Source organism: Lemur catta, chromosome 8 (assembly GCF_020740605.2).
Source record: "Lemur catta isolate mLemCat1 chromosome 8, mLemCat1.pri, whole genome shotgun sequence".
NCBI lineage: Eukaryota > Metazoa > Chordata > Mammalia > Primates > Lemuridae > Lemur > Lemur catta.
Genome location: NC_059135.1, coordinates 74,948,104 through 75,020,192, shown reverse-complemented (window position 1 = coordinate 75,020,192; position 72,089 = coordinate 74,948,104).

Sequence of the window (72,089 nt, the reverse complement as noted above, 5' to 3'; positions counted from 1 at the left end):
ACAAGGAGTCATGACAAACTAAAGAACACATAGATCTGCCTAAAAACATTTGAAAAATTAAAATCTTAAAACAGTCTGCCTGCCAAACAAAACATAGTTTTGGGTCAAGTTTGAATTCTTGGATCAAGGATTTCCAATTTCTAATCTAGAGCTTTCAAATATTGATCTGCATCACCCTCCCAGCACCCCAGATGGTTGACAGAGCTGTCAGAGAATGGATCAATCATTCATAATTTTAAGTCAAACGGGCCGGGCATGGTGGCTCACGCCTGTAATCCTAGCACTCTGGGAGGCTGAGGTGGGCGGATTGTTTGAGCTCAGGAGTTCGAGACCAGCCTGAGCAAGAGCAAGACCCCATCTCTACTAAAAATAGAAAGAAATTATATGGACAGCTAAAATATATATAGAAAAATTAGCCAGGCATGGTGGCACATGCCTGTTGTCCCAGCTACTTGGGAGGCTGAGGCAGAAAGATCGCTTGAGTCCAGGAGTTTGAGGTTGCTGTGAGCTAGGCTGACACCATGGCACTCTAGCCCGGGCACCAGAGTAAGACTCTGTCTCAAAAAAAAAAAAAAAAAAAAAAAAAAAATTTTAAGTCAAACAAGTCAGTTACGGTCTGTGCAAGAATTTTTCATGGCAGTTGGCATCTCTGGAAAAATATACTTTTGGAGCTACCCAGATCATGTCAGAGGAAGAAAGGAGAGCTGGGAAGACCAAATCAGAAGAGGGGCAAGCAGAGTTTTTGTTTCTGGCTAGGCTGTGGTTTGGCTGTAAGAAGTGACCACACAGCATCCTACTGAGAATCATGTCTTTGTGGCAGACATGGGTTTTTTTCTTTTTTTTTTTCCTCCCTGCCATGAATGTGTCTGAGAAATTGCAGAATAAAAATGCAAAATAGCAAGTATATTTAGATACACTCCCACACAGACTCTAAAGCTTAATATTTCACTGAACACCACATGAAAGACTGAATTAATATCCATAACTCTTCCACATCACTCATGCTTCAAAGTTCTGTCGTTATAGATTTCTTTGGCCTATATAGTTGCAAAATTAGCTAACAACAGTAATCTTTCTTTAATATAACATTCAATTGTACTTCATAATAAAAAAAATTCATTAGATTTATTCCTCTTTTGACTCTGTATATTCACACAATTTTCATTGATGTTGCAATAAACGACAAATTTCTACCAGATAAAAATTAAACACAAGTGATTGTAGAACAATTATTTATAATCCAACTCTATGTATCAAGATAATCATAAGGTCAAAATCATTTATGATATAGTATATTCTCAGCTTGGCAACCAACCAGCTATGTCACATTGCATAAATCATTCAACTGCTCTAACTCTCAGCTACCTTCTATGTAAAACACAGTGTTGGTGAAAGTGACTTCTAAAGTCTATTTTTATTCTTACATTTTGTGATTCTTAGTGGAACATATCCCCGAAACTGGTCATTGAACAGTGCTCAAAAATTACTTGAGATTGTAATTGTACAGAATTGAGGAAGGCTAAGGCATCAACAAGTACCAGGAACTTGACCCTTTATTGCATCACACTTTCACATAATAAAATGTTATAGTATTTCTTCCTATATGAGACAAGAGTCAAAAAGTTATTAGGTTATTAAGTATGAAATGTCTGATTTCCTTAAATATTAGGTTTCACAGCTAATATCTGTCACATTTCACTTTGACACTTCTTGTTTTTATTTTTATTGTAAAGGTAAACCCTCATTCTTTCAAACACACATTTTGACTTGTGATTATCTTTCAAAAAAATTTTAGAACAATTTTTGTACAGCCAGAAAGGAGTCAAACATTTGTATTGTTTTCAAATACGAGTTCAGTCGTAAAACCAATACAACGCAGACAGCTCAAAATATCAACAAAGTGTTTGGAAAGAATGTGGCTAATGAACACACAGTACGTTGATGGTTTGAAAACTTCCAATCTGATAATTTTAAGAAGGAGCTGCATGGATGACCTGAGACCAAAGTAGACAATGATACACTAAAAACTGTAGTGGAAATGAATTCATCTTAGCCTACGCATAAATTAACAGCAAGATTTGACATTACTGTTTCAACAACATTAGACCATTTAAAACAAATCTGCAAGGTAGAGAAGCTGGATAGATGGGTACTACGTAAATTAAACAAACATCAAAAGAAAAATCATCTTGAAGCTTGCCTTTCTTTGCTACCATGACATAAAGGCAAACCATTTCTACTCTGGATTGTTATGTGATATAAAAATAGATTCTTTTTGACAATCACAATGACTGTCTTGAAACACAGTTCAAAATCCAATATTCATAAAGAAAAAGCTAATAGTGTTTGTTTGGTGGTCCAGCTCTGGTATTATCCACTATAGTTTCATAAAACCTAGCTAATCAGTTACAGCAGATGTCTACTACAAACAATTGGATGCAATCATGAGGATGCCTGTGATTAAACCAGCCAACATTTGTCAATAGAGACAGGCCAATCCTCTTGCAAGACGACATTCAACCACATGTTGCACAAACAATGCTGCTCAAACTGCAGAAGCTGGACTTAGAAGCTCTCTGTCATCCACCATGTTCACCATACCTTGCACCAACTGACTACCACTTCCAGATTTTGGACCACTACTTTCAAGAAAAAATATTCAGCTCTCAACAAGCTGTGAAAAATGCCTCTCGTGATTTCATCACCACTGACTCTCTAGGCTTTGTCACTGCCGGCATAAACAAGCTACTATTAAGATAACGAAACTATGTCAATAGTTCAGACACATACTTTGATTGATTGTACTGCTTCTTGTTTGAGATATGATAAACTAAACTTTTTATTCTAAATTGGACATTTCATATTTAATGACCTAAATTTAAAATATAGCTTAATTTGGAAAAATAAATTTCTATAAGAGTATACCCCTAATGTTATCAGAGATCATTAATGGGTGAATTTATAAAATAATTTTTATTTCCCCTGAGCTTTAAATATCCATTGAAAAATAATTCAGCCTTGACCGATAAAATGAGTCTTAAGTCTGAGGACTGGTTAAAGCGGTGTCATTAACAATATGTTTTCTATTATAATACAAATAGAATACAACCTAAATTCTTATAATTTAAGCCATGTTTCTTAAAATCATCTTGCTACTGTATATATTTTTTAAAACTAATGGGCAACAATGGCAGCAGCAAACTACTTTGCACGGGCTTTTTTCTACATTACCCTGAAATTGAATTTCTAATAAGGGATGAAAATACTAAAATTCTAGCAATACAAAGAAGTATTCCAGAATCACTAAACAACTCTTCATGGGAAATTTTATTTTTTTAATGAAGGCATTATTTTAAATATATATTAATTTTCAGTGTCAATGTTTTCTTTTTGCTTACATCATATTTTAGATATGCAAATAAAATTCTAGTGTCATTTCAAGGAATCACATTCACGTATTCATTGATTCATTTAATAAACCTTTTCTGAGCCCTGTTACCCTTCACAACATTGGGTATGATAATATCCATGAGCTCTCTTAAACAATTGCCCATGAGGAGACTTACAATATTTTACGGAGAGAGTGTCCTGACAATGCCCAAACAGCAGTTCATTCTTCCCAAAGAATGGTTTTTAAATGACCCTCCCTATGCCACAGCTAAGAGGAGAATTCTGACAAATGGCAAAAAGAATACAGTAGCAAGGATAACAGTGATATGTCCTGGGAGGAAAAGAGACAGAGAGCCAAAGCAGCTCTCCTCAATTTTCTTTCAGTAGTAATGGAGGAAGTCACAATTTTACAGATAATATTAAAAGAAAATAAACATAGCATAGAAATCAATCTATTTAAAACCTAGTAATGAAAGATCATTCTTTGAGCAAGTGAATAATAAGCAAAGGCTAAGACATATTCTGCTATTAGTAATGAGGTCCTTAAAAAAATAAGCAGGCAGTGCAGCCCAACGCCATAAAATGGCATAAAACAAGAGATAATTTAGATTGTACCTTGACATACTCTCTTTCTTAGGTGAATTATTATCAGATCTTTAGTGATGAGGAAGTGAAAATTTATAACGGAACAAAAACGAATGCATACATCTCATTGAAGAGATTAGGGTTCATTTTTCTCAATACCTCATTTGCCAACCTCAAAGTTTCATCTTGCAGATACTGTCATATACTTACAAACTCATCTTTATAGACTTGATTTTTATATCAAGATTCTGGTGCCATGACGGGGTGAATCAGATAAGTAAATACTGCTTACTTAATCCTATCAGTTGGGAAAGGACATGTGGTTAGGATGGCATTTTATGCTATTTGTATGGGTGATACAAGAAGGCTTAAATCTTGTTCTGCCAATCAATCCTCCTGAATGGAAGTTGCTGCCAGGGCTATACACTTAAAAAAATCATAGCAAAATGATAGGGATGTTTTCATTTTATCATTAGTCTGGTCAAGGCCTGATGAATATGACTTACCCACCATCTCTCAACCTTAACAAGAGTTCCTCACTTAATTTACTTAACAAGCTGCATGAAGGGAGTAAGAAAGAAAGAAGTGGGCAGGATGTAAGGGTGTAATCCTTTGAAACATATGAATATCATGTACTGGTTACTGTGATCTAATTAAAAATTTGCAATGTCACCAATCATATTGCCTTTCTCTTCTCTTGGGATTGGCATGGACAGAGGAATAGAATTCTCTTTCCCTCCCTTACCACTTGAAAGAGACATATTTCTTTACAGATATGCATCAACCTGCATTCTACTGGAAAACAAGATTATATAAAAGAATATATTATGATTTCCTCCTCATATTCTAGTCAATTTGAAAATCAACTGAAGCTGTCTTTAATCCATTTTATTATTATAAATTCCTTGTATACTCTACCATACGTAAAGCAGGTGGATCCATGTTCAGATGACCAGGAAAGTAATGTAAGTGTGTAAGAAAACAGGGAATGATAGTGTCTGGGACCACCTGGATATTTTCTGCCATATTCAAAGAGCATACACCTTACTAAGCTTCAGCCAATTGCTGTCCTGTAAGAATATGTGACAGATATTTCCATATCTTTTCATTTTCAGGAGAATCTGTAAATCTAAATATTTAATATTTTATGTAAAATTTACATAATTTATAAATATTAGGAACTTATTCAAAATTAAAAAATAAACATTGTACATGCCAAACAGACCAGAGCTATAATCCATATATCTAATTTTAGATATATATTGTAGATGGTACTCAGAATGTACGTAGTGAATAAATGACAGCATGTTCCATGGATTTCTACTAAAAGTATACTAAAGAGAAGAAGGATGTAAAATAACTGTATCATTGTTGGCTTAATTGGGGGCCTCATCAAAGAGTGATTACTAATATGAGATAATTCAACATAGAGGTATATGTCTGAATATTTTGCTATAGTTAAATAATAAGTTTTATTCTATATTTCTTATATGCACATTCGGGTAATCTCATAGAGATGCCTAATGTTTTACAAAACCTGTGAATTTAGTAAGTTAATATGTATGATGTAGGTATGTCTTATAAACTCAGTTCTGATCATATTTTCTTTAGTAGAGGATCCCAGATGTTGGTTCATAAATCAACGCTGGAATAGGTTTAAATGGATCACCTGGAAAATTTATGAAATATATAAATTCTCAAGCTCTGTGTTGACTAAATCTAATGTGTTATATCTAAAATTTTTGTTTTATCTTGTGTAAAGATCCCATGTGAGTCTGATGTGCTGCCAGAATTAAGACCTACAGCTGCAGGAGTTTCAGAAGAAATCTAAGACGTATTCCCTGACCTAATTGACATGGTGCTACTAAAGAAAATGCAAAGTGAACAGATATGAAAACATTAGGACAAATAGAAGCTATGCTATTACATTATATAATCACATTTGGTATAGTCAAGTGCTTAGGAACGCAGAGTGAGGTCAGGTATAATCATAAATGCCTGCTTGGACTAGATGGATGTGGGGTGAGTTTGCGTAGGGATGTTCAAATGTAGGTATGTGAGGTGGGAGTGGGAGAAGATTTGGGGTTGGAGAAGTAATATGGCTGAAAGCCTCTGAGGAGAAGTGGATAATAATTTGTTATAAGGTAGGAAGGAAATCAATCTGGTTGAAGAAAAAACCTCTTGTTTGATAGTTGAGTGATCTTGGAATTCAGACAGTGGTTTAGATTCTGCGGTAGGAGGTAGTATCTGAAGACAATGAAATTGGCCAGTTTATAAGGACAGATTCCAGTGTGTAAAGTTTAAGTAAGCATAGAGTCAGAATAAGGTCATAAACATGTAGATTAAAGATATAGAATTTATTGAGTGCATAAATAGCAGAAGGTCAGTTCAATTTTAAGATGAGAGAAATGTGATAAGAATAGGTGACTGGTTTTATTTAATATTTAATAAAATGGATGTTACAAGTTTAATTTAGTGGCATGTACATATGGATAATAATTTTCCTCCATGAGATTTTTTTATACCAATCCTTCTATTTTTGTGTTTGTTTGGAAATTTCTGCAATAACATTTTAAAATGAGTCAAGTTTGCAATCTAGTCAAGAGATAACATAAACATCAATGATGTGAAGGTACCAGAGGGAACACCACCTATATACACATCTGGGAACACTGCTGACATGCTTGAAGAGAACAATATCAAAGAGAAGCAAACTTATACCACTCACGACCCCCTCATATGTCCCTGCAAGACTTCTTTCCCAACACGTTTGCAACTCCCAGAACGGAAATGGCTTACACCACTTATCTCTCTCCCTTTGGTGGCTGTCAGAAGGGTGACATAGGGGAGCCAGAAGAGCAGTTGCTCCCCCAGCACATACTCCAGAAGTAGAAAAGGTATTTGTTCACTTCTCGGCAATCCCCAACTTTCAGGCTACATCTTCCTGGGGTTGGAATGTTATTGCTTCTTGGGGATGGGATAATTTATTGGAGGAAACAAACCAACCAACCAGTAACTGCCTCTACCAACTATCTTTCTTAGATTTGCATTCCCACTGGAAACCCAAACATTCTTGTGTTTCCTACTATTGTGGAGGTATCTTCTCCACTGCAGGGGAGTACTGAAGTTTTCTGGATTCAAAGATTGTCTCTGAATGAGTGAGTTCACACTTTTTTTTTTTTTCCTAGCAAATTAGTACATTTATTAAATATCTATTAATTAAGCACCTGGTATAGGCCAGTCACTAGTATCTATGTAGATATTGGAAAAAATATGAAAATGGATTACCAAGAATTCTTACACATTTCTACATTTAAATAGCATAATAAATATACAATTACAGTTAATATGGCTTTTAATCCAGTCATGTAGCCCTAATTTCATTTCAAGTATAAAATATTGTTTTATTAAAGTTCTCAATATGTTTTTAGGAATATATATTTTTATATGTAACATTTGCGTTTTTTTGATTCCAGCATGTTACAGAAGTACAAATGTTTAGGTTACGTATATTGCCTTTGCCCGGCCCAAGTCAGAGCTTTAAGCATGTCCATCCCCCAGATGGTGAGCACCTCACCCATTGGTGTGAATATACCCATCCCCTCCTTGCCCTCCCATCTGCCTGACACCCAATGAATGTTATTACTATATGTGCACATAACTGTTGATCAGTTCATACAAATTTGATGGTGAGTACATGTGGTGCTTGTTTTTCCATTCTTGGGATACTTCACTTAGTAGAATGGGTTCTAGCTCCATCCAGGATAGTACAAGAGGTGCTATGTCACCATTGATTTTTATGCATGAATAGAACTCCATGGTATACATATACCACATTTTATTAATTCACTCATGTATTGATGGGCACTTGGGTTGTTTCCACATCTTTGAAATTGTGAATTGTGCTGTTCTGTACATTTTCTCTATGGGAATCTCCAGAAAGGAAAATAAATGGTGTGTAAGATGAGCTTCAGATTCCTATTTGATCAACACACATAGGAGATCAGTCCAAAGAATTTTGATGTTTAGGATCCCTTTACTCTGCTCTTTTTTTTTTTTCACCCCAAGGTACTTATCACATCATATATCGTGATTTTTAAAAGTTTAAAAGCCATAAGGTTTTCTGGGGTTTTCTCCATGTTTTTATTTGATGATGAATTCTCAGCTGAAAATTTAGGGGATGGATTTATCCTTTTATCCCCCTGTCCTACCTTCTTGTTTGAAAACTTTAATTTAAGTATATGAGCATCTTACCACAAGCAATTAGTAAGTCTTCATTGAAGTTTTCTCAGTAAAGCTTTTCACTCAGCAAATATTTAGTAAGGTCCCCATGATGTGCCAGACACTGTTTCTAGGCATTTGGGACATACCTCTGAACAGAAAAGACAAAGATTTCTGCCCTTGGAACTTGTATTCTATCAAAGAGTGTAAGATAACATACACTGAATTAGCTGCAAGTTATAAAAGGTAGAATTTGTTTCTCAGGCTTTTTATTAAAAAGTGTTGAAACATAGAAAAGTTGAAATATTTTTACAGTGTGCCCTTACACCTAACATATATCTAACATATACGTTCTTTATTTAACAATTTGTGATATTTATTTTAGCATATATGTGTCTATCTAGTCATCTTCCTAGAGGTAGACTTTCGATTACCACATTTTGGTGCACCACTCAAATTTCTCCTGACCCAACCTTAGAAGATACTCTTTTTGATAGGAGGGAAAGAGGAGTACAGATAATTTAAATTGGCACTATAAATCTAGGATTACCATAGTCAATAGCACAAGAAGACTAATGGAGAAAACCTGGAGGGAATATCAGTTCATCTCCTATACTAAGAGTAACAACCATGTCTACAAATATGGTCAGGTCTGACTGAGCAGTCGTGAAGAGGACTTCAGTGAGGAGAGCAGGAGTGTTGTCGGGAAGTCAGCAATAATTCCTGGAGTCCCATCCCAAGGAAAGGAACATGATCACAGTAGAGGTAGATATGAGCAGAAAAGTCAGATAGATCTGGCCACTCACTGGGCAATTCTATACATTTTTTGAACTTCAATTTGCCAAAACATAAATTTAGAAGAACAATACTTACCAAAGGCCATGGCTTTGAAAATTATATGGGATAAAAATATTAGATGAAATTAGATGCTGAATAAGTAGTAAATGTATTGGTATTATTATTATAACTAAATTCCTATAGACAAATAATATAGCTAGGGAAAAACACTACTAAGCTTAGGGGTCTCTGAATAAAAAGTGTTCGTAGAAAACAGTTATTTTAAGGATAAAAGAAAAGTCATGGTCAAAGACTGAACTGCAGCTTCAATAGATTGGAATAGATATTGATCTCACTATTTCATGGTTATGGAGACTTCTGCAAATTATTTAATCTCCCTACCTTGGATTTCCCATCTATAAAATATTAGGTACCTCAGCACTCTTTTTATATGGGCTAACTGACATACGTTATATCAGAACTGTGTCACTGTGTCAATAAGAACTCACTAGATATTACTTATTATTTTAGAAACACTTGGTTATGAATTGATGCTGCATCACTTATTAGAGTATATGCTGAATGAGGAAAAGTTGAAAGCATTCCACCTAAGAACTGGAGCAAGACAAGGAGGCCCACTGTCACCACTTCTATTCAACATACTACTGGAAGTCTCAGCCAGAGCAATCAGGCAAGAGACAGAAATAAAGGGCATCCAAATCAGGAAAGTTTGCCTGATTTGGATGATTTTCCCAAATCATCCTGTTTGCAAATGATATGATATTTTATCTAGAAGACCCTCAAGACTCCTCTAAAAGATTCCTAGAATTGATAAATAAATTCAGTAAACTCTCAGATTACAAAATCAGTGTATAAAAATTAGTAGCATTTCTATACACTAATAACAGTCAAGCTCAGAATCAAATCGAGAACTTAATACCATTTACAATAGTTGCAAAAAAAAAAAAAAGAAGAAGAAGAAGAAGAAAAAGAAATACCTAGGAATATACTTAACCAAGAAGGGGAAAGATCTCTACAAGAACTACAAAACACTGGTGAAAGAAATCATAGAGGAAACAAACAAATGAAAAAACATTCCATGCTTATGGATTGGAAGAATCAACATTGTTAAAATATCGATACTGCTCAAACAGATTTACAGATTCAATCCAATTTTCATCAAAATATCAATGCCATTTTTCACAGATCTAGGGAAAACAACCCTAAATTCCATGGGGCATCAAAAAAGAGCCCAATAGCCAAAGCAATCTTAAGCAAAAAGAACAAATCTGGAGGCATCTTGTTACCTGACTTCAAAGTATATTACAAAGCTATAGTAACCAAAACAGCATGGTACTGGTGGAAAGGTAGACACATAGACCAATGGAACAGAATAGAGAACCCAGAAATAAAGCCATATAGTTACAATGAACTGATTTTTGACAAAGCAGACAAAAACATACACTGGGGAAAGGACACTGTATTCAACAAATGGTGCTGGAAAAATTGGAGAGCCACATGCAAAAAAATAAAACTTGGTCCCTATCTCTCACCGTATACAAAAATTAACCAAGATAGATTAAAGACTTAAATGTAAGACCTGAAACCATAAAACTTCTAGAGGAAAACATAGGAAAAAGTCTTCTGGACATTGTCAACACCAAAACGTAAAGACACACACACACACCATGGAGTACTAGTAAGCCATAAAAAAGAATGAAATAATGTCTTTCATGGCAATTTGGATGGAACTGGAAACCATTATCCTAACTGAAGTATCTCAAGATTGGAAAACAAATACCACATGTTCTCACTTATAAGTGGGAGCTAAAAGAGAGATATGTATCACCATAAAGTGGTGTAATGGACATTAAAAACTAGGAAGGGGGGAGGGCGGGGGAGTGAGAGATAAAAACATACCTATTGGTTTAATGTACACTATTATGGTGACATGTACACTAGATGCCCTAACTTCAGCATTATACAATTCACTATATAACAAAAAAACACTTGTACCCCCTAAATCTATTGAAATTAAAAAAAAAATCTTTAAAAAGGAAAAATCCAATTTAGCTGCTTAAAGGGCAGGAAATGAAATAACAACAAAAAGCGCATTGGGTCATCGATAGTGTTTTAATGTAGGTGGCTCTGATTTTTAAATTTCTTTCCTTGTCCCTCCTCCAAAAAATTAAATAAGTGTGTGTTGGAGCATCTAGATGGATTTGACTACATTTCTACATAAACAATCTTAGATTTATTTTGGAAAAGAATGTATACTATATATACATATATATGTGTGTATATATATGCGTATGTATATAAATATATATATATATCCTCAATTAAACCTGTAGACACAGTTCATTTGCTACCAAAACTTTTTTGAATGCTTTGATTAGCTTACTTTCTTAAGATTATAGAAATGCAAAGATCTAAATTGTAGGCTATATGATAGTGAACATGGTTTGTTAGTGGCAAACAATCATTATTAACATCTCTCTTTCTCACAGACACGTGCACGCGTGTGCACACACACACACACACACACACACACACACACATGGACGGTTATTTTCTTTAAGGACATCTACTCTTCTTACCCTGTCAGAAAAATTATCCAAACACTTTAAAATAGGCAACACACACACACACACACACACACACACACACACACTGTGCGCTTTCAGTGCCACGCTGATCTTGACTTTCTATTGATTGCCTATTTTACAAATTTTAGGGGTAGCACTTAACTTGTGGATTGTTGTCCAGTAGAAATGAAAATCATTTCTATCTAGTGGAAAAATCATTTCTATCTAGTGGAAAAGAAAACCCCAAAGGTATAATCCCATGGAAGATATTAGCCACTTTTACATATAACCTGCAAATTTATCATAGCATTGCTTTGTACTTTCTCAAATAGTTTTTGAACTTTCTCAAATAGTTTTTGAACTGGTTTCAACATGTTATTGGTAGCCTCATTAACTCATGAGTTGGATAAATCTTTGCCGTGTGATTGTTTTATATTTGCACAAGTCATGCTTTTTAACCTTTTGAACATCATTCTTTAACACCCGTGTATCCGTATTATAACGCCACCAAAGTCAAGATCTGTACTTCCCTGCTCCTTTTCAACATAACCCAAAATATCTATGTGAAGGTAACTCCTCATAAAGCTGATAGAATTAAAAATTTTGAGAAATCCAAATAGTCAAATAAATAAATACCTTACAAATATAGTGTAAGGCTGAAAAAATACTTTTGATGGCAAGACCACATCAACTTAAGTTTTGCTCAAATAATCTGATTCCATAGAGATATAGATTCCGTTAACCAGATCTCTGCCTCCATTATCATTTTCTCTATTTTGTGCTACAGACCCAAATGTTTAGAAATCTAGAATTCATCTTTCTTAGTTCCCCACTGGTATCTCAATATTACCTTCCATTTGAAATGCCACTTTTTCTCAGATTTCTAGATTGATTAAGAACATTGTCCAAGTTACTCAATCTAGAAACAAAGACCTCAGCCACATTATTCACTGAGTAAATATTTACAGAGCACAGATATGTTGGATGTACTCTATTGAGTTCTGCTAGTATACTGGTGAAGAAAATAAAGATATAAACTGTCCTTATGAAGAACACACAGATCTATATCTAGCTATATCTATCTATAGTGTTTCTATTTATTAGCTATTAAAATTATACCAGGGCATATGCAAGGTACTAAAATAAAATAACAAATAATTTATGTGGGAAAATAATTTAGATAACATAATCAGAAAAGGCCTTTGTGAAGAAGGAACATATGAATGTAAAACTAAAAACAAGAAGGAACTGGGCTTTAAAGAACAATTTTTTTTAGTTCTGCAAAGACGAGCATGGAGAAAGAAATATTGCTAAGAGAGCAGAGTATTCTAATGGGTTGTGCACCAATGCCACGTGCCTTTCAAGAGTAGTTTATCAGAAACCATTTTCTTGAAAGTGTGTGTGTGACACCATTCTAGGTGATATGGGTACAGCAATGATTTTAAAATATATAGGGTTTGATATGGTCCAGATTTCATGTTCTCTAATAGTCTATTGGGAGGGAAACATAAATATTAATAAATACTTATGTATAAATAATCAGACAATTATTAGTATATAAGTGCAACTTTCCTCCACCAAAAGCAGGCACTGTTGATTACCTCTTCGATGGTCACACATACACAAACACAAACACACACACTCCCCTCTTTCGCCACACCTTTAAACACAGCCCCAGCCTTCCCAACTAAACTCTCAAGCGCAATCGACCCTTTTCCAAGCAGTCATGTACCGTGGGAAACACTGCCTCTACTCAGTATACCAGGGGAAGGGTCCTTAGGGTCTCAGTCATCTGTGGTGATGTCCCTCTTGCCAGTGACTGGCAGTGACTTAGTCTATGACTGAGCTTGGGATACAGTGCTAAGCAAGACCTGGAAAAGTTGGCTCCGGAACTTCTAGGAAAAGTTCTCTTATTTTAGAAAAGAGACTCAAGGAAGAGGTCATTTTCTATACTGTCTCTGGAGATAGCCATGTCAAGCCACCTGCTAACTGAACCAAAAGAATCACAGAAAAGTTAGTGTCACTCACTGTTGCACTTCTTGTTATGTGAAATAAATTTCCTAAGGTCTGGTGAGTTGACTCAAAATATCCTAACTCATAGCCCCGTGTTCTGATGGTCACTGGTCTTTGCAAATTTGATTTCCAAATAGTTGTTTAATATATCCCCTTCTGTGTTCACTTTTTTGGCTCATGCCCTCATGATCTCTTAAACAGGAGAAATTCAAGAAGAAATTCTTGAGCCCCATCTAAATTATTCTCCAAAGAAAAAGACACACTATTTTGTTTCCACTACTCCTCAGCTCATAATCCTCTAATTGTTCATCATTTCTTACAGAATAAATTTCAAACTCCTAGCATAGCTCTAAGGCCTTTTGTTATCTGACCCAATCTTCCTTCCTAGCTTTCTCTCTCATCTTTTCATCTCACAAACAATTCATTCCATCTACATTCAACTACCGATGGTTCAATATCCTATTTTACTGGTAGCAGTTGTAGTAATGATAGTCCTTACCCAGGAGAGCATGCCATATGCTAACATCTGGATGCTAAATAAAATTTATCAAAATTCTAGCTGCTGAGTGATTAAAGCCAAGCAAATTAGAGATGAAACAATGTAAACGAACAAAAGACCTAGGGAGTAGGTATTATATTCCCATTTTATAGATAATAAAATTGAGGCTCAGGACAATAAATCAATTTCTCAAGATTACATACTTGAGTGGCAGAGATGGCAGTTGATTAGGGGTGAATCCAATTTCAAATCAGAGTTCTATTTGGTATAGTAGGCAATTTCCCTAAATCTTACACATTTTCCTATGAAATCTATGTATCTACTCAAAAGAAAGATTTTAAAGCTATTGAACGTTTTGTAAGGTAATATTATGGTATCTCCTACATGCTGTGAAATCAAAGGATGTTTGCAGCTAGACAATGTGAACAGTCCCACTTGGCCCTGGACTTACCGAATTACTGTTCCTGGGCATAGGCACTGTTGGACATCTAACACAGCTCAGGATGGGCAAGAGCAGCTACAGTCGGCATCTCAGGTTTCCAGGATCAGGACCATGACTTTGATCTAGACTCCTACTTCCCTTTTGCTTTCAAATTCTTATTTCAAGGCAGAGAACCTGTATTAGGATTAAAGAAAGTGAAGACTTGCTTTCCAAAGTGTGGTGTGCAGAGAGCAACAACAGCATCTCACCTGACAGCTTGTTAGAAATGCAGAATCCCACATCTTCTGAATTAGAATCTGTATTTTAACACATCCTCAGGTGATTAGCATGTACGTTAAAGTTTGTTGAACAGTGATTTAGGGATCCAAAAAATGTGCTAGTTGTATTCAGTATCAAAACCCTCTCGTTTTCCCCAAGTCCTATTTTTGAAATATCACTTGCTAACTTCTTTTGCAAGTCTAACCTGGGTCAGATAATCTGTTATTATTCAAAGAGTAAAAATAAAATATAGAATTGGAAGAATGCTTAATTTTTATGAAAGAAATAAATGAAGCAAACAGGAAGATGTCAGTGTTGTTATTTAGCAAATAATGTATTGCCTGACTGTAAATTTTTTCAACTTTGTACATTTGTTTTCCCCGACATTCACTTCTTTGATAAAACTAAACCTATGCACATGTAGTGAATGATAAAAGAGTTTCCTTATTTGAACCATTAGAAAAAAAGCAAGAAACTTCCTGCTGGATATTTGCACATCAATTAAAATAACTAAAAATTAGCTAAGAGCGTTTTACCACAAAAGATTATGTTTTTATTTTCAGTATTTTCAACATCATTGTATTTTGAAAGTAGAATGGAATATGAATGAAACATCATTTTATTTTAACATCTAAACCATATTTTTGTCTCTCACAGACCCTACCAAAAGAAGACCGAGTTCTTTTATGCATTGTTTGTAATGGGTACATGCTCACAAATAAGGTCGTATAAAATGTGTCCCTTTTTGGCTGTGACTGCCTAAGTGATGACCATCCGCCCCGGCCCAACACACACACACAATTTTATTGACTTTATACAAGCTCTTCTTAAATATGAATGTTTCCTGAGAATATACATGCAAAATGTATATAGTTATTAACATATGTTCTTTAGATTTTAGTTTATATAAGTAAAAACATCTTGCAGCTTTCAGCTTTTGTTCATTTAGAGATAAATATAAAAGTAGGAAATGGCACAATTTTACTCAACTCATACTCAGTAGGCTTTGCTTGCTGGGACAGAATACTATTGTTGAATTGAAACAGCCCTTCAAAGTAATCAAGCCAACTAAACTAGAATATTCCATAAGAGTAAAATTGTTTTCTAATCTGCACAGAGATCCTATTCAATAAGGCCATTTTCTTATCAAACTATAAATTGGGGAACAAAATATTGTATTTTAACAGGTATTATGAACATTTTAATTCTGTTAGGGCCAAAATAATGGTAAACATGGATAATAGTAATAAGCCCTTTCCCCAAAGAGTTTTAGAAATCCTAATTTACTGACTGGTAGCTACTTTCACTAAGTAGAAATACAGTAATTTAATAATCTTACCATAGCAGTTTTCACTAAAGAAAATTAACTAATTCATTATTGCTTATAATTTGCTGAGGCATAGCTGCCATATTTGTAAAATCAGCAGGTTCTGAAAAAAATACAAGTTTTTAAATGAAAGTTCAATTTCTCCCTAAACACATGAATGATACAATTACTTAGCTCCCTCTAGTGCCAATTTCTAATATAAACTTAATTGTAATAACCATATTCACCGTGCAATTTTGTAGCAAATTAAAATTTTACTTGGTAATAATTAACAAGTAAACTTTCAAGGGTTTAATAGATGGAGTTTGAGATCAGTACCAAGCAAGATTCAAGGGATAACACTGTCATGGGTAGGCTCGTGGCTGCAGTTGAAATAATGGTATTTCTTTGCGAATCTCATTTCACATGTTTGAATTACAAACAAATAAATAGAGTAGTAAAGGAAGGTTGATGATAAAAGAAATTAAGGCTTGTGATTGAATATCTTTGTACACTTCAAATTATCTAATAACTTCACTTAATTTGTGGTTTGTATTGATCATTATTTGAACAAATTTAAAACCCAGAAAGACACATTAACATTTCTATCAAGGTACACAGAATAAAATTAAATTCTCAATTGTAGATGAAAGAAGAGCAGGCAGAGCATATGCATTTTTTTTTAAATTCTAATAATCAAAACTTCTAACTTAATAAAATGACTTACTAATACATAAGTTTCTTGAGGGTTTCTCTTAGAAGCATATAATTGAAGATTTTTATTTCTAAGTAACATATATGACTTTTATTTGATTATTAAATTGTGTTATCATATGAAAGGCAAGATGATACTATTTGGAGGAAGAGGGTAATAGTCACCAATAGATTTTCACTCAATGAAAAAATTGCAATAAAACTAATGAGTTTTATAGGGAAACTAAATTTTTCACAACAGTTTATGCATTGGTTTGTTCTTTTATTTTGTAACATAGTATAAAGCCTAAGAGAGATGAAAGCATGGATTTTGGAATTGAATGACATATATTTGACTAACAGAACTACTGTTAGTCTGTAAAATGCAGATATTCCTTCCAATTAATAGGGTTTTTATGAAAATTAAGGAAGATAACCTACATGAAACACAGACTGAAAAATAACAATTAATAACTTTTTATAGTATGTTAATTAAAAAATGTTTATAGAATAAAATATATATTCCAATTGTACTTATGGTCATTGAAACAAACTTTATTCTTAAATGCTTAGAAATTTCTAAGCATTTAAGTACTTCTTAAAGTGACCTTAATTTTATTTCAATAAACATTTTTGTCCTAAATAAAAGGATGAAATATTTTCTTAGAACAAGAGATGATTTTTATGCTAAAGTAATAACTAGAAACTATAAGCTATCTTCCCCAGGTTGAATGCAGAGATGCTATAGACAAGATTCTAAAAAGTGTATAACAGGCATACATTGTTTTATTGTGCTTCACAGATATTGCAGTTTGTACAGATTGAAGGGTATGGCAACCCTGTGTTTAGGAAGCCTATTAGTGCCATTTTACCAATATGTGCTACCTTCATTTCACTGTGTCATACTTTGGTAATTCTTATAATATTTCAAACTTTTTGATTGTTATTATATCTGTCATCATGATCTGTGATCAGTGATCTTTGATGCTACAATTTTAATTATTTGGAGGCACCATGAATCACAGCCACATGAGGCAGCGAACTTAATTCATAAATGTGTGTGTTCTGCTGCTCCACAGACTGGCTGTTCCTCTGTCTCTTTCCCTATCCTTGGGCCTCCCTACTCCCTGAGACACAATATTGAAATTAGGCCAATTCATAACCCTGCAATGGCCTCTAAGTGTTCAAATGAGAGGAAGAGTTGCATGTCTTTCACTTTACTCAAAAGCTAGAAATGATTAAGCTTAGTGAGGAAGGTGCGTCAAAAGCCAAGGCAGGCCAAAAGCTAGGCCTCTTGTACCAAACAGCCAAGTTGTGAATGCAAAGGAAAAGTTATTGAAGCAAATTAAAAGTGCTAGTCCAGTGAACACATGAAAAATAAGAAAGCAAAACAGCTTTACCGCTGATGTGGAGAAAGTTTGAGTGGTCTGGATAGAAGATCAAACCAGCCACACCTTCCCTTAAGCCAAAACCTAACACAGAGCAAGGCCCTAATTCTCTTCAATTCAATGAAAGCTGAGAGAGGTGAGAAAGCTGCAAAAGGGAGCTGGAAGCTAGCGGAGGTTGGTTAATGAGGTTCAAGGAAAGAAGCCATCTCCAGAACATAAAAGAGCAAGGTGAAGCAGTCAGTGCTGATGGAGAACCTGTGACAAGTTATCCAGAAGATACAGCTAAGATCATTAATGATCGTAACTGCACTGAATGACAGATTTTAGGTGTAGTTGAAACAGACTTCTATTGGAAGAAGATGCCATCTAGGACTTTCACTGCCAGAGAGAAGTCAATGCCTGGCCTCAAAACTTCAAAAGACAGGCTGACTCTCTTGTTAGGGGCTAATATAGCTGGTGATTTAAATTGAAGTCAGTGCTCATTTACCATTTTGAAAACCCTAGGGCCCTTAGGAATATACTAAATCTACTTGCCTGTGCTCTATAAATAGGACAACAAAGCCTGGATGACAGCACATCTGTTTATAGAATGGTTTAGTGGATATTTTAAGTTCACTGTTGAAAATTAGTATTTACTTAGGGAAAAAAGATTCCTTTCAAAATATTACTGCTCATTAACAATGTACCTAGTCACCTATGAACACTGATGGAAATGTACAAGGAGATTAATATTGTTTTCATGCCTGCTAATACAACATCCATTCTGCAGCCCATTGATTGAAAAGTCATTTGGACTTTCAAGTCTTATTATTTAAGAAATACATTTCATAAGGTTATAGTTGCCATAGATAATGATTCCTCTGATAGATCCGGGCAAAGTAAATTGTAAATCTTCTGGAAAGGATTCACCCTTCTAGATGCTATTAAGAGCATCTGTGATTCATAGGAGGAGGTCGAAATATCAACATTAACAGAAGTTTGGGAGAAGTGGATCCCAACACTCATTAATGACTTTGAGGGGTTCAAGGAAGTAACTGCAGATGTGGTAGAAATAGCAAGAGGACTAGAATTAGAAATGAAGCCTGAGGATGTGACTGAATTGCTGCAATCTCATGATAAAACTTTAACAGATGAGAAGTTGCTTCTTATGGATGTGCAAAGAAAATGGTTTCTTGAGATGGAAACTACTCTTGGTGAAGATGCTATGAACATTGCTGAAATGGCAGCAAAGGACTAAGAATATTACATAAACTGAGTTGATAAAGTAATGGCAAGGTTTAAGAGGATTGACTCCAATTTTGAAATTTCTACAGTGAGTAAAATATTATCAAATAGCATCACGTGCTACAGAGAAATCTTTCATGAAAGGAAGAGTCAATCAGTGTGACAAACATTGTTATTTTATTTTAAGAAATTGCCACAGCCACCTCAAACTTCAGCGCCACCACCCTCGTCAGTCAGCAGCCATCAATACTGAGGCAAGACCCTCTGACAGCAAAAAGATTATCACTTACTGAAGGTTCAGATGATCATTAGAATTTTTTAACAATACAGTATTTTTTAATAAAGGTATGTACATTTTTAGATATAATGTCATTGCACACTTAATCAACTGCAGTATAGTGTAACTATAACCTACTTTTATGTGCACTGAGAAAACAAAAAATTTGTGTGACTCACCTTGTTATGACAATCACTTTATAGCAGTGGTCTAGAACCAAACCCTCAATATCTCTGAGGTATGCCTGTATAAGTATCTAAAATTTGCTGTGAGTTTGCAAACTCAATGAAGAGTATTTTAGAAATACGTAAACAAACTTATACCATTATGACTGTAGTCTTTTAAGCATTTTTATTTCTAAATCTTCAGGTAAAGCTTAGTAATTAAATATTAAAACCTAATTACATGATTTTTATTTGAGAATTTCATCTTCCCTCCTCTCCCTTGATTCAATGAAAAAAGCCCTTATAAGGGCTTATAAGTCACCGGAAAGATGAGGTTTTTCTTTTTACCTGTTGGAAACTAGAATCAGCCTGTATAATTTTCAATAAGGTTGTTAATTTCTTATTTATATGTAGCTATAACTTTGTTGATCAATTACTCTTCTCCACTATTCTAAGTGCTTCCTCTTTTATAACTGGACAGAATTGTGAGACTATCAAAAATGAAACTAAATACACATTTTTGAAAACATCTCCCCTTATTTAGAACTGAAAAGACAAGTTAGGTTTATTTTCCAGTAGAAGGCTGAAATGTAATTTTCTCTATTCTTGAGAAAGTTAAACAACTCCCAGAGAAGAATGGTCAGCCTTCTCCAGGCTTAAGTACATGGAGGAGCTGCAAGTTTCTAGGAAATGAAAGTTAGTTTAGGAAAAAACACAACTTTAACAGAAGAGATTATTCCATTATCCCTGATTTTTAGCCTTAAGAAGTTTCAGATCACTATAATATTTAAAATTGAAAATGAAGAGAACATAAAGAACAACAGGGTAAAAAGAAGGTCATGCATTTGATCAAAGGATATTAGCAGAGCTAAGTGGCAGGAAAATAAATTTCAAAGGTGTTTGTAGTAAACTACCTTGGTGAATTCTCTATGTCAGCAGAAAGTCAAGTAATCCTAACCTATCCATTGGTAGAGGCCACTAGCTAGCGAGGTGACTACATTTTATCAGAATTACCCGGTACCCAAGTTCCAGTTTTCTTGGTTCACCCACCTTGTCTAGACAGTATAGTTTTGACTGAAATTAGAAACTTTCAAAGAACAAATTAACTTTACTTTCATTTATAGATATGAGCCCCCTGGTTAGAATTGACCTAATTATAAAGTTACTACCCAGGAAACAAATCCACTTGGTGAATATTTAAAGGAAAAATTGTGTATTTTCTGGAACAGTGGAGACGAATTTTACTTTGAATTTCCATTTTTCTGTTGAGGCATCTATTATTGAAGAGTTAACTATGATGCAGACAAATGAGGGTGATGTTTTTAGATCATATTTGGGGAGCCCATTTTGACAGTTTTTCTCCTGTCACTGGCTCAAGAATTAGACTGGAACAGAATATGGTCAACTGTTACTATCATGGCTCAATCAAAGGTTAATAGCAACAACAACAAAAGCAATAAAAACAGTTTTTTTGTTTTATGTTCTCAGAACCTTTTTTTTGGTATTTTCTAACTTAATTCTCTCCCAATAACATTATGATTTAGGTATTATTAATATTTAGTGAGGTACAGATAAGTAAAGTCACTTGATAAAGTCTACACAGCAAGGAGATAAACAAGGATGTGAAGAAACGTAGACGATAGGACTCTAGAAACTGAGCCTTTAGCTGAATAAGTAGAATTCCAAATGTGACATAATGGCCTTGATTAATACCACAATAATAAAAAAATTAATTTCTTGGACAATTGACAAGTTTCCAAAATGATATTAATCTCTTTATCTCATCCAGTCCTCACAAAACTATTAGGCAGCTACATCTGTCATTTTCTCTCTTCTTAAAAAATGAGAAAACAGAAGTTATTCTGTGACTTGCCTATATCATATCTCCAAAAGTCTGAGGAGCAGGATAAAGTATCTACATGTTTTTACTCATAATCACCTGCAATTCAAGCTTGCAATCATAAAATTGTTCAATTTGGAATTCTGTTAAGGGGTTATCACTTTGAACTCCAGAGAAATCTACTTTTAAATGAACCTTCAAGTATAAATTTTTAAAGTTTAAATCTTAGCCAAAGCCCATAAAACAAAATGTTTCCAACATATAATGCTTTCATCTGTTCATAACAGTGCCCTTCCTGAAAAGTTTCCCCAAAGCAAGATGCAGTAAATAAAGTTCCTTCTGAGTCTATGAGGCCATGTAGTTCTATTACACCACAAGAACAAGAGCCAAAATAAATGCCTCTCTAAAATGGTTTCTGGATAGCATAAAAGTTAACCCAGGTAATGAAACAATGATCTTATTAGCAACTAATTGTATTTTCTGTGTTTCCAGTGAGCTGACCTAATGAATTGATAGATCTTGAAACTTAGGTGTTGTATGGCTAAATTAAAGCCATAATTTCTAAAATGTGTAATATTTTTTCAATATAGCAATAATACCTGCTGCTAAGTACAAAAATGATTAGCCACAAACCAACCTACTATAGAATATCAAAATGCATTTGCCCAATGAAGAACTAATGGGAATTATGCAGATTATATTTCCTTCCCTGCTGAAAGCAACCAAGCTTCACGTCATAGCAAAATGAAAATATAACTCAAATATGAAACAATATATACACAGAGACATAACCAAATATGTTTCTGATTATTTTTAGATGTGTTTCTTTTTCATGTAATTATTTGGCAACAAAGAACTGACATAAAGGTTTATAGCATTTGGTGGGTACCTGAACAGCTCTAAATATTAATCAACTAAGAATATTGTTCAAATACTTCATACCAAAACACTCACTCAGAATTACAATGTAGATTGTGCATGCTAACAGAAACCAATTTTTTATAATACCTTATCATAATTAGATTTATTCTGTAACTTTTCTGAAAGCACTATCTGCTGATAGCAAAGAATTGGGAGGGTAAGAAAGTAATGCACTTGGTCGATCAACGTTGGGAAGTAAAATAAATTATCTAAAGTTTCTCTTTCTGTGGTGCTAAATATTAAGTAAAAATTCACTTTAAAATTATTTCTATAGAATTTGTATGATTGAAACATTCATGATAAAGGTAACCCTTTTTTGTAAGTATAGTGTAAAATCTAGGATATTTTTCTTTCTATAGATGACTTTATTCAAATGAGAAATGCAGAGACATCATCCTTTTATAGATGAGCATCTCTGCATCTTATATAATAAAATATCATTTTGCACTCTGAGCAACTGGCAAAGAAAAAAGGAATATGCTAAAAAATTTTAGCATATTTTTAAATTTAGTTATTTAGATATGTTGTCTCTATTGCTGAAGCTTAAGGACATATTTGCAAATTTTAAAACTACCACTTAATCATTTTGCTGAAAAACAGCAATAGTTAGACTGCACAAATCATAAAGTCCTTTGCACAAACTCTGGAAACTGTCTTGTCTAGAGAATCTTTCCCTAAGCAACAGCAGGGATAAACAGATGGGCCATACCATGTTTTATAATGCCTATAGGTTTAGATTCTGTTAGCAAAGCTTGCAAAATTATATCCAGAAAAAAACTGATAAGATTTAATTTCAATGAATGTCATTATGATCATTTATGCAATAGTAGAAAGAAAATCTTAACTGTTCTCCATGATAAATATAAAATGATTGAAGACCAATTCTTTCACATTGTAAACGATCAAAATAAATAAATATATTGAAAAGTGTTGCTTTTAGAATTAGAAACATAGAAGACACAAAAGATAATAGAGTAATGCCTTCTGAAAATGACAAATAATTGTGTTCATTCCCCAATAGTTGTTTATTATAATGTCTTGGTCTAAATTATATTGAGTAATTTTCTGTTTGCTTTTGATACTTACATCCTCCACATTTACTGCACAAATTTGCGTGACAAATCTTACATATAAAAGAGTTTGGAAATCTAAGAACTAACCAATTTGTCACCAATCTTGAAATCTACTGTTGATTAGTAAGCCTGAAAATGTACTATGACGTCCAGTTGAATTTCACTAAACACTAAAATAATTCATTTGATTTTAGACCATCCATTCCAGTAATAGGAAGTTTTACACTCATCGTACAGGGCAATTTAGATCATTTAAATACACTCTTAATAATAAAGCCTGACTTCTAACGAGTTCTTACAAACCAGTATATTGAATAGCAGTTGCAGCATCAGTTTATCAGCCTTTCAATTTAAACTCTTAAGTAAAAAGTATTCTTTGGTTTAAGCCAAATCACTGAGGACAAATCAACCAGATGGGCCTGGTGCCGATTCGGCAAATACTAAACTGCTTACTGGAATGAGTCAACTGCAGGACTGATTAATTGACTTAGTCACATATTCAAAACTTTTGCTTCTTATCCCATTAAAAGTAGCACTAATGAGCGGTGGCTATGACCTTCCAGGGAGAAGCCACAAGTTCCACAACCCCTCAATATTTACCACCCAAATTTAATCTTTTTAATGGACACCTTAAAAGGGATCTGATAGAAAATACTAAGAGCTGCTCAGATACTAAAACACTTAGGGAGGCTTTTGATTAATGTTGCATGATTAATCAATTGATTAATATAGTTTTCAATATAGATGTTAGGACACTGTCTACTTTAATCAACCATTCTGAAAATAGTGAAGATAAATGCCATACTTTTGTGTCTGCTAAAAAAAAAGAAAAAAAAAAAAAAAAACCTCTTTAAAGGTTGTTAATTATGACATAAGCCTTATTTACCACATGCAAATGTTATCTAATGTTGACATATTTATACATAGGAACCATTAATGAGATAAGTGGGATCCTTTTGGCAAAGCCATATTTTAATCACTTTAAAAATAATTTATTTAGCCATTTTATGGACATTTTCCTTAACAAGAAATTATTTTAGAATAATACTGCAAAATGCATTAAAATCTTAAAGTTTTTTATTATTATTTTCCAAGACTGTTTGTAATTTGCGATAATGCTTTCCACCATACTAAAACTGAAATCTTTATTCCAGTCAAAAATAATCACCCTGTAATTACCGTGACAAACTGCCCAAGCTGTATCATCGTGGCCATTTCAACTAATGATATTGTATTAGAATGCCTAGCAATAGACTTCAAATGGAAAATATAATTATGTGCATTAGTTTGTCTAAGCATTTATAAGATCACATATCCATCAGTTTTCAGGTCTCATAAAGAAAACCATACATCACTGTCACTGTGAGTTTTGTTATTGAAAGTGCAGGCCTTTGCAAACGGAGTTTAAGATGTGTATCTTAAATTTCACTTGTTTTGTGGATCACTAAAATCCCTGTAAGTTAAACCAGCATAATTGAGAAGAGCTTTTCCTCCAGTGATGCAGGAACTCTGCAGCACAGACCACTTCACACTCTGACCAAATAGAAGATTAGCCAGCCTGAGACAGCTTAATCTGGCTTTTCCACACCTCCTAAATCTGTGGGAGTCTGATTTGGCATAAAAGCCTATGGAAAGTCTTTTGGGCAAGGTATCAAATTAAAGGTTTCATACTGTCAGCTCTACTGACCTGAAAGAAATTAGGAGGGGAAAAAAAAAAAGTGTAAAAATACATTTGAGTTGCATATGGGAGGAAATAGTTCCTTGAAAATTATGCAATGAATGTATATGTATTTAGAATGAATGACAGCATTAGAACGAAAATATTGCTAATTAATTTACTGAAATCTGCACACAGCAAACTATGGAAACTTAATAAAGTTGTTCAGGTTCTTTGTTTCCCAATTTTCTCATTTGTAAATCGAAGGTGTAGATGGATTTTTTGACCCTCTCCAGGTTTAACTTACTATTAGGTTATTATGTATGACATATCTGATTTCCTTAAGTACTAAGTTTTGACAGTTGATATCTCTGACATGTCACTTTGATACTTCTTGTTTTATTTTTATTGTGAAGGTACGTGCTCAGTCTTGCGAATGCACAGTTTGGCTTGTGATTATCTTTTGAATTTTTTTCTATAGCAATTTTTGTGAAACCATGGAGAAGTCAAAAATTCAAGTTATTTTCATATATAAGTTCCATCATGGAACCAGTGCAGCTCAGACAGCTCCAAATATCAACAAAGTATTTGGGAAGGATGTGGCTAATGAGTGCATAGTACATAGATGGTTTGCGAAGTTCCATTCTGGAGATTTTAATCTTGAAAATGAGCCATGTGGGCGATCTGAGACCAAAGTGCATAATGATAAACTGAAAACTGTAGTGGAAGCGAATCCATCTCAACCTACTCAGGAATTAGTAGCGAGGTTTGATGTTACTATTCCAGCAATACTGGACCATTTGAAACAAATGGGCAAGGTAAAGAAGCTGGATAGATGGCTTCCGCATGAATTAAACGAGCGTTGGAAGAGAAATCGTCTGGAATCTTGCTTTTCTTTGCTACCATGACATAAAGGCAAACTATTTCTATACTATATTGTTACATGTGATGAAAATGGATTATTTTTGACAATTGCAAGCATTCAGCACAATGATTGGATAAAGATGAAGTGCCGAAACACAGTTCAAAACCGAATATTCATTCAAAAAGGTTAATGGTATCTGTTTGGTGGTCCAGCACTGGTATTATCCACTACAGCTTCATGAAACCTGATCAATCAATTAGAGGTGTCTACTGCAACCAATTGGATGAAATGAAGAGGACACTCGGTATTAAGTAGGTGAGATTGGTCAATAGAGACAGGCCAATCCTACTGCAAGACAATGCTCTACCACAAGTCCACAAGTCGCACAAACAATGCTGCTCAAATTATAGTAGCTGGACTTGGAAACTCTCTGTCATCCACCATATTCACCAGACCTTGCACCAACTGACTACCACTTCTTCCAGGCTTTAGACTATTTCTTGTAAGGAAAAATATTCAATTCTCAACAAACTGTGGAAAACACCTTTTTCAATTTTATTGCCACTCACTCTCCAGACTAATTGGCTGCTGGCATAACCAAGCTACCCTTAAGATGGCAAAACTGTGTCAATAGTTTAGGTGAATACTTTGATTAATTGCACTGCTTCTTGTTTGAGATATAATAAACTAAACATTCGATTTGAAATCGGACATTTCATATTTAATGACCTAAGTATGATGAGTCAAGGTTTAATTTAGAAAATATTTGTTCTATTAGTTAAAATGAAAGTATGAATTAAAAAGAGAAACTACTTTTGGATAACAAAAGAGAATTTTTTTTATTAGTTGCAGACAATAATCTGTCAACAGGTGCATGAAGTTCCTTTCCTACTAGGAATAATTAAGTTACAAAATATTATCCCCCTATGGCTTCAAATTAGAATGCTTTAACTTTCCATGCTGTGTGCTCATTGCCTGTGAGAAGTGATAATTTGTGAGTGATTTCCTCCTGAAATGTGTCACTTATGTGTGATGCTAAAAAAGTGTTCAAAATATGTTCTAGCATCTCTAGATTAGTCTTCTAGATCTGAAATGAGAAAATTCATCTCTCTATGATATCCACCTAACAGAGATGTGTTTCTAAAGAGCAGCACTGCTGACATTTTTAGCCAGACAATTCTTTGTTGTGGGGGCTATCATGTGTATTAGGATGTTTAGGGACAACCTTGGTCTGTATCTACCAGATCCTAGTAGAACCCAGTCATGAAAATAAACAGTATCTCCAGATGTTGCCAAATGTCTCCTAGAGGGAAAAATCATCTCTGGTTGAGAATCACTGTCCTAAAGGTAAGGATTTGTTTTGTTTCGTTTTGGTTTATAGCCAACTGATTATCATAATTGCTTAGGTCAATTAGTTAAGATCCTTATGACCTCATGGATGTTTACGACAACTCCCAGTTTTTGTAACCATACACACGTCGATACTTACGTTTTATGATACATGTGTTAAATCCATACATCATCTTTATAAGTTAGGAAGAGTCATTACTATTTCACAGATTAAGAAACTGAGGCCTAGAATTGTCAATACCGGCACTGATGGCAGAACTAATATTGAAGTGTAGGTTTTCTAACTCAGTGATCTGTGATCTTAACCCACTGTCCTCAGCTAAGCTATTTTATTAAATTCTGCCAATATTTTGTACAAGTATATATTATATCTATTCAATATATTAAAATATTGTTTAGTACTGTTTACTTCAGCTATCTACATGCCAAAAGATGAGAAATAAATGACTTTAGGTTCTAAATTTTTATACTAAGAACTGCCTTGATTCATTAGGAAGAATAAAGAAAAATCAGTCAAATCTTTTTCATTCTTCAGGTCATTAATCCATCAGCTCATGGTCTGTAGACATGATGATAAATGGTATGGAATATTATTGCCCCAAAGTCATTATTATTTAATCCCTAAATTCCAGAATTTAATTTGGCATTTTCCTGAAGTATTCACTGGGAACTTCATTTTTGACTTTCTGAATTCTGGCAGGCTATGGGCCATATAAAACAAGGCAGTCATCTTAAAAGCCCATGTCAAAGACTTAGGTCTACCATTGTGGAAGAACATTCATTTTTCTCAGTAGGAAATGTCACTATTCCTTTGACAGTATCATGCTATGCTAACATTAAGTAACACTTAGCAAAATTCAGCCTACATTGTGTTATTTCCATGATTTGGCACTGTATACATTTGTCTATGCTTTCCACTCAAAAGTTGAGCAATATTGCTTGTTGTATTTTGGTGCCAGCCTAGATTTAAGCCATCCAAACAAGACTGCATATTTGAACTGACAGAGAGTAAATGATTTGCATCTGGCATAACTGATGGTGGTGTCAAAACCTTGGAAGATAATTCATTGGTAAACATGTTCCCCTTGGATGCCTAGCCACACGTGCCCAATTTCCTATCAAGGGATGGAGCCAGATCATTGCCAGAACAATGTGAAATATTTTATACAGATAATTCAAGAGATTATTTTGTTCTGACAGAAAACAGGCAGGGGAGGGGGTGGGGGTAGAATGTGGTAGAGTTTTCCTCATTGATGAGACAAGATAATTTTTTAACCTTCATTGCAGAAATTAAATTTCATGCAAAAATGCCTTTATGACAACTATGGAGTTGATGAACTAGTAAAAATAATCACAAACAGCAAGCTAAAAAAAGTAGTCTAATCTACAGTTCCAACATGTAATTGGCTTAAAAAAAAAAAAAAAAAAGCTTAAGTTAGACCAGGGCTAAAATGATGACAAAGAAAGAATAGAGCTTTAAGGCCTTGAAAAGTATGTGTGAGCTACCCAGATTTCTTGAAAGAAATACTTGTAACTAGATACTGTGTTCAATTCATGATAAGCATCCAATTCTAACAGTAACTTTACACTAGTAGCCTTTTGAGATATACAAGCTCAATGGAATGAACACATTTGAATCTTTCTATAACAGTGCTTAAAGAATTTATACATGTAACTCAAGATAATATACACAAGTGGTATTTTGCCCAAATGATCATAAAACTGGGTTAAATTAAGTATTCTGTTAAAGAATGAATGCATGCCATATATAGGGAATCAACTTCAAAATAATTTAAAGATATCACTCTTGCTGTTAACCTCTATGCACCATAATGTAAAATCTCTCTGATCGTTTGGTTTACATTCCAGGATCCTGTGGCTCAGTCAAAAATAGCTATAGAGTACCTACTCTGTCATAGCCTCTTGCTAAGTATTGGATGTGATACAAAAATGACTATAATTTCTGTCTCTATCTAGCTCATAGTCCAGGGAGGATATCTAAAAATATTTACTCTTAGAAGAATTATGAGGGAAGAACACATTATTCAAACTGATACGGGCACAGACTTTGCCTGGATCATTTCAAAGAAGACTTCACTGTGAAGGTGATGATGAAGATGGTTGTTATGGACTGAATGTTTGTGTCCTCCAAAAATTCATGCGCTGAAACCCTGACCCCCTGTGTGGTTTATTTGGAAATGGGGTTTCTACAGAAGTAATTCAGGTTAAATGAGGTCATAAGGGTGAGGCCCTGATTCAATAGAATTAGTGTCCTTATAAGAGGAGACATCACTGAGCTCACTCATTCTCTCTCTCTCTGTGCATACACAAAAAAGAGGTTATGTGACCACACAGGGAGATAGTGGGCATCTATAAGCAAGAGAAGAGCCTCAGGGTGAAACCCATTCTGCTGGCACTTTGATCTAAGACTTCCCAGCATCTAGAATTGTAAAAAAATAAATGTATCTTGTTTAAGCCACCTAGTCTGTGTTATTATAGCAGCCCAAGCAGATGATACGCAATGATTTTTGTAATGGTATGCAGTATTTCAGGTGCACTTTCAAAGATGAATCAAAGCTTTCCTACAAAAAGGAAACAACATGTAGAAATAGAAATTAGTGTATGGGAAGACCAGATGGAGAATGGAGAGGAGATAAAGAATGAAACAAGGGCAAGGAGCAAAAGATCCCTGGGAAACAAAGCAGGACAGCAAAATAACACTTGCTCAGAGGGAGAATGTGGGGCAATTGACATATGATTTTTTTCTTCCCATGTCAAGCCAATCTTCTGCCATTAAGACAGGTATGGATATATAGCTTAAAGTAAATTATTAAAGGTGTGAAATATTTGCGTCGGTGATTGAAGAAGTGAACTAAGGATGGTGGCCAAGTAGCATTATTAAGGTTAGGTTGGAAACAGCTTTCTAATGACGAATCAGTATCTGGCAGTGGTGGTGGGTGTTTTCGATGTGGAACTAAAATGGAGGAAGCAGATGACTGGATGGGCCAGGTATGACAAACATGGGCAGCTGCTGAAGAAGCAGGGGCTGAGGTCAGTGTGGGTAGTGGACAAGGCTGCCTGGCTAACCCAGTGATCTGACTATAGTGGAGAAGAAAACTGAAATAAAACAAGAGGAAACCAGTAAACCCTGTGCATGGGACAAGGATGGGAGAAGCTGAGGGAGAGGACAAAAGGAGTAACTTGGTTGAAGGATGCAGGAAGAAACGACAGATTCTATTTAATGGAGTTAAGAGCCAAGAAGTTTTAAGTAAGCTGAGAATTTATTTCAGCTGGGTAAGTATGGCAGAGACTGGTGAACTCTTGATCATATCAGTTTCCTTTTCCCTCTGGATGCTCGGATAAATCACCATTCTGTAGGCAAGAAAAAGTAGTATCTTTTTCTCACCCATTGCAAAGTTCATGGCTGGGACCCTTATATCATAGGACAGATGAACAAAAGAAAAGCATAACAAATTTATTTAACCAAAGTTTTACATGACTTGGACGCATTCAGAAATGAAGACCTAAAGACTCCAAGACTCAAAGAAAAGAGCTTTTCATGCTAAGTCTGATGAAAAGAGTGGATAGTTGTGGAGAAACATGAGTGGACAACAAAGGGTAAAATCTACAGGTAATAAACTGAGGGGAACTCAGAAAGGCCTGCTTGTTCAGTCTTTTCTGAGTCTCTGCATGGTATCCCTTCCCCAGGGTGAAGGGCAGGACACCTGTCACATGAGGATCTTCAGGGCAGAAGGCAGAAGGTCAGAGAGTGATCATCCTGACCTTCCTAGACTTTATGGCTAACTTCAGTGGAGAGGAATTCCAGTTTCTATGACCTGCTTGAGGGGGGAAAGTGGGGCTGGAGAAGGGAGAGTGGAAGAAGATCTGTGAAACCTTCTTCCTTCTGAGGGTCTCCCAAATCTCCTTCAGTTGAAAATACTTGGCATGTCAAGGAACTGTGCTCTGGGGTATCCTGTTTTGAGCCCCAACAGTTCCCATCTGGCCCATGAAGCATGAAAAGAACTGATATAAGCTATAGCCTGTAATAACCTCCTGAATGTGATCCTCATTTCTTTGCCCTTCCACGGTGACCTTGGAAACCATGTGTTGAAGATGCAAAGCCACAGATGGAAGGAGGACCAGAGCTGTTGGTGTCGGGGTTGGTAATCTCATCTGTTCTCAGTTCTTGGTGTGTTCTTGGACGAAGAATGACCAGACACACAGAAAGCAAGGTAAGTACAAAACAAGGTTTATTGAAGAGAGAAAGACAGGATTACAGAGCAAGAGCAAGTACATGTTTACAGAGCGATAGTAAGATACATTCCCCACAGACCATGAAAGGACAACTTGTCGCTACAAAAAGGCTTTAGTTATGGTCTGGGTTTGGTTTTATAGTGGATTGGGCCTTCATCATGGTTCAGACATCACCATGGAACCACTTTGATGGACATTTGGGAGCTATATGCGTCTTCCTACGCATGTGGATCTCTCATGAGCCTCTCTGAAAGCTGGTTGCTCTAGGTCACTTTCCAGACTCTGTTGTACCTGTGCTGCTTGGCCCGTGGGCTAGAGTCGTCTACATTCTTTTGCAGTTGGTGCACTAAGTTCTGATTGGCAGATTCATAGGGCATTCCCTCCACCCCCAGGTAGGGCAGTGTCAGTCTTGGCCCCAGGAGGGGCTAGGGGTCCCTAGCTATCTACCTAACAGAGCCACCTGCAGATCAAAAACACCTGTTTTGGTCAGGCATGGTGGCCGGTGCCTATAGTCCCAGCTAATCTATAGGCTGAGGTGGAAGGATCACTGGAGCCCAGGATTTGGAGGCTGCTTGCCACTGCACACCAGCCTGGGCAACAGAGAGACTCCATCTCTTAAAAACAAAAACTAAAACAAAAGTAAAATCAAAAAAACACCACCAGTTTTGACCAGTTGCTTTAATAGTGCAGGGATAAATATAACATATGTGAGGTATTTCAAGTGGCTTATTTTCTGCAAATATTATAAAAATACTTTTCATAATTTCTAAGATATATATACTAAATAAGCTAATTACATGTGTGCTCTCATAATGCCATGTCTGTACACAACTAATCAGGGAATTGCTACATGATGTCTTCATACGAGATCTTTTTGGGGGCTCCAAAGAGGATAAGTGTAGTGACAACTATGAGCTGTTTAAGCAAGTATAATGATACATTTATAGGCAAATACTTACAGATTTTTAACTCAAAATTCCTGAACACATTTTCTGAACTCTCTCCTTGCCTTCCAGGTATCCCTTCAAACCAGGGTGAGAGGTGAGTTTTGAATGTAAAAGAGGGAGTTTGGAGAGGTAGAAGGAGAGACCTATGTACCTCAGTTCCACTCCTGCTTCATTCTGAGTAATTTCACTCCTTCCTGTTACACTACATCTTTGGGTGACATAAACAAGGCCATTGTGTTTGAAAAAAGCCAAAACAGTCTCACAACCATCCCTCCTTTTAGTGTGTTAAGTAGTTTGTAGTTTTCTAAGGGTATTTTACAGCTTGTTCCTCCAGATGAAAGGAGAGAACGTTGAAAAAAAAAAAAAAAAACAGCTCTATCCTTTTTCTTTTTCACTTAGAAGACAAAGAATGCATGTAAATGCTAATGACAGCCTTTGCATAAACAGAGGAAGAAGCAGTGAAAGGCCTTGTTCCTTAATCCCAGAAGTGACAAAAATAAATTCTTATCTCTGTTTCTCCTTAACTTGCCAAACTCTCCTCCAGGCCTCCCACATTCTCCTGAGGGACCAGCCCTGAGGAAGGTGAGGGAGGGTGTGGTTTGGTAAACCAGTGGGGGGGAAGACCATTTGTGAGCTTCAAGGGAGGGAGAGAAAAGCAGGAGCCAAAGACAATAGGTACTTTGAAAATAACTTGTGCTTCAGAGCCACTCAGATCTGAGTTAGACACCCTAGTTCTACTGTTTAAAAGCTGTTTGCATTAGATAAGCCATTTCTCTTCCTTGAATCTCCATTTTTCCTCTCTAAACTGTGGAAAAACATAACATCTATGAACTTCACAGACTCATTGCGAGAATTAAAGACAATAAATACAAGCAATGCTTGAAGCCTAATAAAGAATGTTTAAATGAGAGCAAACTTAATCAGCCAATCAACAGATATTTGAGCCTCCTACTATATGGGAAATCAGCTTTTTTAAATTAGCAGGATTACAAGAGAATCCTCCGTACTATCTTTGCAGCTTTTCCTGTAAATCAAAAGTTTGTTAAAAATAAAAAATAGAAACCCCACAGCTACCTATGTCTAACATGCATAACAATATATTTCTTTCCTACACATCTTGCCAAAATTATTTTGTTCTGGTTGTGGAAGCTGAAGCTGAATTTTAGCTAAGACATGAGCATGGGTGTTTAAAATAATGCCTTACTGCCAGTTGACTTTTAAGTCAAGCCCAGATACCTTATAGACATCCTGCTTCAGGGGCTTTCTGGAATTTACTATGAATCCACCATCCTGTATCTGAAACCTTAGGGATCAGATGTGTTTCAGATCTCAGAATTTTGTCAGATTTTAGGAAAAAAATTACAAAATATCCTACGTGAGGTGTGGGAAAGCACCTTGTAATGATTACATTGATACATCTGCAGTGAAATTATGAACATTCAGGTAAATGAGCTAAAGAATATAGCCTCACCTTGGGTCAGATCCAGTTTTGCCACCCAATGGGCATCTATTTTGGTCTTAAAAGTTTTCAGGATTTAGAAATCTCAAATGACAGATCGTGGACATGCATACTGAGAATATCCCTGAATTCTCTCCAGCCAGCATTTGCTGTCTCTCCCCCTTTATTGCCCTATATTCAAGTCCTTGCAGGGGAATTGCTTTCACCTCAGAATTAGTAAATAAATGTACTCTATTTATAATTTTTACAAAGGAAAAAATGAAACATAAAAGCAAAAATCATATTTCTTTGTCCCATTTTGACAATTCTGTGTCTTTTGTCTTCTTGGGATTAATTACCCATCTCCCACCCTTGTTTATACTTCCTACATGTGTCACAGGCTTAGTCAAGCTTTTCTTGCTATAATGAAGAGGAAAAACAAACAAACAAAAAAGCCAGGTCATATTTTCCTGAAACTAAAGCTTCATTGAAGACAATTTTATTTTCCCAGCCATTAAAGAAATCCTTTATCCACTAATTTTGTTTTTCTTTTTTTTGATTTTTGACCTCTCATGTTAAAATTGGTAGGCCAAATGAATATTTCAATTTGAATAATTTAAAAATCTTTGAGTCCTGCCTTCTCCATAGATAAAATTAATTTAGAAATAGCATTATTGAAACCAGGCATTCTTTCTAAACTAAGAATTCCAGATGTTTTTAGTTGCTGCCTATGACATTTCCACAATCAGAATAAATTGTGTTTCCAGAGTAATGTAATAGATAGAAGTGCTGAATAAATCTCATGCAGTTGAGATGACAAAATTAACATGCTGATGACATTTTAATGTTTCAATATAATCAAGGGGGCATGGATCATGCCTCCACCAGTTCTAATATAATTCTGTTCTTTAATCTTTTTCCAAGACAAAATAAAATATAGATAGATTTCAGAAAGTATATAAGCAGAGTGTGATTCAGTCTTCAGGCAAGCTGTTTAGAATGCATCCGAAATGCTATTTAGGTTCAGCTTTGCCAGTAGATATTTTACCAAAGCAAATGAGTTATATATATAAAAATCCTGGGTTAAGGACAGAGATTTTGTCAGTTTTTTTCCCTGAAGGTTCCTGGTGGTGCTCCTGCTACAATTAGTTTTATACTTAGGCAGAAAGTTTGCTGATTGAAACAGGGAAATTAGTATATTTTGATTGGATCCAGTGAACAGCTACTATTCACCTAGTCTCATAAACACAAGTAAACAAACAAATAAATAAATTTCTTGGACCCAAAATGAGGGTGAAAAAACACAAAGACAAAAAGCTGATATTAGCAAACTGAAATATTAAAGTCAAATTCATCCCTAAAAAAAAACAAAAGAAAACATTGCGTGACTACACATGCAGGTTGAAGAACTGTGTTGGATGTTGAAGAAGTTGCCTGCTCTTTGCCCAGTGGCATTGGGGAGGAGAATGAAAGACAGGAACAAGGAAGAATGGCAACATCTCTCTCCTAATCCTCACATGGAAAGGGTGGCGATGACAGGCTAAGTGGGGATGAGAAGCAATGATGATCTTCCCTGTAGTCAGGTGAAGATGGAAATGGGTGACATAAGGTAAGTGGTTTCTTGGACACTTGTCCTGCTCAGCATAGAATGGTGACAGAAAGACTGCTTATTGCTAAACAGTACTTTTCAAGCTTGTATTTGATCGTAAACCTCTTTTTCTCAAGTAAAATGTCATTCGGAGACACAATATGTTAAACTGATAAGAGAAGAACCCCTTGAGTGGAGCAGAGGCCTAAGGGTTGATCCTGCTGTATCTCCCTAGAATACGGTTTTAAATCTAACATTGCAGATTCAACACAACATGGCGCAGGCAGAATTATTTTCCCCAAGATTGTTTTCCCGACATATTTTTCTATTTCAGTCACTGCCAACAAACTGATCTTTCTAAAACATAATCTTGAATCCATAATATCTTTCAATGCCTCCCACCTTTCCAGCCTCCATTCTGATTCCTGAAGATGACCCGCAAGGCCCCCCATGCCTCTGGTTACCTCTCTGCTTTCCATGTGCTCTCTGTGACAGAGTGGATGCTTTCAGCTGCAACTGAAAGAAATCCTATGTGGAGTGGCTTCTGTAATGAGCAAATTGATTAATCCTGGCTTAGAGTTAGGGCACGTGTAAGCAGGGCAGGTAGAATAGCTTGATGATGTCATCAAGAGGCTTAATTATCCCATCTCTATGGTCCATTATCCTATGGCTGTTTCTCCTGGTGGTTTTACGATGTCTGCCGAAAGTCACCGTGGCTTCTTCTGTTCAGTATTTCCAGGAGAGAGAAATTGACAGAGGAGAGGGGAACAGAGGAGCGGGGAACGGAGGAGAGGAAAGAGAAAGGGAGAGGAGGAAAAGAGGGATAAAGCCAGTCTCTAACCATGGTCAATTAAGTCCTACTAGTCTCATTGGCCCAAGTTCAAACCAATTAACAATTGACAAGGAAAGACCAAGAGTCAGTTAGCTGAAGAAGAAGGAAAGGACGTTTTGTGAGAGCACCCATGATTCCACCTCTATGTAAGTTTATCTACACCCAGCTACAAAAATAAGTATTTGGAAAGGCCAAACACTAAACTTGAACAGCAGCTCTGGTAGCAGAGTCTGGATTAACAGGATGGTTTTGTTTCTGTCTCAGTTAGGGGGCTTTTATGAGAGCATCTTGAATGTCATTCAGAAGAATGTGTTTTAATGTTACACCCGAGGAATGCAAGTATGCAATGTACAGTTGTGTTCATTTCTCTCTCTTGAAAGAGTGTGCTCATACATTGACCCTTCCAGGAAAGGGCTAAGAAATTTCCAGAAGGTAGAGTTGTTTTACACTAAAAACCTAGCACCCAACCAGGGCATCACACACACAATAAAAGCACTGCAGTTGTCAGCTGCTTTCGCAGACTGATGGCTCTAAAGACCTCTTATACACTAAAATCCTCAGGTCCCTTGGTGGAGGTTTAGTTGAGGGATGTCTCCCTTCCCATCTTGCTTATTGAATTTGAAAAACTTCATAGCTTTTTCTGTCAAGGAAGCTACAGAAAAGAGAATTGTTATAGGAATGAGTTAGAAGGAAAGAATGAAAAAAGTTTAAAGTAAAGTTAAGATAAATGTAAACTAACTTTTTCAGTTCAACACACTGACAAAGACTAAATATACTTTCACTGAAAAATTGTGGGGGAGGAATTTTTTTATAAGACTTCTAACCTCAGAATACTCCTAACCACAATATAACACTGTTACAGTAGCCTAATACTTTACTTTCACTAAGAGAAAAGAAATAATTCAAAGCTTTCCAAGCCTGTTTACACAGTAATGGTAAAAGTGTTCATCTTTTTTTAATTAAAAAATGAATTACCAGTGCATTTCTGCTATTAGGGTCAACTCAAGTTAAGTTTGTGAAGGGGAAAGAATTTCTTACAGTCACTGTCATTGTTTCAGGCACCAAATATAGTACCAAATCTCCAAGAACCCCACTGCAGAAAAGCATAAAAATCTCTAGATTTTCTCAGGCTCTATCTCCTATGAAATCAAATTTACATGTGTTTGTGTGTGTGTGTGTGTGTGTGTGTGTACGTGTGTGTGTGTGTGTGCTTTCTGCTGGATGACAATATGTGTTTATAGATTATATTCAATTGTAAATAAATTCGTCATTAAAGAATAATTTTGAAAACTATCATCCTAAGACCCATGTAATAAATTGCCTGTCTGATAAAATGTAATGTCTTAATCAAGAAAAGATGTAGAATTTTCTGAATGGCTCTCCAACAGTAACTTTTACAATAGACATTTTATAAACATCTTGGTAGGATAGTGGGGAAAATATTTCACTAGACATATTCCTTAAATTAGATCACATAAGTATTAATAATTGTATACTTTGTATGTTAATCCAGTTTACAAAAGATTTCAAGACTGTCACTGTCAATTCATTTTTATATTTCTTACCCAAATAAAGATTTTAAGTATTCAAAAGAGTTTTAGATTTGGGATCTCTTTAGTCTCATACTGGTTGAAAGGATTTGGACAAATTACTTAAACTTTGAAACTTCATGTTTTCCTATAAATGGGAATAGTGATTCCAGAAGTGTCTTACTTTATGGGCTAAGTAAGGGAGTAAAGGGAACAAATTCAAATATGCTTACAGGGGCCAAGCAGTAACAGTATATGTAAAGAAGTTTGAGTCAGAGTTATCAGTCAGGAAAGAAATGCTAGACACAAATTGGGACATTTTGAGAAAGGTTTATGTGGTAGACACTCTCCAGGGTGGCTCTCAATGATCTTTGCCTGGTGGCATTTATATCCTCATATAGATGATGCCCATATTGAGCAGAATTGTCCAACAAAGCCAATAGGATGTGGAAATGACAGAGTGACTTCTGAGGCTAGGTCATAAATGATATTCTGTCTTCTACTTTGCCCTCTCTTAGATCATTCACTCTGAGTAAACCAGTTGCCATGTTGTATGAATACCTATGGAAAGTTCCATGTGGCAAAGGACTAAGGCCTCTTGACAACAGTCTACATCAACCTGCCAGCCATGTGAGTAACCCATCTTGGAACCAGATCCTCCAGCTCCAGTCAAGTCTTCAGATGACTACAGTTGCTACCCACATCACGACTGCAACCTCATGAGAGACCCTCAGCCAGGACTACCTGTCAAGAAATGTGGAGGGTCTATGATTTTACCCTACTTGCCAACTAACATGTCAGCCTGCCTCATTTTCATGGATTCTAGCAGAGGACACAAGATTCCTGGGTCAGAGACTAAGAAGATTCTATTCTCAGCAATAGCAATAGCCAGAGTATTGACATTTTCGTGCACATGTTCAAGACTCACTTCCCACAGGCAACACAAAGAGGACCAGGTGGTACTTGCACATGTAGTGGATTGCATTACGAGAGAGAAAGCGTTAGCTTAGGAAATCCAAATATTTTATACTGGACAGTAAGGATGCCTATCCTTGGCTCAGGTGAGAAGCAGAATAGCTATCTTCCAAGGCTGGTCGCTATACAACTATCATTGAAATGATAGCCCAGAATAAAGGCAATCAATGTCTTTACTCTCAAAATGTGAGAACTGTGAGAGACCCCCCCAAAATTATCTCTTATCCCTGCCCATCTAAGCCACTCCTGAATTCTTGACCCACAGAAACTGTGAGATAATAATTATTTATTATTGCCTTAAGCTCAGAAGTTTTAAGATTGTTACATAGTAATAGATAATTAATATAGTTTATTTATAAAAAGGTAAAAGAAAAAAACTATGTATTATAGAAAGCAGTAATTATTAAGTAATTACTAAGTGCTAAGGAGTATGCTGGGATCTAGGACTAGTAGCAGTAGTACTATTAACACACAAAGGCCTGAAGTGATGAGAAGCGGGAAAGCTTATTAAAACCAGTAGGAAGCAAGAATCAGACAGAACAGGGGACCATTTGAGGAGGGGTAATCTTCATTCAGTTAAGGCAAATGATTTCACACAGAGCTCATCCAGGAGAATAAATATCCTAACCTCTCTTCATTCCTTCTCACTTCTCCATTGGCTGAAACCAAATGGAAACCAGAAGAGTAGAAGCCCTGTTGATGTCATTTACACAGGCGAGCTCCCCACATAAGAGGAGGAAGGAAAATGAATCTGGGGGAGCTAACAGAAAATATCTGGCACTATCTGGCAAATAAGAGAGCTCATGCATGCCTTTTCTAAAAGGGACAGGTCCTACTCAGCAATAAATGATTATATTGCTATTTGGTTATTCAGTTGGAAATGCAGAAATTTCAGAGGCATAGGAGTAGGGAGTGAAACGAGGGCCTTGAACAAAAGGCAAAAACGAATAACCTACTGTATGGAGACTCTTTCCCCAAGGATTATCAGTTGTAGGCCTTGAAATTGCCTTTTACACAAATCAATAACAGGGCACAAGGCTAGAACTGTGTTAAGGGCCTAGCTAAAAATAATGCACAGGCCTAGCTATATATAATGATAATAATTAGTAACTATGTCCTGTTTGTTTCTCCGGAGCAGCTGGTGGTCATAAAGATTCTTAACTTTCTCCATAGATAACACCACCTTTTTGAAACCTAAAGGTAGTTTTAAGATATTTTCTTCCAGGTCCCACAATCCAGTGGATTGGTTGCCCCACCCAGTGAACCAGTGGCCCATAGCAAGAAACCTGCTCAACTGGAATTGTGACCCCAGGGACTGAAACAACACAAGAAGATGATTACTACACCCCTATAATTTTGTCCCAATTAACAAACCTAATTGCCTAATCCCTTGCCTGTCAAACTATCCTGAAGACCATCTCCCAAATTCTCAGGTAAGTGGATTTGAGAAATTTCTCCTGTCTCTGTCCTCAGCACTATGCAGGATGAAGACTCTGAGCCTGTAAACCCTGCTGACTCAGCGTATTAGCTTCCTCTTGGGCAGCAACAGCCTCACAGCTTCAACTTCCACTCAAGACCAACAAGGCTTTCCATGCCCAAGCAATCTTCCCCTGAGTGTCAAAGCCAAATGTAGAGACATTTGATTCTCTGAATCCAAATTTCTGACTATTCTACATCATTCTTCCTAGCTGCAGCTAGAACATAATTGAAATTCATTTGCATATTGTAATGGATTCCAGCTCCTAATACTCAACTTGTGGTGTACGTTAAAGTGCTTTGTAAATTATCACATAGAATGCAAAATAAAGTGGGACACTGTGAGCTCTGTTTATAAAAATATCATTTGTCAATTTGAAAGTCTTTATAAGTAATCCGTAGCTTCTCATGATTTCTAGGAATTCAACTATATTGGATTGTTACATAGTGTTTGAATTTAATTTAGGCTCAGTTTGTATTCACAATTTTACACTCAGTACCAAAGATAGAGAAACTGATTTTGAATTATTTTTTAAAAGTTAAGAAAACACGAAATTCCCTCTGTAAAAAGGTGATAATACTTTTAATGAAAAAGAGTTTTGATCTATCAATAAAAGCCCTAACACAATGAGATAATAATATATAAGAAATTAACTAAAAATGAATAGCATGAATTATAGACAATAACTACAAAAATAATTAATACATTCATAGTCAAATAAATATGAAAAAGAAAAGATAAAAAAATTCAATTAAATTCTTTGTTGGACTATATGTTGGTATAAACTTTCTGGATTGTTCTTGGGCAATATATAGCAAGAATTTTTTAAGAGTTCATTTAATTTTATGACAGAATTCCATTTTCAAAGACGTAATCAGATATTTGAGAGGAAATTTATACAGAAAGATGCACATTAAAGAATTATTTTATATTAGCAAAATTATTTGGAAACATCTCAATGCTTAGGTACAAAAATAATAAATTCATTTCTTATATACCCATAATTTTGAATATTATTTGGCTAAATTCAAATAGAGTGTTATAATTTTGAAACATTTTCACAGTATGATAATGAAAACAAAATAGAGACAACATTTTAGGCAATGTGATTGCAAGTATATTAAATATTCATATATATATAACTGAAAGTAAATACGCTACAATGTAAATATTAATTAAAAGAGGATATCTTTGTGTGGAAAGATCATAAATGACATTCTATTGTTTTACTGTTCTTTATATTTCTCAATCTTTCTAGTAATTATGAATATTACTAACTTTTAAAAGGTTCTTTGTCCCTATTTATAAAGCCCATATGAGCCCATATATCAGCCAAGTGAGTAACATAAATGCACAGTAAAATACCTTTTATGTACTGTCAAAACAACATTCTCCTAACCTGCCATTAATAAGGGGTTTATAATATAAATGGCTGTGTACTTTTTATATGACTCTATTACTAAAAGTCATCAATCATATCTGTGGCTTTTCACAACACAATAGAATATATATATACATTAAATTCAAACCAAGTGATTGCTAACTGGTGTTTAAGAGTGAGAACTCACGCCAAGTGATTGCTAACTAGTACTTTAGAATGAAAATTCTGAGTGTTCAAGGCGATAGCTTTCACTATAATTGTGAGTTGGCTTTTTTCACCTCCTGAGCACATTCGTGTTTAAATTCTAGTTTAAACACCAATTGAATGATATGTAACCATCATATAGAAGAATCTGTGCATAGCACATAGTCTTTACTATCCTCGGGAAGTAAAAACAGTAAAGAAATATGTTTATGCTGTGACCATTCATCTGCATGTCTCTGTTTTGTTGTTGAAATGAAATGATGGCAGGATATTTTCATTTTATATTAAAAACATAAAGCAACTTGAAGCCTGCAGATTCCTTTACTTTTTTATTGGTGTTTAATAACTTTAATTTTTGTAGATCTTAAACACTGCTTATGGTAAGCTTTTCATAGTATTCTACACATAATTATTTGAAAGTTTTCATTTCAGTTATCCAAGAAATATTTCCTATTCTGTTTGTTTGTTCCACTAGTAGCATAAGGCCTAGTTTGGTCAACTCTTGCTTGAATTGTTTCAATAGACTCCCTCCTCTCCTTCATCCATTCACCTCATTGACTTCAAGGTTACCTACAGAAAAACAAAAACAAAAATAAAACAAACATGAGTTATGTATACCTCACCCTCAAAATTCCTTTGCACTCATTCAAGATCCATCAGAATATTCCTTAACTAATCTTCTTGCCATTACCTGTGTGTGCCATGCAGATTCTTACCTCTAGAAGTTTACTTCTCCTCTTCATTCATATCTCCCCTGGAATCTCATGAATTCTGCCTGTACTTTCAGAATTGCACTTAATTTGTTCTGCCATTTCCCCCCTCCTTATTCTGTTTTGCCCCTTAGATTGGCAAGCAGTTGAGTTATTTTTCTTCAGTTCTCCACCTCTGCAGGACTTTCCACAGTTCTTTGCATACAGTACGCACTCATTAATTGTTGGATGAACAAAAGGCCAAAGGTTTACCAAACTCAAAATTCTACTGCAAATATATGTGTGGACTGTTGCCTCTATAACGCCCCATTTGAAACCTTGGTTCGAGGAGAGTTAGTTTCTTCTTCAACGTTGTACACCAGTGTGGTGTCTTAGGATGTTACTCTTTTCCTTTAATCTTATCACTCCCTCACCTCCTTCAGAGATTACCAAATTATGACTTTATGAAAACAAATCAGCTCTTGGATATTTTCAAAATAATTTCTATGTACTAGTTTTCTTAAAAGTGGACCAAAAAATGGAAAAATAATTCATTTCTTCATAAATCGACCTTTTCTTTATTCTTTCAACAAATAATTATTATACAACTACCATGTTCCAGACATTCCACTAGGCACCAGGGACACAGTAATCACCATATCAGACACAGTCCTTGCCATGTCGAACTTCTCAGGCTAGCAGCAAAAGCAGGGATGAGAGAGACATTTACAGAAAGAATTCACCTTTTTATTCACTGAAATTATGGAAAGAAGAAATAAATGCATTCTCTTTGGGAAAGTTTATTTGGAAAACCTACCAAATGTGGGTAGTTAGGAGAGGCATTCAAAAGAAGGCTCACATTTAAACTGAGATACATGGAATAAGCAATAAAAAACAAGCAGGAATTATCCCAACTAGAAGGAACAGCATATGCAAAGGCCTTGAGTTTGGAAGGGATGTGAAGAAACTGAAGAAGGGTTAACACATAGAGAGTGCAAAAAAGGACGAAGATTTATCCAAGAAAGGTAGGTTGGTTGCAAGATCTCTCTGAGGGTTCCTCTGTTACTTCTGTTAATGAAGAATGGATGAAGTATGATCACATTGTGGCCTGGTGCCTATATCGCAGCCAGCTTTTACTTTCCTAGAGTGACAAATGGGAACAGAAACTTCAGATGAGACATTTGTGCACTGCCATATCCTTGACCAACAAATCCTGTGTGAAGTTCCTGGGCCAGAGTGGCTGGGAATAGCTTTCAAATGTACATCTCCATCTTGATTTAAAAACCCTGTTCATAGACTCTTTATAAGGAACCCAGGAACCCATAGCAATGAACTTAAAATCCTTCACTTGAACTTTTATTTGCATTAAAAATGGAAGCAGTAGAAGGAAGAAACAAAAAAAAATCAGGAAATTATAAGAGATAGAGAACATTAAACAAGAGGAAGCAGTGGCAAAATTAAAAATCCAAGCAAGTATCAGCCACCATGGGTATAAGATGGTAACTCAGGCAAACTAAATTTTATTTAACATTTTTGTCTCAATATGCTTCTTGTAAGTATTTAATTCTTTCACTTTCTTTATAAATTCAGAGTTATTTGTAATAAGCTTCTTAAAAACTTTATAAATACATTAATATTAGTCTTGCAAAATGTTGTGTGAAGGAAAAGACTTTCAAAAACATAGCAGAAAAATATCAATCATCAAAGAAGCTCACCAATACAGAATTTCTTGTTATTATGAGTCATCCAAAAACTTATAAAAGATACTCTATATACTGAAAGGATGCTTTTTGAGAGATATGGCTGCTTGTCTATTGAAGTGCTCTCTGATTAACAATTTTTGACTTAGAGATATCTGAAACCAAATGAAAATATTACAACCAAAAATTCTTACTGTATTGCATTTAAGTTAACATGTGTGAAGAACCATTCTTTGATTCATCATTTTGATCTCTTCCTTTATTGATATAGTTTTGAAGAGAGAGGACGTCTATTTAAGACTAAGTAATACTGACTGTCTATTCAAAAGCATTTTGTTAAAGTTGCAAGTAAAAATTACTCCAGCAACATTATCATTAAAACACTTATAGTAATAGTTAAATATATGCATTTGGGGGTTCTGTAAAAATTGCAGATTATTGAAAATCCAAATTCAAGGTGGTAAGTAGCATCCTTCTCCTGAGCGAAGAAGTCTGAAAGAGGATGAAGACATTCTGCTCTGGAAACAGCCCCCCTGGGATTTCCTTAGCCTGCGTGCAACTCCAGGCAAACCTGAATACGTTGGGGTCCAGACACCCAGATGAATGCCCAAAATACAGCTAATTAATGGACCATGCCCAGAGCAACCAACAGTATGGGTGTCTGATATTTATTCACCTCTGTTTTTGTAAGATTTTGCTCGCATTCCTGTGCATAAGAAACAGGCATGACGCAGAGGATAGGCCATGGAAATTCAGGGTTGTTGAAGAGAGAGGAAAGAAGAAGAAAGGGAAAGCAAAACCAGAAAAAAGGAGGAATAGAAAGGAGTAATGGGATGAATAAATTATGGCTAGAAGGACAATGATAAAATATAGCCACGAGGAAGATAGGAAAATGAAGAGAAGAAAATGTATGGAAATGAAATATAGCTGTTAGATCAGAAGTTCAATTAAATGTATTTCAATGAATAGTCTCCGATTCTCTTCTGGCTCCAAATTAGTCAAACTCACAGTAATTTAACTAATGGAATGAGGTAGAAAAGGGTTTAGTGAAGTTTTACACATTTTGAACATGACTATCTCTGAAGGCAGCATGTAAGCAAGCAGCTATGTTTATAATATTCAAAAATAGTACAATTCAAATTTGCATATATCATTGTAAAATGCACTATACTTCTTTTCTCGGAAATGATGGTTGCAATAGGAATGTGCAAGATAATGTCATGTCTCCACACCCCCACCTTCTAAGATTCTCTCTCCCTGTGCTATCTTGTATTGAACCTATCATTTTAAAACATTTATATCTTGGGATCTGGCTGTCTCTTCTGATTACATTTTTTTAAATGTTTTATTTAAGGAAAGATTTTTATCCCAAGTTTTAATTATGGATTCCATATTTTTACAAAAATAATTGTTCCAGAGCTCTGTGACATACATGAAATTCTTTTCCTCTTAAGTTAAAATAGATCATCAGTTAGAGAAAGACAACCCCAGGTTTAAACTACAAACGTGGACTTTAGTTCCTCACAATTTTTTTGACTACATTCTCAAGCATTCCTCTGTACTATGCACATTTAAAAGACAATGTGGGGTATATTTTATTTTATTCCTGAGAATTGCTAAGAAAACCTGAAACAATGTACAGCTTGCCACATTTTAAGTATGTGAGTCAAGTTCAGTATCCTCTTAGCTTCCATCCACCCTCATCAACTTCCAGATGCACATTGCACTGCCAAAGCTGCTCCACGGCCTCTATTATGTGTTCCCTATAATTTAATATCTATTGTACACTGGTTAGACACTGTTTGACACAAATATCTATACATAGTCTAGAGAAGAGACCACAAAATTCAGGGTCAAGCTGCTAATACTACTAAGTACTACTAATTACTTTGAATATAAAGGTCTTAATTCTGGATTCCAATCCATTGCCAAAATGAATTTATTCTGGGAACAATGTCTCAGAGATATTTGAATAGCATTGCAGTTTTGCGAACTGTCCTGAAGTCCAAAGAGTCACATACTTCTAATATACTTTTCAAAAATGTAAATGTAAAATTCAATATGCATACATTTCATATAAATAAATAATATATATGTATTCATACGTATGTATATATGCAGTTCAATATACATATAAAATCACTTCTAAAAGAGAAATGATTTTGATGGTTGCAGATACACTTTTCCTGCAATTTATACATATTAAATCATTCTAGGACAGAGTGCACTTTGTTCTGTCACATTTATTGCTAACTTCATTCCTCACATCCCATTCATTAAATATCATTTATGATATAAAACACTAGGTGTTTTAGGGAATATAAAATAACATGTTTTATCTTCAAGCGCTATATAAAGTAATTGGACAAACAAGATATCTGGGAACAATTTTGGCTATAATATGTATTCATTCATCCAATAACATTTATTCAGTTATAACTATCTTTTATATACTATTAAATACTAAGGACAAATACAGAGATAGGTAACGTTTACTAAATGTTACTGCAATATGTGTTACATGAATTAGCTCATCTAGTTCTCATAAATAATATATGAGATGAGTACTATTTTTTTTGCAGATCAGAGAACAAAGCACAAAAGAGTGAAATGCCTAGGCCCAAGTCACATAGACAATGAGTGATGGAGCTGGGGAAGCCTTCTCCAAAATCTACACCTTCAACCATTACATGTTGTTGTCCCTCAAATGCAAATAAAGGAGTGGTCCCTGCCTTCAAATTTAAAACCAAGTTGAAATGCTTTATCAGGAGACATACCAAATATGTATCTACTGGAGACAGGGAGAGAACAATTACAGAACAGTATAAACATGACTGAATTAGAGAATGATGTATGGTATAGATGGTCCATGGGTTTCTTTAGAACTTGAAAACGATTTCCAGGAGTAAAAACTTGAATATGAAAAGAAACATCTGAACATCTACTTCAGGAGGACGAAACTGTCCTCAAAAATTAAATGAAGGGAGACTCTGGTCTGGAAGCTCTCCTGCACAACTAACAGAGCCACCTGGAATTATACCTGGCGGAGCACAATTTCTGGGCTTGAAATGAGGATGCAAGTCCACCAAACTAGCTAAATCTACTATTCCCTACTTTGATAAACTTTTCAGTTGTTTTCTACTGGCAAAGGATGCCACAATCCAAGACATATACACTAATAACTAGTGAGATGTAAATGTATAAATCATGAAATGTTTGCAAAGCAGCCTGCTAAACAGTGTTTTCTGTAAGAATTTAATTTTTATTCACTAATATAGTCATCACATGTTAATTGAATGGTACTATTAGGTATGTAGAAGATATGAGTCAATTATATGTCACTTAAAATAATTATATTGAGAACACTCATTAATGGATTCTCTATTGGCTTATAGCAGGTATTATTAATGTATCCTGAGGCCAAGGCCATTTGCAATGACAACTGTTTATAGAAGTTTCCAGTGCAGAAAATAAGTCATGATCTGATATAATTTAATTTTCCTGTCCCCCAAATGAGTCAAAGGCTGAATTTTATGTTGTGAATTTCCCCTTCTTCTTCAGACTTCTATTATTTGTATGTAATGTTGAATCACTTTTATCTTGTCTTATATTCAGGTATTTCATGAATTTCTAGGAATTTCTATCTACTGCCTTTAACATAGAAAACCAGAAACTAGATCTTAAGAATTAATTCACTAATGGGTTGGAAAAGAAAGTCATAGATTCCTGGAGTAGTGAGGAAATAGCCAGATTCAGGTAGGGCAACCAAGCAATCACAGTATTTAGGTTGGCGACACCTTTTTGTCCTGCAGTTTTTATTTTTCACAGGTGTAATTGAGATAATTAAAATCAATACTCAAATTTAAATTTCCACTAATAATGGTTTGTTCTTATTTATAGCTACCAAAAATTATATTGTAAAATAATATTTGAAAAAGTAGTCTTTTATATAGTATGCATATTAAATTTTATTAAGCAACTATATACATACATACATACATGAAAAGATTACCAAAAAATCATATGTCAAATGTTAAAATTATCTTTTTGTATCAGAATTACTAGTGATTTTTTTCCCACCTTGGTCAATTACTAGTTTAAAAAACTTTTTATTAAGAGTGAAATATATTTGTATTTTACTAAAATGTTGTTCTCAGAAACCTATTATCTAGTTCTCATTTACTTATATTATTATGATATGCATTGTGCATAGAATTATTTATGCGTAACCCCAGATTCATCTCTTCCTTCCAACCCCTCTCTCCACCACAGTGGAGTAATGTCAAGGACCTGTAACCAACAGTTTTCCTAACTACAGGCCATGATCCATCAGTTAGTGGTTATAACCAGATTTTTTTAAAAATAGTGTCAAATATGTAAGGAAAACAAAGAAAATATCAATGTACATTGTGTGTGGTAAGAAAAATATTTTGTGAAACTTTCTCTGTTTTATGCATATATGAAAATATGCTGATGTGTACAATAAAATACATTTCTTACTATTGGGCTAGGTCAGAAAAGTTTGAAGACTACTGCACTAATATCACCTGTATAAACAGATGGAGAAATGAAACCACAGACAGTTTAAAAGAGCTTGCTCTAGAGTTCACGTAAGTAAGAAATAATAGATTTAGGAGCAGTATTCACTTCTAACTGTCTAGTGGTTATTTTAATCACGTTGCCATAGGGTACATTGTATAAATCAAAGAATGGCAGTTAGCTACAATAAATGTACCCAGTATTTCAGAACTTTTTATCCTTTTAACTCAGCAGCCTTTTTTATTATGGCAAATATAGAGCACTCTAGAAGAAAAACAAAGAAAATATAATCATTTACATAATTAATTTGATTATTTTAATAAACATTTTTTGCAGATCCTATAAAAGTGATGATACCAAAAAATCTATACTTTGCCTCCATTAGTCTCAATTAGTAACATCGTCATTTCTCAATTATATCATTGCCTACAATGCATGTATCCAATAATCTAAAATTAAAATCCAGTATACTGTGCCATTCTCATTAAATGCCTTACATCTAATCTGTTGCACTTGAGCTAGTGAAGGATATTGTTTTGGAAAGGTAATTAGCAATATTATTCCTTACAACATTCTATCTGCTACAGTAGAGATTTTTAGAAGAAACCGGCAAATATTCTAATTGAACTATTCATTTGACATAAGCATTTGCACTGATACTCTTAATTATTCTCTGCTTTAACTGGTCAATTAAAACTGTAAAAGGATGGCCAGTGTGAAAGTAGTGTTTTTAAAATGTTGTCTCCCCATCATTTAATTCCAATAACTTAATAGTATCACTTTCACCAAGTGATTCGAATGCTTCCAAATGCACATCTCTTTCTTAAAATTTAAAAAAACAAGTAATAGACTATGTCATATGGTGACAAGTACAGTTCAAAGTGCCATTATCAGTGTTCTCACGGTGATAATTAATCCTTTAGTCATTATCATAATGAGAAACCATGTTCAGAAAATGCTGATTGAAAAATTCAGATATCAAACACAAGTCATTCATTGCCTATCAGCCAAATTGATTCTTACACTTATGGCAGATTAGCACAGAACCTTCCAAATAATTTATCTAGCCTACTCCAAACTTTTCTAGCCTTCTTATGTTTCACTTCATGATTTTTTAAATGGCCTGCTCTAACATGAAGTACCAACATTACACTTTTATTTCCTAATTTGTGATGGATCTTTTATCCTAATCAGAACTGTTTCCTGATTTTGTTTTTAATATGCTCTATGCTTCATTCCTTAACTGAAATAATTGGAATAAGTTTACAACTGTCTATGGTCAATTAAGTCTGAAAACTTTAAAACTTTCAAGTATAACTTTATCAACTTCAAAAGAGCTAATGGTCATTTTCACATTGCTCAATGAAACCCACCAGTGAAGTTAACATTTCAAAGGAGCCTAACTCTGAATTCATCTAGAGGTATACAGGCACAGAATCAGATGCTGCTTTTTTTCCCAGCTTGCAAAAACTCCAAGTCCATCATTACATATGAAATAGCTTAAAATAAGTGTTTTCTGATTTCATCTCGAGTTTTGGTCTTATTATCAGCATTCTGAACATTTCCAAGAGGATATCCTATAATCATCTGAAGATACACTGTGCTCTTCCAGTTTTCCTTTCTATATTTTACCCCCTGCATTTCTCAAGCTCAAAATTTGAATATTATTGAAATCAGTTTTTGTCTTTGGCAATTGCACCCAACTAGCATGCTCATACACATAGCCAGTAATCAAGTTACACTACCGCATTGTTCCATGCTTTTATTTACGGTCCTGCTGAGTCATAAGTAGCATCACATAATAAGAAACAAGGAAAAGGTGAGGACTCAGAGCACAGCACTATCATGAATAAAATACAGGGTGGTGGTAAGGGGGAACATATTTGTAAGATAACATCTCAAACTTCCTCAGAGGAAAGCACATCGAAACTTGTTTTTGTAAGTCCTTTTATACCAACATTTCCATTCTAAAATAAAGAAAAGGTAAAAGAAAAAAAGAAGAAGAGTAAAAAGTGAACTAAATCTTTGGTTCTGTTATATTACTGGAGCCGACAACAAATAAAATTCTGTGATATGGTTGACTGATGGCTCCAGCATCAGGAATCATAGAACCTCTGTATGAACCAAACTTATACTCTACTAGAATGCCAGAAATGTCACTGGTTCAGGAAAAGCTTCTTTCATAGAAAATTCTGATTGAGATTATTCTTTCTCTATGAACCATTTCTCCAAGTGTATCTTTCCAAATCAAAGATTTGTTCAATATGCCTGTTTGTTATCGCAATCTAATAATGTTCTTTTTCTGTTTGTGAATTAAGGCATACAGATTGCATTTATATTTTTGATCTAGCTGCCTATGTTATCATTTAATGATAAAATCTATTCCATTCCTTACGTGGAATATTTAAAATCAAAGTGGAAGATGGCTCTTGCTGTCTCAATGTGCTTACTCAAGAAGGACAACTTGATATCTGACCATCCATGCAATTGGGATTTTGAATTTGTGGAATCAAGAACTCAGAATGGGTTCTCACCAACTCAGTCGTAACTTTGTGTGTTCTAAAGATTACTTAGTTCTCTGTTCTAACTATGTTTTGCACATAACCATATATTAACACAGGACAATTTTGACAGTCCTTTGGCTAGGCAAACAGGAACTAGCCATCCTATCTCTTGGGTCAATAAATTCTGCCCAAAATGTCCTGACTAATTGAGCTAATGGATACTTAGAATACGTAGGGTTGAGGAAACTGTCAGATTGGACAGCTGGGGAATCATTATGCACTGCTATCATAACTAATCAAACGTCTGGAAGGGGACCAGAATTATTGGCCACTATTATTTAAATGATGATCTTCCTCTGCTATTTAAACAATACAGACCACATTCTATTCTTCATTCAAACAATGTTCTTTCTCAGCCCTGTCATTAGCACATGCTATTCCCCAAGCTGGCAATCACAATGGACTTTTGACTTTACCTGCTCCTTTTCCCTCTAATGACTTCTCCTAATCTATTTAGATTTTCTTTTCAAACATTATGCCCCATATTTCTGTAAGGGCATGTACCATAATTATAACACTTTCATAGACAATCAACTTCTCCTAGCAGCTCTTCCTATTAACAAAAAGTAATGAACATTGTGCTAAAATGCTCATAATTAGCATAAGTGAGTAGGTGAGGTGCAACTACATGTACAGCTTTTCCTCTTCCTCTTTATTTCCGTTCTGCTCCCTTCCTTTTCCTTACTGAAGCCTTTAGGTACAGCAGATCAATTTATGAGTTAAGGTATGGGGGGCCATGGGATGAAGTAGGAGTGGTCTAGAACAGGTTATGGGTGCCTAAACTGGGTAAAGAAGACAGAGGGGCAGCCCAGTGGGCACCGGCAGATATCAATCAGGAAAGCAAGGGCAGGCCATAATTAAAGCCTTAATGAATTCCACCATTGGTTATTGGAGTCTAAGCTATGTCCTCATGGAAGAAGTATAATGGAGACAGTAGTTTGTACAAACATGGGAGTTTAATCAAATAAATGAATTGCAGATATTAGGATGTAGGTTTTTAATGGAGAAAAAGTGATTTATAAACGTGGATAAGTAAAAAGCTAGAATAAAACCCAGCGGTAATGGATTGGAATTGGAATTATTGGTGGGAATATCCAGAGACAAGTGCATATACACACATAAACATATACATATAGATGCTATAGAATATGTAAATTTAATAGCTATATATGAGATATAGATCAATAACAGATATTGACATAATATGTGTTGCCTAGCTTTGCCCACTGGTAGAGTCTAAGAGCAATGGTATCCCAATAGCAGTAAGAAAATATAGAGAAACCAGATCTTGGTTTCTAAATATGGCTCACTATTAGGAAACAAAAACAACAACAAATAAAAAAATTAAAAAAAACAGAGGCCCTTTGAATAATAGCTATTTCCAGTACCAGAGAAGGAAAAGTACAAGATGAGCCAAAAAATCTTTGTTTACCAAAGGAAAAAAATACGAAGTGTTTCAAAGAATGATGGGCACAAGTCAAAAAGACACAGAAACTAGCTTGAAAGGTTCCCACTGGACAAATTGAGACAATGTGAACATTAAATAAGTGGTAGGAATGAATTAGATGCCATTGAATAAAACAGGAAACCATGAGTCCATCCAGATATAAACAAAGTTATAAACATGATAAAGAGAATAGTACATATTTTTAAAGTACTTCTCCACAGAACACTTATTCCAAAGTTTTAAAATGGTGCAGAGGATTGATAAGATTTGCAAAGAAGCCTCTGAATAATTGTGCAAAACCTTGGTGGACCACAGGATGTATGTGTATTTGGCTCAGGAATCCTGACAAACACCACTTTGATCAAGCAATAAAAATGTACATCATAAGTAATGGGGCAAACAAAAAAATCCTGAGGTATTTAATGTGATGTAAGGAGAAAAACACAGCATCAATTCTTTGATACTCCTTTCAATGATGTGTGATCTGAATCTAATCAAGAGCACCAACTGAAATTTAAAAACACCTAACACTGCCTTCTAAACTTCAAAAGTGTGAAGGTCATAAAAGTCAAAGGTTGAAGAATTGTTCTAGGCTGGAGGATATTATGGAGATATGACTAAATATACCACTTGATTCTGACCTGGATCCTCTGAGGATTAGTGGAAGTGATATACAATATTAATTTACTGCTTTTGATGGTTGTAATGAGGTCATGGAGGAAATAAAATACTAAAACATTCAGTAGTGAAGGGAGTGAGAGCAATGAGGTATACTCAATAGGCGCAGGAAACAAATGAGGTTATTTGTACCATACTTGCAACTTTTCTGTACGTTTGTGATTGTTTCTAAACCAAAAATAAATAAACAATTACAAATTGAATAGAGAAATGAATAGAAGATAGTCAAGAAATGATTTCATGGTATATGGGTTTTCTAGTGCTCCTCAATCTCATACAAATCTGCTTAACATACTGCATTAACAAATTTAAGTGATTCTCACCTGTAATCTTCCATCTGATATATATTTATAGCCCCAATGATTAAAAGAATTCATATCTGTGCTTGAATAGGTCATGTTTTGTTTATAACTGGATCGTAAGTAACCTGCTTTGGTTTGCCTTATTTTTCAATGAAAGAGAAAAGTTTAGGTATATTTTAAAGCAGCTAAAGAAATTGGAAGCAACTCTCACCGCAGAGCACAGCATATAATGCATTCCACCAATGTGTAGAGTAATGGCTTGGTTTCTTAGAATTATTCAGACACTTCTTCCCAAGTCTAGCAAGCTCTCTGTGCCATTTTCTGGCAAAGAGCTACATAAAATCATTGCAAATGGTTTCTTTAAAAGGAGTCAAACATCATAAAAGAATCCCCCAGCTTGTAAACTATGCAGAAATTTCTCTAAAGAGAGGCTTGTCTCAGTTGCACAAGACTGACCAGGTAATGTTTCTACTCTATTCCTCTTTTTGCTAATTGGTAAAATAATGGTTATTGAATTAAATGATTTTTAAGATTTTTTCCTACTTTGATGTTTGTGGTTCTAGTCCTAGTTTACCTTCTACAAAACTCTGAAGTAACCAGGGCTCACATTGACTAGAATTCGTATGTACAGGAAAAGATATTCACTTGCCTTTTGGGAATGGAATAATCTCATGGTATGACTTTAATATAAAATTTTAATAATAATTGCATTTGAATTCTTTCTAGGATAAAGCATACATATCTCATGTTTTAAATAAATATGGTATGAAGTGTCAATCACATACTCCTACAGCTAGTAAAATAATACAGTTTGATGGGTTCAAAAATGGAACAAAGTTTCCTGTCTTTCTTTTGGTGCCTGTTGCTCCTTTAAGTTAAACATCTGTAGTAACCTGCTTTTCTCACTGCAATTGCAGCGGGTGGAGGAAAGATGTACAGCTTAAAACTATTTTCAGGACCAATTTTGAGTTCTGTTTCAGTTGTCCCTACCCGCCCCCATCACCCCCTACATTATCTCTTCTAATTTCCATGGACTATTTTATCCGAAGTTACTGTGTAATATTACATTACAATAATAGCAATCAAAGTCGTGGGGAGCAAAAGGATTTTCGATTGCAGCCCGTGCTTGCCTCTCAACAGCACAGGCAGAAGGAGAGTCTGCAAAGCACAACAGTTCAGAGAACTTGCCAGCAGACCCCGTTGTCCTTTCTGTTTCTAATGACACTGAAGCACTTCCATGATTAAAATTTAAAGGCTTCCCAGTAACCAAGTAATTTGCCCAAAACTCCTTATCTAGCACTTACCAAGAAGACTCTGATTTTAATATACTATTAATCAAGCTCCAGCCAAGTTTACCACTGATACTTTCAATTATATAGAGAGACTAGCTTCATTTCTCTCAGTATGTATGGATGAGGGGATTTTTTTTCTTTTTTATGATTAGTCAGTTACCCAGCAAAGAATTAAACCACACACTTGGTTTAGATACACATTACAAAGACGCTAGTTGTGAATTTGTTAATAAACCAAAACACTTTAAACAACTATTAATCATTTGTAAGATGATTAAAATCTGAATTCCTTGATGTTCATGGCCAAGAATTAGTTTTTGGTATTGTCAAACCTGCACTGCATTCATTAAGATGCATGATAATACAGGCTTTACAATATAAAAATCAACTAAGAAATTTCTTTCAAGAAAATTATGATGGATATATCATCAGTTTCAGTGCTGTTAATAATACCAAATATTTAGAGCAATATAAATATTCAAAAGGGAAAGTTGACAATAAATTATGGATCATTCCCCCAAATAATTGAATAATATAAAAGTGTACTTATAATACTTTTTACTAATATGGGAAATACTTAAGTGGCAAATAGCTGGTTTATTTTGTTAAAGTATATGCAAATGCTAAACAGAACTGTAACTATAATCATCTATATATGACCAGTGCTTATCTTTTGATGATTAGGGATCATAATTACTTTTCTTAATTCTGATGTTTTTGTATTTGCATTTTCAATATAAAAAACATATTGGTTTGTAACCAGATAAATGATATTCATTCATTTCATTTCATACATAAGACTGCTTCTATACAGCCAAGGAAAAACTGGAGTTTTTGTCCTGTTTCTCTCTCAATATTTATTCAATACCACAAGGACTACTACACCAAGCCACATAATTCTTTAAAAAATATCTGGAGAGCTATTGTATAATTGATGTTTGCAACAAAAATATATACTGTGTGCATGCAGCTTAGTGAATAATAAAGATGATCACTAAGTTACTTTGGTCAATTCAGTACAAAATAAAATAATTTTGCTGATTAGTTTTTACTTAATTTTTGGTCTTTTTATATGGGAGTTATTTTTTTTAAATATAATTAAGGACAAGGGATTTTACTATATGTCTTATTTAAACAGAGTGACTCTAAATGCTAAGTGACCATATGATAGTATTTGCTATTGAAAACAAGATAAGATGAAATAAAAAATTGACTGAATCTATGTAGTTTGAATTAGAAAAATTGATAATTATATATTATCTTATATATTGTTATCATGTGAATTTAATTTATTGATTAAATATCCATGCAATACAGGAGAAAAGTAAATTTTCTGAAGAGGGTTTTCATCAAAGAAATGAAAAACCTTGAATTCTGTAGGCACATGGGCTTAATTCTGTTTTTATGCTAATTTGAAATATCAGTAATACAATTACAAAATCAGGTTTTTATATGTAGAGGTTATTCATTAGTATGTTACTGATAATAGCTTATACTTACATAGTATTTTACAAAGTACTTTTAAACAAAATCTTAAAAAATAATCACACATTCATATTTTAATCACTATTTTACAGATGAGAAAATTGTGTATGAGACAGCATACAAGAAAATGTTCAACTTCACTAACAATTAGAGGTAAATAAGAACATGTTGTTTTTTATTTTAACATACATATTAAAGATTCATTTTGTTATAATTTTGATGATAATATCTGATGCTGTTAGAGATGTAGTTACCTAAGTTTTCTCTCATTTCTATGAAAATGTGCAGCCATTTTAGAAAGGAATGAAGCAATATGTTATCAATTTTCAAAATATTCACACCTTTGCAAATAATCCCGGTTCTGAGAAATAGGCCTACAGAACTTAACTGAAATACAAGAAGAGTTCATGAGTAAAGATTTATATTGCTTTATTATTTATAACTATAAAAAAGGATACAACTTAATATTTAGCAATATTGAGGTAGGCAATTAGATTTTAAAACTATAAATTTATTAAAATGTTATTAATAAAGTTATTTTAATAACAAGATAATTTTTCATGTTATATAATATTCCACTACTTATATCATGGTGATATTTCTTAAAAAATATATAGATTGAAGTTGGGAATAAAATAAACCAAAATGTTAACTATTGTTATTTTGCAAAAGTAGTATTGGAAATATTTTTTGTTTTTACATTTTTTCTTCCTTGTAGTTTTTAGGCATTCAACAGTGAGCTTAATAACTCTTCCTTAAACCGAAAATAAGAAAACTAATTGTGTTTTAAAACTCTTCATGTAACTTAAGTGTTCTCTGGACTTCTTTTAGATGAAGCTTGATTTGTCACGATTTATTCACTTAAATTCTCCAAAACAATTGACTTTCAAGATGACTAAGACCAGCAGAGAAATAAAATAAGATTTTCTCTTAAATGAGAATTTAAAATGTTTCAATCATTAAAATTAATTTCTTTAATTAATGATAGATTTGTGGAAAGTATATTTGGGAAAATTTAAGTTTCGTTATGGAGCCAAAAATTTATTGACACTTTGCAGATTTAGACATTTTTTATATTTTAATCTTTATGATTAAAATGATTTATTAACCATGTAATGATCAGTAACTTAGATTTTGAAAATATTTTACAATAGACTATTCATTAGCCATATCTCAAGTAGACTCACTTTCAAGATCTACTATATTTATTCTGGGACAGGCACTTAAATAAATAAGCTGTTTCTTTTCAAATTCTCTTTCCTGAAAACTATAGTCTGAGATTAACAATTTTGTATATAATCAAATAGTAAGAAAAAGATAGCATGACACATTTTAACCAATTATAAGTATATGTGAATATATATACATGTATTTAAAACTTGTAAATACATAACTGTCAACATATGTTAGTGTACACTATGACAAAGTTCTTGGGACCTTTCTAAACCAATTCTGTACAAAGTAATGATAGACTTTTCTGCAAGCTTCGATTTGACATTGTAATAGTGTACAACCACCTATATCTAATATTAAGGGGAAAAAATCCTTAATTCCACTGATTAAAAATATCAAGAAAAAAATAGATTGGAATTAAAGTGAAGACATAAAATCACAGATAGTTCATACTGCTTCCAAGGAGAAAAATTTTAAATTTCTTAACTACTATTTTCTGATTTTTTCCCCTTTATAATAACTGGTAACTTCCTATAAACACCAAAAATAAATCTCTACCCTTTCTAAGTTTATTTAATTATATATCTTTCATATCAGGTCTTTTACTCAAGTCTTCTAAATATAATAACTATATAGTTAACTATTTTAAAGCACTCTCAATCTTTAATTTCTTGGAAGGTTATTAGAAGCTATCAAATGAGGCTACAAATTGTGTTATATCTACCTTATATAATAAATAATTACACAAACACATATACACACATTGAGTAAATAACCGTGAGGATTATGACCTGAAAGGCAGTCAATATTAGTTCATTAATTTCTATTTCTTAATGAAAGCTTTTTTCCTGCTTCGCATATATACTTAAGACATATTCAAGTTGGCTATTTCATGAAAGATTTAGTCCTCCTATGAACTGAACCTTCACTAGTATGCAGGTTTACTCTTCATTAAGGGAATTCTCAAGTTTGTTTATGAGTGCTAAGTAAATCTGACAATCGAATATTTAGGCAATTGTCTACAATCTAAAATAATGTTGAGTTTCCCTCTGCATTACCTTCCCACAAAATGCACAGCATTAACCAATTCTTTTCTGTCAACTAGCAATTTTTGGCAGATCCCTTTTGCATGATTCATGAAGGACCAGTAAAAGGCTAATTGTTCAAATTAATTTGCGTAAATGACTAAGCAAGAGATAACAAAATTACATCTGCACTTGTTTGGCAAAGATTCAATAGCAGCGGCCCTGTACTGCCAGCTGCTTCCAGACAACACTCTTGCAGAAATTAAAAGCTACAAATATTAATTAATACACTTTTTTGGTACGTTAATTTGCACTGAAAGGTTCCGGAGTGCAAAACTGCTGAGAAGATGAACCATGATAATTAGAATTAATGGGATGGATGCATGTTTTTTGCAGCTGAAGTTTTAAAAACCCATGAATGGAACTGGGAACTTGAAACTGACATTCTCATAAATCTCTATGATAATGCAGCTATTAGTATTAGAAGGATTAAGTACTATGGCTCCAGAGTTATCCATCACATGACACGTTATATCCCATCTGTCATTGCAGTAGCTAAGACATGATAGCCGTCCTTGAAGAAGCCATATGAAAAGCTTTGGGAATTCAAGGAATTGTAGTGATGACTGTCAGGCTACAAAATGAATAGCTTAAATCTCTGACTTCCAAGCAGAAATAATAGCCAACACTCTGTATTTGTCAACTTAGTACTTTGCGAATACCCTAATTCTAGTATCTATATTTAAGATTAGTTAGGCAATGTGAATTATACATAGATCAAACTGGAAAAAATAGTAGTAAGATGTCACAGATTTTATCTTTAATTCATGTGTAACTCTAGGACTATGAGTACTCCCTAGAATAGTTTTTACTGATTGTATTATTAATTACTCATAGAAACATCTTAGAAAAATCTTACTGTTGACATACTAGTAAATATGCTGAAATTATTCTTGATACAAAGTGACTAAGAAAGGAAAGTTCAATGCTCAAACACTGAGCTTGTAGTTGTATCCATTGACTTGTTAATGCTCTGGTTCAATAGCTGGCCATCAAGATAGAATATCAGTCTCTACATGGAGCTTTCCAAATACTATCAAAGAGACAGACATATGGAGAAATTTACTTTGGTTGCTTAAAAAATAAAAAAAAAAATTGAAATTTGCATGAAAGTTTGCAGAATGCATGCAAAGCAATTTATTTATCTAAGTTTATCTATTTAATTCATCTAAGTTTGTACTTAGAATATGACATCTAAAAGCTGGAAAGTAATTGTTTTACAGAATTCTAATTTGGGTCAGTGAGCACCTTGTAGGAGTGTTGTAACCATTTTAGAGTACTGTATTTAATGAAATTATGAGGACATAAAAAGAAGCTTTAATATTAAAAAAAATATTGAATATTTGGGAAAAGCATTCTTTAAAACAGGCTAGCAATACACACAAGGATGAAGGAAAAATTTCACACCTAAGAGAATCTTTTTCTCATTGATATCCAAAATTATACCCTAACATGTTTATTCATTTTACTGTGTGATTTTTAAACACATATTCCTTGAATAGCTTTCCCAGGTATTGTCTTGTCCTAACATTTTGTGGAAAATAATGTGCATTTGTTTCCCTCTGAAGAAATGTCTGATTACATTATATTCTCAACAGTGTTAAGACCCAAGTTTAAATTCAAGGCTTTGATCTCTGTTATAGTGGAAATATAAGCATTGTCAGGAATACAATACTTAAAACTGCTAACAGTCATTTACTGTCCTTGGAAAGAGATTTTGATCATTCCTTGATAACAGTATCTGTAGAGAGACCCCAGGAGGATACCAGTGTGATTTCAGACAGAAAGAAGAGTCCCAAAGTGGAGAACAAGGATGCAAAACCAGAAGGCTGAGAATACCAGGGTGAACCTTGCCTAGCGTAGAACGCTGCTCCAGGTCTGAGTTGCCTTTGAAAAATGATAAAGACAGTAGGTAATTTATGCAGGGGAAAAAGGTCAGACAGTAACTTAATAGTTTAAGTATTTGATGACTCATTGCCATGAAGGGACTGTAGATTTGACTTTGTAGAGAATATCTTAGTGACAAGACTGATGAAACCTGATGATACACCTTCAAGTATGAAAGTAGAAAGTGTTTCTCAAGGGACACAGCAGAACCCAGTCATTTGCTTGCTCTATCACAATAAACAATTTTTAAATATTTTTGCCCAAAGAGAGGAGTTTATACCTATAAAATATATTCAGATATGTTAGGTAATCTTTTTTATAAGTTCTGCAAATGGCCAGCTGATATGCATAATAAAGGCCTTTTTGTTGGAATAGAGAAGGTGATATGCCAAGGTGTTTGTCTACTTCATTGATAAAATCTGTGCAACAACTCTAGAATGCTACTATATGGTGCTCATTGCACTACTCTTCATGGGTTGCCTCACTATTTACCAGGTACACAGTCTAGACCCAGAAATATGTCCATTCCACAAGCCTTTCCAAACCATCAGGGTTCCTATTTCATACCAAAAATTTCAAAGTGTAAACACATTATCAAATGCTTCCTTGGAAACTCAATAGGCTTTATTCTATAAAAAAATAGTTTTTATGAGTCTTTTAGTAGTGTACTTCTTAAAATTATTAAAATATATGGTGCTTTCTAAATTCTAGAATCAAATGCAAGTTTCTAAAAACACTTCACAGGTTTATTATCATTCTTTTATGAAGATGCATCTATACCTTTAATATTCATAACTGATTTGAGTCTAATTAGGTACTTGTCAAAGTAGTTAAAACATTTTATCAGAATACAGAATATTTTCTTTCATTAGGAATGAGTTTCTGTACGTATATGTAATTTCAGATGGCTCTATTTCTTTGTGAGTGCCCACTTAGCACAGCACCTAACACAGGGCAAGCTGTTCTGTTGGCCCTTTTGTAAATATGATGGCATTGACTGGCAAACTGTTAGCTATTTCTTTTATCACCTTATTTGTAAGTAAATATGTCAGGATACAGCCTCACATCAATATGCAACAGCAACTCAATTTGAAGACATCCCTATTACACAGGAAAATACACACACATATAAAAAGAAAAAAAAGTATCATGCAGATACTTCATTTTCTTGAGCAAAGTGTCAAAAGTTGAGAAAAAACAGCTATACAACAAAATAAACATAATCTAAACAAAACCAAAACCAGTATTTTTAAAATGATTAAATTTCTATCGTCAATATCCATTTTATCTTGCCCATAAAGAAATAGCTCATAAATAAAACTAAGGAGACATTTGTCCCCAAAATCTTAAGGCAATAAAACAATTTTCCTCAATTTATTTTTTACATTAAAGCTTCATAAATCAAACACACATACACAACTGTAGCCCACTTGGAAGATCATACACAGTAAAATTCATAAATTGGTATAGTACAAAGTCTCCAGGCATGATGGCTTCTACCCAAAATTTTATCATTTTGATCAAGAAAAATAATATCTCATCCACCAATGTATTTCTTCTGCCTAAAATACTTTCTGAACAAATATCTGACTTCTGAAGAACCTAGCTTTAAAAAGTTTATCCTATGACATCTCCAAGACCTTCATTAACCATTCTATATTAAAGTAATCTTTCTGGCCCATTACCTGTTACTCTCTGTACAATTTATGTAGCAATAAGCATACTGTGCTTTGGGATATCTATTGTTTTATTATTTTAAGCTATTATTTGAATAAATTGTATTTATTTTTCTAGCACTCATTAATATTATGCTGCTGACTAGATTGTAAACTTCTCAAGGACAGAGTCTCAAGCTCATCTGATCTCATACTGCTTGGTATCGATCACAATCCCCAATCTCATTTGTCCGGATTTGATTTATCCAGCTTTGAGATCTTCCAAACTTAGGCTGACCCTCATGCTTTGGAAACTCACTTGTTAAAAATCTTCCTTCCCCACCACTTCCACTAGCATGCAAAATTGTAATGCAGAAACCTACCATTCACGCTTAAGCAGACACTTTATCAAGCAAGAAAATCAGACTTTTTGCCCTTATAAATTGGACATTGTAAATGAGGGATCTGTTTTTGAAAATCTTTAGAACTCAGTCAGTTTAACTACAGTATATTAAGTAGAAAGTCTGTGAAACTTTCTAGCTGAGATTCCTTTATTGTTGGTTGTTCACTTACTCCTTGGATTCTTCAACATGATTCAATTATAACTCCACAATTTTCTCTCTTTAGAGGCTATCTGAAGTTGTTTTTCCTTTGCTTTAAGTTGTGTTTTCGCTTACAATTCTAGGAAACATAACTAGGGCATATTAGAGTTCATATTCACTAAAGTTAGCATCATCAAGGGGTTAGGATCTTGGCTTCAAAATAAGGAATGTGGTCTTTACAATGAATTTTAAGAGAGAAAAAAATAATTTCTTATCAAACATCTTTCCATAAATGAATAAAAATACCCACCTCATTGTATATAAGTATCCTAGGAGCAAACTCATATTAACAAAAGAAACATCTTTGAATATGAGTTGCATCAAGTTTTATTATGTGCCTTTAATAAAAATATTCAGTCTGATTAAAATATATTTGAAGAATCCCATTCACACTTGTACCCACCTTTGTTTACCTCAGAGTGGGTGTGCAAGTTTTCTTTTCCTGGGTGTAATTCTCATACCCACATCAAAATATAACTGTCTTTGGAAATATTTTTATCATCCCTAAATCCTTTATTGCATTTTCTATCACATATTATGAAATGTATTTGTGATTACCAAGAGTCAGTGTCCCATAAGGCACTATATACACCTCCAAAATGATATCTTAAAAAGTAAAGAGTCCATTACCCCATTAATGAGTGGGAAAAAAAAAACAAAACAATCATAAAGGAGTCAGATGAAACTTTTGGGATTTGGGGGACAAAGGGACTTTAAAAGACGGCATCTGTCATGACCCAGACACCTTTCCTGTGAGAAGCACATAGAATCTTTTTGGTAGTAAAATCATTCACTCGTAAGAAAGCCAGAAAGAGTAGAAAAAAATTATTTGTAAATCTATTTCTTGAACCCTATTGCTTTTGTTTCTTACATCAAGTTACTGAAATTGGTATTTAGAAATAAAAAGACAAGCTTCATATACAATCACTAAGGTTATCACTCTATGTAAGAAAATGTTTGACACGGATATGTAGAAGTTGCATAATATATTTACAATTCTGATGAAATGAATAGTTGTGTTATAATGCCTAGTAGTTTTTTGGAAAACAACCCACTGCCCCGTGCAATGATGAAAATTAAAAAGCCTTAAATTTCTCCATCGACATGTGGCTATGTTAGAATTTTAACAATCAAAATACCTAATGTTCAGTCTAGGTAGAGGGATTAGTTTCAGAATACTGATGGAAAGGCTAAACCGGTACCATATTTCTTCAATACGATGTATCGTGACTAAATGATCTGCCACAATGCCTTTGGCAACTGTTCTTCTGACGTTGAACTTACAAAAGGAAAATGAATGAACCCTGTTTACCACTCACCAGTAATAACTCACCCTAATCTTGCTTAGGAAAGATCTGCTACCAGGTTTCCAATAATCTTAGGTTTTTGTCATCCTAATTCCTTTCCAAGAAAAGCTTTTATTCTTTGACAGAGCATTAGAATAAGATTCCTTCTGAGATTACTTTACATTTTCTATTCATAAGCCCCAAATAATAGTACACTAGGGTAACAGCAGCAGTATAATATATTCACTAGATGTCTGACCACTGATTACCCTTTATTTACAGAAATATCCTTGAGATCAGGTATGAGTTTCTTACAGCCGTGTGACAAAATGAAAAAAAAATCATTTTGCTGGGAGCAAGACTCCTCCAGTGGCTCCCAGGTGAGCTTGAAGAAGTCATTTAAATTCCCTTAAGCTCAGTTTATGCATCCAATATATGGGGCCATGCAAATTGTATGTATTCACTACCTCAGTGATTCAATTCAGAAAGAATTGTCTTTTAAGATTGAAGAGTGACTTTCTCTCTTCAAAAGAAAAGACAAGCATTTCCAAAAAAATTACTACCCCACCTATCATAATAGATAATGCATTTTACATGATGTTTGCTCTTAATAATGATCTAGAAGTGAAGGTGTGGCTCAAAGAAATAGGCCAAGTGAGTAAGAATGTGCCCATATTTTATTTCATGTAACAAGCATTTCCTGTGGTGAAGGCTGACTCTTTTTCTAGGCCACAAGAAAGAATTTGTACTGTTTGCATAGGAGGTTGAAGAAAGTAGGCTTTATTCTTTTACCATGTGGGAAAGCTGCCAGAAGTTTGAAATCCCAAACTATCAATGAGTGGGAGAAAACTAAATGATCCTACTTTTTAAAAGAGACAGTACATGGAAAATTGGGAAGGAAAGAAAGAAGAATATAAAGAAAGCAAAGAGAAGAGGAAGTAATAGTATTTTCAGTTAGCATGGAGCATGTCAGAAATAGGAATTCAGTCAGATTTTTGCAATTAAAAAATTTTTCTTAGAGTACTAATGAGATAAAATGAATAACTTTTTTTTTTTTACTCACATTTACTGCCCCCCCCCTCCACCATTGATCTACAATTCTTAAAGGAAAAATAAAATATCACTGACCAAAAACTAGGATCTGACTTTCTCAACAATTTTCAAGCCTGGAAAGTGGTTGCATGCTTGTCACATTTAGTCTATTTCTAAGCTTGATGTAGAAATACAAACAGATATTGCTGAACAAAGCCTTAGCAAGGCAAGACTCTGATTCAAATTGTCCTTTTTATTCAACACCTTCTGGTAAGTAGAACTAGCCAGGAGCAATGCAGACTGGGATTAAGGAACATGACCAGATGTCCAATGGAGTCAGGCTCTTTGAAACTAGTGGTATTTTCTCTGAGAAGTAAATGAAATAAACAAGAAATTTATCCTTGCTTCCGTTCAGAGAATGGAGGAAACACATTTTGAGAGTGAAAAAACAGGATGATTGGTTCAAAAGAAAAAAAAATTGAAAAGACATTTTGATAAGGACAAAAGAATAAGCTGAGAGTTTAAGACATTTTACAGGAAATATGTTGGTAGTATTTCACTACATAGTTTTCTTTGGTTTGTTTTTCTGTTTCCTCTAACACATAGCACTTCCAACATTGAAATGATTATGACCAATTTTTCTAATGACCAATTTATTTAGTATAATCAATGTATTTAATAATTATGACAATCTACATTTACATGAATTGTAAAATACAAGCTTTAAATCTCACAGAAAATATTCTAATGAACACAGCATTGTATTAATCTTCTAGAGCTGTCATAACAAAATAGCACAGACTATGTAGCTTAAACAACAGAAATTTATTTTCTCACAGTTATGGAAGGAATGAAATTCTGTAATAAGATCAAGAGAACAGCAGGGTTGATATCTCTTGAGGCCTCTCTCCTTGGCTTGCTAATGGCCTCCTTCCCTCTCTGCACTCCCACATTCCTGGTATCTTTCCTTCTTTTTATAAGGACGCCAGGCATATTGGATTAGGACTCCACCATTATGACCTCATTTATCCTTAATTACCTCTTTAAAGACCCTATCTCCAAATATGTCACAGTAGGACTTCAACACATGAATTTTGGGAGAATACAATTCAGCCCATAACAAGCACAAAACTGTAAGGAACTTTTTATACATGCCCTTATTATAAAGTTATTCCTTGTTTCTTATTCATCTCTTTAAAATAAGCATTGATAAGACTTTAAGTGTTAAGTTTGTCTTTTAATGACACTAATGCAACTAAATTTATCAAGCTATTTTTAGAAAATGTATGCCAAAAAAATTTCAAATATCAAATAACTTATTGATCAAAGCAATAACTGTAAATGAATGATTTAACATAAAAGCCAAGAATACTAATTTGGTACACTATGGAAATGATTCATCAGTTTAACCAGACCACACTTAGATACTAGTGTGATGATATTTATTTTATTTTAGAGTAATAGTTTTTATGGAACACAACGCCTACATATAACTATCAGAAAAATTACCTGAAGTTTGGAAACAAGCAATAGATTACTGGGTACCCTCTCATTGTTTGATTTCTCTTTGCTTTTCAAATCTACAGCTCTTTTTTTTTTTATTTTAATTTTTTTTTTATTTCAGCTCATTATAGGGGCACAAAAGTTCAGGTTATACACATTGCCCATACCTCCCCATCCCCCCAAGTCTGAGCTTCAAGCGTGTCCATTCCCTAGAGAGTGCTCATCGCACTCATCACGTAGGTATGCACCCATCCCCTCCCCCCATCCCCCCCAGTCAGAACTTCAAGCGTGTCCATTCACCAGACAGTGCGCATTGCACTCATCAAGTAGGTATACACCCATCCCCTCCCCCAGCCCCCACCTCTGTCCAATACCCAATTGGTGTTATTCCCAAATGTGCACTTAGGTGATGATTGGGGAAACCAGTTTGCTGGTGAGTACATGTGGTGCTTATTTTTCCATTTTTGGGATACTTCACTTAATAGAATGGGTTCCAACTCTCTCCAGGAGAACCAAAGAGATGCCATATCACCATTATTTCTTATAGCTGAGTAATATTCCATGGTATACATATACCACATTTTGCTAATCCACTCATGTATTGATGGGCATTTGGGTTGTTTCCACATCTTTGCAATTGTGAATTGTGCTGCTATAAACATTTGGGTGCAGGTGTCTTTTTTATAGAATGACTTTTGTTCTTCTGGATAGATGCCCAGTAATGGGATTGCTGGATCAAATGGTAGGTCTACTTGAATCTGTTTAAGGTATCTCCATATTGTTTTCCATAGGGGTTGCACTAGTTTACAGTCCCACCAGCAGTGTATGAGTGTTCCTGTCTCTCCGCATCCACGCCAACATGTATTGTTTTGGGACTTTTTGATAAAGGTCATTCTCACTGGAGTTAAGTGATATCTCATTGTGGTTTTGATTTGCATTTCCTTGATGATTAGAGATGTTGAACATTTTTTCATATGTTTGTTATCCATTTTTATATCTTCTTTCGAAAAATTTCCATTCATGTCCTTTGCCCACTTTTTGATAGGGTTGTTCGATTTTTTCTTACTGATTTTCCTGAGTTCTAAATATATTCTTGTTATCAGTCCTTTATCTGATGTGTAGTATGCGAAAATTTTTTCCCATTCTGTAGGTTGTCTGTTTACTCTCGTGACTGTTTCTTTGGCTGTGCAGAAGCTTTTCAATTTGATCAGGTCCCATTTATTTATTTTTGTTGTTGCTGTGATTGCCTTAGGGGTCTTCTTCATAAATTATTTGCCTAGGCCAATGTCTGTAAGAGTCTTTCCTACATTTTCTTCTAGAATTCTAATAGTTTCCCACCTAAAGTTTAAGTCTGTTATCCACCATGATTTGATTTTTGTGAGAGGCGAAAGCTGTGGGTCCTGTTTTAATCTTCTACATGGGGCTATCCAGTTTTCCCAGCACTATTTATTACATAAGGAATCTTTTCCCCAGAGTATGTTTTTGTCTGCTTTGTCAAAGATTAGATGGCTATATGAGGATGGTTTTATATTTGGATTTTCTGTTCTGTTCCATTGGTCTGTGTCCCTGCACTTGTGCCAATACCAAGCAGTTTTAATAATCACAGCTTTGTAGTATAGTTTGAAGTCTGTACAAGTTATGTGTAAGTTTTGTCTAGTAAAGATGCAAATCATTTCTGTCCAATGAAAGAAAGAACACCTAAAGTTATAATTTATTATCCTGTAAGACATTAGCCAGTTTCCTATTTAGCCCAAGAACCTTATCCTAATCTTTCTTCTTAAAATTACCTCTATACTTACCTCATCAAATGCTCTTTGAATAGATTTTTAACTTTATTGGTTCATTCACTAACTAAGGGGTTAAAGGGAATTTTGACACATATCCATTTAATATTTGCTTCAGAGGTATAAATTTACCTTCTTGAAAATAAAACTTCAGTATATCAGCAAACAATTATTGATTAATATCTTATGTTGGCATATTACAACAAGTAATCTAATTTGGAAATTAAATCCTTAATAGAGACTAAATAATTTGTAGTTTAATTTTAAAATTACTTGTCACTCATTCAGAGCAAAATGGAAAATTGAAAATTCAAGAAAATCACCTGGAGCAGTTTTTAGAAGTTATTTTCTTTCATTTGTAAGTGTGTTTACTGTGAAGTTATGTAGGAAAAGATTATATATATTTCTGAATTTCTGCATTGTTTTCCATTGTTAATATTGAATAAACAAATGTCAATTAATTCTCTATGTAGACATTGTGAATATACATTAATGAAAAGAAAGAAGGGAACTGAGTATAATTTTAATCTATGGCTATTTACAGTAAAGTAAACCATCTCTAACCTAACAGTTTTTGAACTCCCTATTGTTAAGTTGGTTACAGTCCCACATTGATTATAAGTATTTTGGGGGGCATAAAAAGGCCAATGGATTTTCATCCTAAGAAATTTGGCCTAATGTTATGAAAGGCAAAAAGTTGGCTCTCCGGATTGTTGGAGTTTATGGAAACTTACACGTAGGATGCTGTTGATCTAGTCCTACGGGGTTGATTTTTCTATTTCTTCAATATTCAAAGTCAGATATCTTTTCCAGTGGTAATACTTCCTTGACTATCAACATAGGCTAAACTAGATGTCTCTGGATCCCCATGTTATCATTTGGTTTCACTTAATGTCACAGGTGTTTCTTATTTTATGATTCTACCTTCCCTATTACGTGATCTCAGTGAAAAGAGAAACTGTGTTTGTAATTCAACTCATTTAGTGTTTGACATCTACATACTAAATAAATAAATAGAGATTAAAATATATTTGATCAGCATGAACTAACTACATAAAAACTTGAACATGTTCAAAATCTTAGGAACCTTGTGGAATGTATGTACGTATAAATGAATACAGAAATACTAATACATGAATCATCAAAAATTGCTCAATTTTTTCCAAAACTATTACATATTCCACAGAATTCAACTATCTTTAAAAAAATATTTTGCGAGTATAAACATAATCCAAATCTGAATCAGGTCTGAATCCAATCTAAACTCTCTACACCTTTATCCCCCAATTGGTATGATGTAGCTTTCTCCACTGTCACGTTATGGCCATGATTTTGTAAAGCCTTTATTGTTAAATCATTTGGATTTGTTGCTATTAGCATATGAAAGTTATAGGAGTATTTCAAATATTCCAAATATGACAACAAATTTGATTTCAAAGGAAGGTTTTGTTGCACATTTAAATGCCTGAAAATAAGGCACATAATAAAGAGCCTGGTAGACCATTTACTCTGACAGTATCACTGAAAATAGCTATAAAATCTGATGGAAACACTGAAAGATTACCTCTGAGGGGGATGCAGAATCCATTTTGTTTTTAAACTGACCCTGAAGATGTGTCAAAACATTTGTAATATCCACGATAAAGAGTCAAAGTCATGGCTGGGAGATTTCTTGGGCCTGAAATGAAATATTCAGTTTAGTGATTCTACTTCTTTCATATGGTAGAGTATAAAACTGATCTAGGGCAAGGATTTATCCATTTTTCTTTATAGATCCCTATTAATCTCACTTCTAAGTTTTCAAGAAGCATAGCTACACTATGCCAAAAAACGTTTGTAATTGCCAGAATAGCACAAGGAAACACCAAAGACCTCTCCCTTGGTCGTGACATAAGGAAACATAAAAGAGTTAATTTTTTCAATGCTTAGGAAAAAAATCCATCTCAACCGTATCAATAGTCCATCTGATTTGATTTCTTTCTAACGTAAGCTAAAAGGCAGGTTATTCTCACACCTCAGCAAGGATGCAAGGTATTTGAAGAACAGCCCTGTGAGATAAAAATGTCAATAATAGATTCATTTCTTGTAGTAAGATGCAGCCTTTTGCAGTCCAATAATTCGATTAGGAAAATAGATAATACAATTCAGGGTTGTTGAACTTCTTACTCTTTAAGTTTTATAAAAGTTTACTGTTCTAGCCTAGCAGTTATTATTATTCAAAAAGGACTAAGCTTTTTGTTTCTATGATGTGTTTGTTCTGTTAATTTTTACTACATTTTAGTAAGTATGTATTATTTAAAACAATGCATACTTTAACCTTTCTGGAAATCAATCTTAGGAAAGATAGTCTGATAGAACTATTGCTCAAATAGGCAATTAGTTCTTCATAGGAATGAAATATCTTCCAACAATTAACAAATGCTATATCCCATTACCAATCTTATTCCATTATGACAGTCAAAAGTTTGTTTCCCAGTCAAGAAAACACTTCATTTATTGGCACTTATGCATTCTAGTGTGTTTCAAAGACTTTGGTAGTTGTCTCCTTTGTAATATTTCAGCTTTTAAGCTGCTTCCCTGCCTCACTGAACTCACATAAGATACATCTGAAAGCTTTAGTACAAATTTACTTCAAATAAAGTCTTCAATTCATTTTCATGGCACCAAAAAGACAGCTTTAATAACTGCAATGACAAATAAACTGGAAATCATTCCAGGCCTTTTCACTTAACTGACAAGTAGAACACTCTCATAATGAGCCGCAGGTTTTACGTTTTCTCTTTGACCATAATAGCTTCATTTAAGAGCGTCAGACCCTGACACTTCATCATTTATCTACATTATTTCTCATCTTCTTTCAAATAAATTATAGAATACTAGACTGAGCACATAAAAACAAAGTGACTTGTTATCAGTAAACAGTAAGATAAATTGTCCAGAAGTTCCTCATTTAGTTCCTTTTAAATTTAAGGGCAAGTTATTGGGTGCACCTTTTTTAACTTCCAATGTTTGCATTTTTACAACCATCTTATTTCTCTTGCCACTGGCCTCTGTGCATTCATCCAGAGCCTGATGTGGAAGGCATAAAGTAATCCCATTATCCCAAGGTTGGCCGCTAAAGTACAAAGAGGCAGAAGGGGAGAAAATCAAATAAACAACTTGGAGAGAGATTTCTCCACATCTGTAAAACTTCCCCATCCATAATACATCTTGTCATACTAGAAAATGTG